This window comes from Chenopodium quinoa, unplaced genomic scaffold, assembly GCF_001683475.1.
Source record: "Chenopodium quinoa cultivar QQ74 unplaced genomic scaffold, ASM168347v1, whole genome shotgun sequence".
Lineage (NCBI taxonomy): Eukaryota > Viridiplantae > Streptophyta > Magnoliopsida > Caryophyllales > Amaranthaceae > Chenopodium > Chenopodium quinoa.
The window spans coordinates 669,445-741,533 of NW_018743828.1; the positions used below are offsets into that span (position 1 = coordinate 669,445).

At 38.1% G+C, this 72,089-nt stretch overlaps 1 protein-coding gene across 1 annotated transcript; it reads right to left on the bottom strand.

Moving 5' to 3' along the window:
* Positions 1-43,632: 43,632 nt before the first annotated feature.
* LOC110685523 (serine/threonine-protein kinase/endoribonuclease IRE1b-like) lies at positions 43,633-49,398 on the bottom strand. The gene is made up of 6 exons (XM_021862062.1): positions 48,866-49,398; positions 47,930-48,164; positions 45,959-47,397; positions 45,619-45,791; positions 44,445-44,691; positions 43,633-44,262 (listed from the first exon to the last, which is right to left on the bottom strand). The coding sequence occupies exons 1-6, from the start codon at positions 49,030-49,032 to the stop codon at positions 43,812-43,814; spliced, it is 2,712 nt and encodes a 903-aa protein (XP_021717754.1). The 5' UTR covers positions 49,033-49,398; the 3' UTR covers positions 43,633-43,811.
* Between the last annotated feature and the right edge of the window lie 22,691 nt (positions 49,399-72,089).

The following is a 72,089-nucleotide window of genomic DNA, read 5'->3' on the forward strand; positions in this document are numbered from 1 at the left end:
AACTTATCAATGCTAATTGAATTAGGAATGAAAAGAACCTTCTAGAAGATTCTAGAAGACTAAAACCATTCCTAATTGCATTAGGAATGATAAATCATATTAGGCCCTCCCCTAGATCATTGGGCCGTACATAAAGCTCAAACCGGACCCAGTTTAGTAAATTGGCCATAACTTCCTCAATATTCATCGGAATTGGGCTTATAATATATCGTTGGAAAGGTCTTTGCAAGGCCCATCCAACTACACCACTATTGGACCCATATCATGGACCAACCAAACTGGATTTACTGTTTTCTTAAAATAAAGTTTTCAAAATTAGGGAGAAGAGAAAAGAAATAAAACTTTCCGCAACACTAGACCTTTCCACACTTCGTTTCATTCGATTATGATTCGACGTGAAAGGTACTCATCACTGGGTTTGGTTTTGGGGAGACACAAATGGGTGTCTACAGTACCCGAACCGTTAGTACTAACGGTACGGGTACCCGTCCCATGCTCACGCCTACCGAATATCCCTTGGATTTGTGGGGGTGATTTTAATTTGATGTTGATGTTGAGTGAGAAGCAAGGTGGGAATGATTTCCGTATGGCAGAGGCGGATATTTTTAGAGAAGCAGTGGAGTTTTGTGAATTGATGGACTTGGGATTTGTGGGTCATGTGTTCACATGGACAAATAACCAAGGCGGTCAACGTAATGTGCAAGAGCGGCTCGATCGCTACTTGGCAAACAAATCATGGAAAGATATCTTCCTTGGTTCTTTCGTGATGCATGTATCGAAGAGGAAGTCAGACCACCTACCAATTCTGCTATGTATTAGCGAGGGTGTTGGAAAAATAAAAAAGAAAAAAAAAAATCAAAAAATACAGGTTTGAAGAAATGTGGCTCTGAGATGAATCCTTTAGTAACATTGTGAAGGAAGCGTGGGATTGGGGTGGTGACATTTGTTCGAAAATTGCTCATACTTCGATAAATTTGAGTGCTTGGAGTAGGAACAAATTTGGTGATTTTATGGAAGAAATGAAGGAGTGTAGAGCTACGATGGAGAGTCTTATGGGGGAAACGCAAACAGATGAGATTATAGCCCAAATTCGAGATCTGGATGATAGAATGGATGAGTTTGAGAGAAGGGAGGAGGCTTATTGGAGGCAAAGGAGTAGACAAGGTTGACTTAAAAATGGTGATAAAAATACTACATTTTTTCACACAAAAGCTAGCCAAAGGAAGTCGAGAAATCATATCAGAGAAGTGAAAGATACAGATGGGAACATTTTTCAAGGTGAAGAGCAGATTTCTGAGGTTTTTGTGCGCCACTTTGATGAAATATTTTCATCAGGTGGACAATGTGATACGACCCCTGTGATTGATAAAAGTGGACTCTGCGATTTCTGAAGCTCAGTTTTAGGATCTTGCGGCCCCTTTTGTTGGAGAGGAAGTTCGTGAAGCTCTTTTCCAAATGCATCCCACTAAGGCTCCTGGCCCTGATGGTATGTCTGCTTTATTTTTTCAAAAATTCTGTAATGTTGTCGGAAGTGATGTAGTTGATAATACTCTGAATATTTTGAATTATGGTACTGATATAGGCTCTATTAATCAGACACACATTGTTTTAATTTCGAAAAAAAAAGTGTGAGTCTCCTGTTGATTATAGACCTATTAGTCTGTGCAATGTACTATATAAAATTGTGTCAAAAGTGTTGGCAAACAGACTTAAAAAAATTCTGCCATGTATTATTAGCGAGTATCAGAGTGGGTTGGTGCCTGGTAGACTAATCACAGACAACATTTTGGTGGCTTATGAGTGTTTTCATTTTTTGCGGAAAAAGAAAAGTGGGAAGAAGGGTTACTTGGGGTTGAAATTGGATATGAGTAAAGCATATGATAGAGCGAGTGGGTTTTTTCTGGAAAAAATGATGGTGAAATTTGGTTTCACGGACTCTTATGTGAAGAATATTATGAAATGTGTCTCTTCGGCTTCTTTTGATGTTCTTGTGAATGGGCAGCCGTCTCGTGCTTTTAAGCTAAGTAGAGGTTTGAGGCAAGGAGATCCTTTATCTCCTTTTCTATTCATTTTGTGTGCTGAAGGTTTATCTGCTCTTCTCTGGGATGTAGAAAAGAAAAAGCTTATTCATGATGTTAAGATTGGGAGGCATGTTGATCCAATATCTCATCTATTTTTTGCTGATGATAGTATGTTATTCATACGGGCTAATGAAGAGGAAACTGACAAAGTGCTTGATATTATGTCAACTATGAGGTAGCGTCGGGCCGAAAACTGAATATGGAAAAATCAGAAGTGTCTTTTAGCCGAAACATTGATATTGAGAAGAAAAATATGCTTTAGATGAAGTTAGCATTTAAGGCTATCGAGGGACATGTTAAATATTTAGGCCTTCCGACTTATATTGGAAGTTCTAAGAAAAAAAAAATTCAGATTATTCAAGATCGGGTTTGGAAGAAGCTCAAAGGTTGGAAAGGTAATTATTTGTCTCAAGCGGGTCGGGAAATTCTCATCAAATCAGTGGCGCAGGCTATTCCTACTTATGCTATGCAATTTTTTTCTATTCCCGTTGGAATTCTAAATGAGATAGAAAAATTGTGTAGGGGTTTCTTTTGGGGGCAAAAAGAGGATGAACGAAAGATGAGTTGGATAGGGTGGGAGAAGATGCTTCGTGCTAAAAATAAGGGAGGATTGGGGTTTAGAAACATGAGCATTTTTAACAAGGCTATGCTAGCAAAACAAGCGTGGCGAATTTTGAGTAACAAAGACTCGCTTATGTCTCGTGTGCTAAAGGGGAAATACTTCCCTACTTCATCTTTCTTTGATGCTAAAGCTTTCCCAAACATGAGTTTCACGTGGAGATCGATCCTTAGTGCTAGAGAGGTGACTGAGAAAGGTGCTATAAAGACTATTTGCAAGGGTGACAGTGTCCGTATATGGGAAGACCCATGGGTGCCGAGCCTACCAATGTTTCGTATTATGTCACCAAAGAGGGAAGGAAGTGATACTCCAATGTATGTGAAGGATTTGGTGGAAAATCAGAGCTGGAATTTGGATATGTTGACTGATGTGTTTACTCAGCACAAAATTGATGTCATATGTAGTATCCCTGTCCGTTTGTTTAATGAGGAAGATGCTTGGCCTTGGCATCACTCGAAAGATGGATTTTATAGTGTAAAGAGTGCCTATAATCTCTTGGTTGAAGAAGAGTTTAGGACAAAAGTAACATCATCGCGTAGTCAGATTGATTTCAATTGGAAGAGTATATGGCATGCTTGCATTCCACCAAAAGTTAAATTATTTGCGTGGAGATGTGTGAGGGAGGGCCTGCATGTAATGGCACGGTTATTGGCTAGGGGGTTGAATGTTGATCAGCATTGTCCCATTTGTGGGGAAGAGGAGGAGACTACTGCTCATATGCTTCTCACCTGCTCTGCAGCCTCATCTATATGGAGACACTCGGCCCTTAGACTGGACACAAGTGCAGGGCACTCTGATTGCTTTCGATCTTGGTGCAACACGATGTATGGAAAAATGAAAGAAGCTAAATGGTGGGATATTTTTTGGTGTTTGGCGTGGGGAATTTGCTTGAAAAGGAATGCTTGGGTGTTTGAGAGAAAAGAGAAAAGAGAGGTTGATATTATACATAAGTCAATGGCTTTGGTGGGAGAATTTGAAGAAGCTAACACCAAGGCTGTTGTGATGCAGCAATAGACGCACTTGAGCTCCTGCTAGAAGGCCCATGCTGCTGGTCTGTACAAGTTGAATACAAACGCAGCATTTCAGGATTGCAAGTTGGGAATAGGAGGGGTCTTGAGGGATGAGTATGGGGATGTGTAGACACCCATTTGTGTCTCCCCAAAACCAAACCCGGTGATGAGTGCCTTTCACGTCGAATCATAATCGAATGAAACGAAAGTGTGGAAAGGTCTAGTGTTGCGGAAAGTTTTATTTCTTTTCTCTTCTCCCTGTTTTTGAAAACTTTATTTTAAGAAAACAGCCAATCCAGTTTGTTTGGTCCATGATATGGGTCCAATAGTGTTGTAGTTGGATGGGGCTTGCAAAGACCTTTCCAACGATATATTATAAGCCCAATTCCGATGAATATTGAGGAAGTTATGGCCAATTTACCAAACTGGGTCCGGTTTGAGCTTTACGTACGGCCCAATGATCTAGGGGAGGGCCTAATATAATTTATCATTCCTAATGCAATTAGGAATGGTTTTAGTCTTCTAGAACATTCTAGAAGGTGTTTAGGGTATTTTTACCCTAGACACGTGGACCAATGAGAGGTCGCCACGTGTCGAGCTTAGGATGGCCCATGTGGCTCAACATCCTCTTGACACTTGGCGCCCTCAGATATGTTTCCAAATGGCGGCCTTCAAAGGCCCAGATTCCTAAGCACGCCGTAAAACGGCGCAGCCCACTAAAATCTAGGTCAAGTGACCTAGATAGGGGCGCATTTTCCAACGACCCTATAAATAGGGAGATATTTCCCCACTTTGGGGGGTACATTGAATCATTAATTACACCCTTATTCTCTTACATCAGAGAAAGACCTGAGCTTGGAATCCGAGCAGATACCCACCTAAATTTTCGTTCTCTCTATTCAGTTTCAAGTTACTGACTTGTGCGTCGAAGGCGGAGCACCACCCAACCTGTGTCTCCGTTTGTTTTGCAGGTACAGTTTACTGCGGATCAGTCTTCGTGTTGTAACTCTCCCAAGGGACAAAAACACCCAAAACATTTGGCGCCGTCTGTGGGGAGAGTACCTCGAAGATGGTTCAAGAGTCTGTACCACCCCCTAACCGTCTGGGTGAAGACCCAGAAGTTTTTACAGACCATGAGGATGAAGATCCTCAGGTCGAAACTTTTACAGCCGGAGACGGCTCTCTCAGAACTAAACGCATCCGGCCCAGAGACACTCTGGAGCGGGGTGCTTCCCAAGCGGGTCCGAGCAGATCCCCTGGGCAGCCGGAAGGGGCAACCTAAACGGCAGCTGGATCAGCCCCTGTCACCCGAGACGAACTCATGAGGTTCATGACGAGTTTCAAGGGTGAAATTACAAAGCTGATCACCAAAAGCAGGGCTGGCCCAAGTAAAGGTCAGTCGGCGAAGAAGACTCCTCCAGAGAAGGGGAAGTCAGTCAGAAACCGACAGCCCACTCCCCATCCAAAGGAGAAGGCAGCCGGGACCATTGATTGGTAAAAAATTCTCCTTCCTGGAGGGAACACCAATAACACTCGCCGGCCTCAGCAGCCAGTGAGAAGTAAAAAATCAACTCTTGATGCCCGGGAGATTATTAACCGGAAGAGAAACCAATCGCTGTCTGAGTCGGCTTCAACGTCGAACTTTCCAGACAGCTTCAACAACATCTCTGCAGGGAGTGCACCCTCCTTGCATGAGAGCCAGACAGGCGGTAATACCGTCCATTCTGGCCCTCATATGATTGGAGCCGTCCCGTATGTGCCTACTCAGGCTTACGGGCAGTATCCTCCTCACTTCATGCAGCAGGCCTTCTTTGGGGGTTGGGCGGCGTATCCAAATGTCCAGCCATTGGACTGGCAGCTTCGCCTGCTGCGCCTTGGTGAACAACCTTCTGCGTTCACTCGGGAGATAACCAAGGCGGCTCAGCCGACCAAGGTTAAGAATGTGTTGGTTGGTACCTATGATGGTACCACCAATCCGGAAGACCACCTCATGGCTTACACCAACCTCATGTATCTGCAGGGGTTGGATGATGCCACTTGGTGTCGATGCTTCCCGACTACATTGAAGGGAATTGCCCAACAATGGTTTGGCAACCTGCCAGCCGGGTCCATAGACAGCTTCAGGAAGCTTGCCTTCCTGTTTGCTTCCAACTTCTCAATGAACATCCCTGCTAAGAAAACAAGCCTTGATTTGAGCACTGTTAAGCAGGGAGAGAGAGAAGGGCTGCGCTCATATGTCAGGCGGTTCAACCTGATCAGAATTCAGACTCAGGGACTGTCTGATGAGGTAGCTTTTACAGACTTTTTTAAAGGTCTGAGAGACGGGTCGACCTTTAAGTTCGTCCTAGTCAGAATAGGGGCTTTCACCCTACAGGCGGCCCTGAGGGAGGCGGAAAGTTACATTCAAGCGACCGACCTCTGCTCGCCTGGTAGCCAGTCGGACTCTAAGAAGTCTGACAAGCAGAGAGACAACCGGCCTGCTCAACCGGCAAAAAGGAAAGAAGAGAGCAAGAAGAGAAAAGAGGTCTGGGCGGTTAGTGACTCTGACCAGTCGTCCCAGAAGAAGAAGAAAGAATTTAAACCGTACGTCCCAAAGTACGAGTTTAACAAGGACTGCAACTCCATCCTCATGGAGATAAAGGACCGGCTGTCCCTTGAGAAGCCGAATCCAATGAAAAGTTCAGTTTAATCCAGGAACAAAAATAAATTTTGCCAATATCATGAGGAATTTGGCCATGACACCAACGACTGCTTCAGCCTACAGCGGACGTTGCACCATCTGGCTGACAAGGGGATGCTGAAGTCCTATATTTCCAAGTCCCCAGCCGGGGCAAAAAAGAAAAACAATGGTCAGTCCTCCAAGACTACCCCCAGCCTGCTAGTAGTTCGGATACCGACAAGGAGCCGGTCTACACTATAGCAGGCGGGTTTTCATGTGGTGGCCCTACCATCAGGGGCACCAAGAGCCATCTTCGAAAGATGGACAAAGATGATGATGAGCAGGAGGAAGCCAACTCCTCCTTCCCAGACGTCTTAATCACTGAGAAGGACAGGGGCAGCGTCCGCCGCCCGCATGATGACCCGGTGGTCATTGAGTGTAAGGTTGCCAACCAGCTGGTTGGACGAATCCTTATTGACACCGGCAGCTCATCAGACATCATCAGCCTCCGGTGCTTGCAGAAGCTGAAATACAATATCAGCAGCATGCATCCGGTCACCCACCCATTGATTGGTTTTGGGGGTGGGATGGTCTACCCAGCCTGAAGAATTGATTTACCCATCCGGCTGGGGAAGAAAGGCCAGGAACGACATATTTTCGTCAGATTCTTGGTCGTTGAGAACTGACCGCCTACAACATTATTTTAGGCCGGCCAACCCTCAACGTAGCCAAGGCAGTAATCATCCCATCTCTCATGCTCATCAAGTATGAGAAGGATGATGGCACTGTTGGTTCCCTGAATGGGGATCAGAAGACGGCTCGAGAGTGCTACTGGATGATTAACACTGTCTTTGTTAATCAAATTGGGAGGAATGTAGAGACATACATTGATGACGTGATAGTCAAATCCAAACAGCAGACGGATCACCTTACTGATCTCCGAGAAACCTTCACCACACTCAGGCAGCATAAGGTCATGTTAAATCATAAGAAATGCGTCTTTGGTGTTGAGTCTGGGAAGCTTCTCGGATTCCTGATTGATCAAAGGGGGATAGAGGCTAACCCTGAGAAGATATTGGCGGTGATTGACATGAAGTCACCCCGCACCGTCAAGGAAGCACAGAGACTAACCGGTTGCCTGGCCGTTCTGGGGAGATTCCTCAGCCGGTCAGGTGACAAATGCCTTTACTTCTTCCAGGCAATCAGGAAGAAAACCAGATTTGAATGGGGGGATGAGGCTGAGGCGGCCTTTCAACGGCTGAAAGAACACCTCCACTCTTTGCCAAGACTTGTTAGTCCATTGCCTAGGGAGGTGTTATACATGTACTTAGCTGTCTCAGATCATGCCCTCAGTGTCGTTCTCCTTGCTGAGAGAGACGGTATTCAGCTTCCGGTCTATTGCATTAGCCATGTCTTAAAAAATGCTGAGCTCCGGTACCCCATGGTAGAAAAATTTGGCCTTGCCCTGTATATGGCTTTCAAGAAATTGAAGCCATACTTCCTGGCTCATCCGGTGGTAATCTACACCGACCAGCCCCTCAAGCGGCCAATGTCTACCCTGGAGTCATCCGGAAGAATGTTGAAATGGGCTATTGAAATGCAAAGTCTTGAAATCACTTTTGAACCTAGGAAAGCAGTGAAAGGTCAGGCGTTTGCCGACTTCATTGTTGAAATGACCCGACCGGTGCAACCGAAAAATCTTGACCAGGTTTGGAAAGTGTATGTAGACGAAAGCTCAACAAAGAACGGCTGTGGTGCAGGAATTATATATGAGTCCCCAGAGGGGGACAAATTTGAATATGCACTGCTGTTTAAGTTTCAAGCCTCAAATAATGAGGCAGAATATGAAGCCCTGCTAGCTGGAATCCGCATGTGTAAGGCGGCAGGGGCAATGAAGATTGACGCCTATTCTGATTCACAGTTGGTCGTTAGCCAGTATGAGGGAACATACGAGGCAACTCATCCGGCTATGATCAAATATCTTCAGGCAGTCAAGGAAGAGACTGGGGCACTTGAGGAATTCTGTCTGAATCAAGTGCCCAGGTCAGATAACAACCAGGCGGATGCCTTGTCCAAATTAGCTTCATCCGCCTGCTGTGATACTCCTCGGTCGGTTTTTTGGGAAGTTCTTGAAAAAAGAAGCATACATGAAGATCCCATTGAAACCTTAGACCGAGGCTCCACTTGGATGGATGCCATCCGGGCTTACCTTTCAGACGGCACGCTCCCTGATTCACCACAGGAAGCAGCCGTCCTGAAAAAGCGAGCCACAAGCTTCGAGTTGAAAAATGGAGAACTCTTTAAAGCAAGATTTCTTAAACCCCTGTTGAAGTGTGTCACCCCAGAAAAGGGGAAGGAAGTTCTCGAAGACTTACACTCGGGATTCTGCGCCTCTCATATAGGCGGCAAGTCCCTAGCCGTCAGAGCCAGACGACATTACTTTTGGCCTACTCTTGAGGCAGACGCCAAAGAGTTGGTGAAGAAATGTGACAAGTGCCAAAAATTTGGCAAACTTATTCACCGACCGGCTACTGATCTGACGGCCATCCACAGCCCAATCCCGTTTGCAAAATGGGGAATGGACATTCTAGGTCCTTACACGCCTGCTCTAGGCGGAAAGCGCTACATCTTGGTGGCTGTGGATTACTTCACTAAGTGGGTGGAGGCGGAGGCGGTCAAAAACATTAAGACCTCAGACATAATTTCCTTCATTTGGAAGAACATTATCACCCGGTACGGGGTACCTATGTCTATGGTGTTTGATAATGGTCCTCAGTTTGAGACGCCTCAGCTAAAAACTTGGTTGGGAGATCAGGGGATCTCAAGCTATTTTGCATCTGTTGGCCGGCCCCAAGCAAACGGCCAAGTTGAAGCCTTCAACAAACTCATCTCAGACGGCATTAAAAAGAAAATAGAAAGAGCCGGTGGCTTATGGGCAGAAGAATTAATCCATGTCCTGTGGGCCATCCGGACAACAGCGAAGGGGGCAACCGGCGAAACCCCATTTCTCATGGTATACGGTGCTGAAGCCGTTTTGCCTATTGAGCATTATGAGCCGACTCTCAGAGTTTTGCTCTATGATGAAGAGGCAAATTGGGAGGCTATGCGGCTGGCATTGGACTCCCTCCCGGAGCATAGGGGCAATGCTGTCCTGCGCCATGAGATATACCGTCTAAGGATGACCAGAGCCTATAACAAGAGAGTTCACAAGCGTCCTTTGAAAGTTGACTACTTAGTGTTACGGAAAATGGAGGCAACCGGTAGGGCCAATGAGCTGGGAAAGCTAACTCCAAATTGGGAAGGCCCCTACCGGATCTATGAAGAAATAAGGGATGACACCTACCGCCTGGAAACTTCAGAAGGCAGGCGCCTGCCTAGAACTTGGAATGTAGACAATCTAAAAAAGTACTACTTCTGAGAATGTATTCTTTTTGTAAACAGTGAGTCAATTAATGAAGATTCAGACTTTGTTTGCAAAATTGAGTTATCGCTTGATTATCCTTCCGGGTAATATCCAGGCGGATTCCCCATTTACCTAACTAAGTTAGACACTTAGTGAAGGTTACATTTGTTTATCCGCCTGGGTAATACTCAGATCTCTTGTTTATTTAAGTTTAATACTTTGTTTATTCAACTGCCTGACTATCCGCCTGGGTAATACTCAGACAGATTCTCTATTTATCTAACTAAGTTCGATACTTAGTATGATCAAATATTTGCCAGTCTGTATGGGTAATACCTAGACAGACTCGTTTGCTTTAAAAACTAAGTTCAATACTTAGTGTAAATTCAATACTCTGACTAAAAACTAAGCGCAAAAACGTTTAGTGGCTATACAACCGGACTCAAACAAGGCCAGAGGCCAAAATGGCCGGATGGTTGCTCATTTTATAAAATCGCCTGTCCCAACATGGACAAAGGCGTCCGGCGACACCCCTCCGGGTGCAATCTTCGCAGAGAACGGACTATTTGTCGGTTCTACCCATGTAGACGGCAAAATTTGAACGACCAAATTGGTCAACTCATAACCGTCTGACCAAAATAACCTAGGAAGAACGAATAAGTTTCCAGATACCGGATGCCCATAGGCATCAGTTGGTCATTGATAAAGATTCTTGGGTTATTTATTCCAAAGTTGCACTCACTTCCCCTATTGGGGCAAAGGATTGTGTAATGGCTACGCGTTAACCCCAGACGGAATATAACCGTCTGGGTAAGAAGCTCAAAGCACCCGCTTTTATGGCCGGCTGTTCACTTGGTTTGGGGCAATCACCATTGTGATTTATTGGCCTAAAAACACTCCATACTTCTCCAAGTATTAAGTGTTTTCAAGCCAATCAATCAGCCTGACATAAAACCAACCACACAGCCGCCCAGGGGCAAGAGCACCCGGATTGCAAATTGCCGCATGCTTTTTTTGTAAGTTAGGAAAAATACTATAGAATTGCAAACAGAGGAATAAAAATTTAAATCGAAAAAAAAACTCAAGACATATATAAAAAATCCGACTGAGTCGGAATACTTCATTCATATAAAATGGCACAAAGGCCAGAATAATTGTTAACCAGACACATCCGGTGAAGTAAGAAAGTGGAAATGTTAATCCAACCCCATGGTTGGTAAAAAGATACAACAAAACACGGCATGCAAGCCGGTAAAAAACATGGTTGGCTTTTTGCCGCAGAAAGGGTGAGGACCGCCTATGGCTTAGGTAGGGTCTTCTCCGGCTGAGCTTGGCTGGTTTGGCCCTCTTGCTGATCATCTGCCTGCTCCTCATCATCATCAGAGACTTCATATCCCTGCTCAAAAGCCCAGTCTTTGAAGCGAGGCGGTGGAGCATCACCCAGTTGCTGGGCATCATACACCTCAGTGGCGTAATCATACCTCAGCTTATAGACCTCAAAGTCTATATCGGGGTAAAGGAGGCCCCAGGTGATCTTCAGCCGGGCCAAGTTGTCCCGCTCATTCTCCTCGGTCAGCCGGGTTTGCTCCTTGGCCAGCTCATCCGCCTGCTTGTTGCGCAGAGTCATGAGCTCGAGCCTCAGGCGGTCATTGTCAGTCCGGAGTTGGGCATTCTCTTTGTCTGCATCCTCTAATGCCTTGAGATCAGACTTGGCATCCTTCAGCTGCTTTTCAAGGTCATTAGCCCGGCTGTTAGCTTCATCGTTTGCAGCCGTTAAACTCCGGATCAGCTCCTCCTGTTTCAACTCTACTGCTTTAATCTTTAAATTACACATATAATCAGAATGTTCAGCAAAGTTGAGGTTTTCTAGGGCCCTCCGTTTGGCGTCATTTACCTCTTCCTGTTTCCGCCTGAAGGGGCCCCGGAGACTGTCCACTCTCACCATGGCCTGAATCAATAACAGCCGGTTTATGAGTAAGTCAGGATAAAGATTAAAGACATCAAGATAGAGGAATCATGTACCTCAGCTAGAGAGCCCATTATCCGGTCGAAGTCCACGACCTGCAGATCAGGTATGGAAGCCTTCTCAGATCGGGTGAGGGTCCTCACCATCCGCTTCGCGAAGCCGGCGAGATCCGGCGGGTTAGGAAGCAGATCTGCATCAAAAGTAGTTCTTTGTGAGATAGAAGCAGCGTAGCTGGCATTCATTCGTTGCCGGCTACTGACTGACCCTTTTGAAAAATCAACCTTGGTTTTGACTCTCATAAAATCAAGTGGCCAAGGTATCTCAGTTTGTTCCTTACCGTGAATTTCCGGTTGGGTCTCCGGATTGTTCTCCTCCCCAGTGGCTGCCGCACCGCCTGCAACCTTGGGTGTCTCGCCACCCTTCGAGGCCGTAGAGGCTTCCGACGCTTTCTGCTGTTCTGAGCTTTCACTCAGTTTCTTCAGAACAGCAGGGGACTTGCCCCCAGTTGTTGGACGTCCGGATTGGGCAGAGTTTTGTTTTTGGGGGAGGTCCTTTCTTGCGGCTTTGGCAGCCGGAGTCTTTTCCAGACCATCTCCTTGCCTTTTGAGAAGCTTGGAGAATGACCGAGGGATTCTCTTGGCGGACTCCTGAGAAAGAAGCAAATATGAGTATACCCAACCGGTATATATATATAAAAAAAACGCCAACATTAAGTCAGGCGATCTTACCCCGCCTTTCTTGTTGTCCTTCGCCTCGACAGCTGCCTTTTTGGCAAGAGCCACCTCCTTGCGCAATAGCGCAGCCGATTTAGCAGGAGTCTTGTCCTGGTCAACCATCTTCAGGGATTCTTCTGCAATAACAAGAATTCCAAGTTAGAAAGAATTAAAGCAAGTTTGCAATAAAAAGAAAATAACAATTGTTCCGGGTGAGAAGTATTCTACCCTTGGGAAACATTGTGCTCAGTCCGCAGGCGGACAAAAAGCATTCATCTTTGAAGAAGTCCGGGTGGGGGATCCAGTTCTTAGGAACAATAATGTGAGTCCCATCCCCCATGGGCTCAGTTGTAGTTTCAAAAAATCCCGGCTCCATGATCTGCTCCCGGGCTTTAGTAGATAGTTCCGGGAGAGGGCATTTGCGTCCAAGAAGATCCGGCTCAGTGTTGTACCGGCGCAGTGTCCGGTTGTGTCTTAGGGTGGGGGAGGAAATCAAATAAAACTTGTCCTTCCACCCGGACCATTTGGATACTTTATCCAAAGTCATTAAGTATTGGGGCAAGGTAGTCAGAGTATACCATGCCCCATGGCCGCCTGGAGCCTTGCTCAAATAGTGCATGTGAGCGAAGGCAGAGAATCTAGGGTTCAAGTTTTGGAACTCACAGGCGGCAATGTAACTTAAAATGTTCACCCACAAGTTTGGGGTGAGCTGCCAAACCCCCAGATCGTACCCCTTTAGGATTTTCCTAATCCCGGGGTGGAGGGGGAACCGGAGGCCGGCTTCTATTACCGCCTCATAGCAGATGAAGTAGTCATCTGCATGATCAATGTCGTCCCCCCAGGCCATTACAACATCAGCCGGAGGGACAATAACTTCCCATCCCCTTCCAAAGGGATGTTTCTCCTTAAAAGCCCTGAACCCGCTGTTAAGAAGGGCAATGTTGCTCGGCATCATCCGGGTTCTCTTTGGGTTAGGGTTGTCAGCTACTTTTGGTGGCTGCTGAAATTCAGTCGCAACATCCCCCTGGTCAGAACCGGAAGATTCTGCTCTTGATCCCTGGGCGGCCTCAGCATCGCCGACTTCATTGGAGGAGGCGGCTCCCTCGCCGTCCACCTCTCTCATCCCAGAGCTCCCGGATGTAGAAGGAGCCTCTTCGTCGGATCCACTCTCCTCCAAATCCCTCGGATCCCCATCCGGGAAAACCTCATCGGCAGGCACTCTCATGGTGGCTCTTAGACCACCTGGCCGTTTGTTTTGTTCTGGCCATTATGTCCTACACAGACACAAAGAGGGAGGAATTGGGAGATGAGCATATTGGTTCCGACAGTCCAGAAGAGGCACCCCCTGTTCTAGACTCAGCCGTTCATGGGGATCGGCTGAGTGTCCTAGGCAGTGCCGAGTGGGTGGATTGGGAACTCATTTATGTTCTATTAAGAAAGCCGGGTATGCAGGCGAAAAATGGTATGCAAATTGAAAGGGAGAAAAGCTAAAATGGTACAGGCGGTTACCTTGCTTTAACTCTGGAAAATCTGAAAACCGCTACAGCCGGTGAGCCGGGTGATGAACTACTAAGTACATGGAAGCTTGAAACTCGCTGATTATGCAGGCGGGAGCAGAGAAAAATCTCTCTAGAATCTCTCTTTTTCTCTCTCTAAAAAGTCAATGTAAATGTAAAGTGTGAAAAGGAGGGGAGGTAACTTTCTATTTATAGAAAGTAAAAGTGGGGGGAAAATTTTGATTTGAAATTCAAAATTTTACCCCGTTACTGCTCACCTATGAGAGGTGGACACGTGTCACAGGCCCCACGTGACATGCACGTGCGACCTGTGAGGGGCAAATGTTTAGGGTATTTTTACCCTAGACACGTGGACCAATGAGAGGTCGCCACGTGTCGAGCTTAGGATGGCCCATGTGGCTCAACATCCTCTTGACACTTGGCGCCCTCAGATATGTTTCCAAATGGCGGCCTTCAAAGGCCCAGATTCCTAAGCACGCCGTAAAACAGCGCAGCCCACTAAAATCTAGGTCAAGTGACCTAGATAGGGGCGCATTTTCCAACGACCATATAAATAGGGAGATATTTCCCCACTTTGGGGGGGACATTGAATCATTAATTACACCCTTATTCTCTTACATCAAAGAAAGACTTGAGCTTGGAATCCGAGCAGATACCCACCTAAATTTCCGTTCTCTCTATTCAGTTTCAAGTTACTGACTTGTGCGTCGGAGGCGGAGCACCACCCAACCGGTGTCTCCGTTTGTTTTGCAGGTACAGTTCACTGCGGATCAGTCTTCGTGTTGTAACTCTCCCAGGGACAAAGACACCCAAAACAGAAGGTTCTTTTCATTCCTAATTCAATTAGGACTCTTCAGAGTTTTAATCAAGATCAAATAGCATTTTCGATTGAAATTATATTATTTTATCTTCCAGTACAGGAAATTTATCAGATTTTCGAAAACGCGTTGAAAACCACTTTGGCGTCCAACCCCAGGCCTTGGCGCCTGGAACCAGGCTTGGCGCCAGACGCTAGCCATTGGCGCCTGGCGCTAGTCACTGGTGTCTGGCGCTAGTTAGCCAGGGTTGGCGCCAAGGTTGTTTTTGCGATCTTCAGACTCTGTTTTGTTAAATTATCTTTTTTGGATGATTTTCTCTATAAATATCGTATCAAAAACTCCGTTTTCAATCATCATCTACATCTATCATTCACCAATTCTCTTTATTCTTAAGTTTTAATCAACTCTCTTCATTCACCAACTATCTTCATCATTCATCAACAAGCATCAATCATTCATCAAATTCTTTTAATTCATTCTTCATTCATTCTTCATCTTTCTTTCATCAATTTTCAATAATATTAATTCTTTAGTATTTCTTTCTAAACTTTGCTTTTTAATACAAAATTCCGCATTCGCAAGATCTAGAAACACCTAGCCATATTCGAAGTTGCCTTCGCCCTAGACGTGAAAGGTTTTAATTTCTGAGGGTTTGGTCCCAAATCTCTCTTTCAATTATTTAATTTAATTTAATTGTTTTGATTATTATTTTCCTTGAAGTTACTAGCGTGTGTATTTTGTTATTAGAAAGAGGTACGAGGCATCCAAGTAAGTACTTTAATGGTTTAATTGATATTATGATGTAGAAATCATGCTTAGATTGTTATTTTAATTCCTAGTACCATGTCTAGGGTAACTTTAATATTAAGTATGATTAAAAGTACGATGCTTCCTATTTTCTTCCTAATATTTATGATTGTTAGTATCATGTTAGGGTTAAAGATTTGATTTTTATTTCTTAGTGACATGCTAGGGTTTGTTATTAATCTTGTTAGTATCATGCCTAGGATCTTGCTATGCTATAATATGATTATGATTATGATTGATATTATTGTTATTAATAATGTTGATTATTATTGATTATGTTGCTTGATATATTTTTTATTATTTATTGCTTGATCACCTTTATTGCATGTTTAAAGGGAATTTGTACTTGCAACCACGCTTAATAAGATATTTAATAATCTTGTTAGGGTTAATGTGATTATAATTCAAGTGATCGCCAATAATAGTTTATTTGTGCATTAATGTTCAACCAACATAGATTAAACAGGTTTAGGGTTAATCCTATTGATTGTATGTTAGTTAGAAAGCGCACATGAATACGAGCAGAATAAAGTAGAGGCCTATTATTAGGGCAGGTTCAATCTCTTTTAGGTTGGATTTGTACCTTCATCCCCGAACCCTTATTTGGTTCATGACCTTATGGAGTTGACGATCTCTTGGATCGTTAAGGGGTGTAACCTTCACCTCGTGAACGGTTTACAAGTTCCTTAAAAACTTGTTGGCGACTCTTTTGCTCTATCTTCTTCCCTTTTGGACGCCACCGCACTTTAGTGTATGATCACAGTGGGGTTCAAGCTAGTGGGATTTTAAAGGCTTGAAATTATTCCCTATAGTTTTTGGCGACTCCACTGGGGAGGATTTCTTTTTTAATTCCTGAATTTGTTTCGGCAATGATTTAGAATGAGTGGATGAGACTCGAAAAGTTCTAAGTATTTCATGTGCGTAATTTTGATTAACATTATTGTCATATGCATAAAAAGGTTCTCATTGGAAAGACCATCCGTAATGAGTAAAAAACATAGGATTTTACACGTAGGAAATTTGAGAAATGTCTTTCACAACTAGGACTGAAATAACACCGCGCGAAACTGGATGATTTTATTGAACACAGAAAGCTGTTGAGGCATGTGGGAAGTAGCGTCAGGGGCCAGAGCTTGGCGCCAAACTTTTAGCCGTAGCGCCAGACGCCAGTATTGGCGCCAGGCGCTACAGTTAAAAGTTGGCGCCAGTCCCTGTTTGCTGGCGCCAATTTCCCCCAATACCGAGCCAGAAATATGCGTTCTAATTTTGACCGGTTTTTCGTATTGTTTGCTCGATCCTACTTCTTGATTGAATTTTTTCTCACTTTTCTGAAACCCATATGTGTTCTACATATGGACATAACCCTCTGGGAATTCATGCTCTATCTACCCGATTGAACGCTCCTGGCAACAAAGGGTACATCTGAGAGGTTGAATTCACCAAACCATGGAAGTGAGTTTTTCCTAAAAACTCGCGGTGTCCTATCCACACGCGTTAACCCTTCACGGTTAGGCTTCTGCGAGGTGCATCTGGACAATTAACCATGGACCCTATTGACTAAACCATATCCCGAACTTTAGAGAACTAGAGCCATGGTTAGGTTGCAAACTCATTATATTGTGCCTACTTGACTAATTGTGCATTATTTGTTGTGCATATATACTCTTAACCGTTTGTTGATTTGTGTTGAGACTAAAATTAATGACTTAAAGAACTTTTGCCTATTTAATTAATTAATTAATTAATTTGAGTCAATAAAGTTTTTTTTAATCGAAATTGACCTAGTACGACTTTAGGCATACCCTAGTGGACTAATAATACCGAAAACAGTCCCGGACCGAAGCTCCAATATTGGCGCCAAAGTCTGAGCTGTAGCGCCACAATATAGTGTGTAGCGCCAGACATTAACTAAATTGTCTGGCGCCAACCACCATAGTGTGACGCCAGTCCTGTCGCTTGGCCGACAGTTCGGATTATTGATCGAGTAATCACCTAGGGTCTAATTAACCAGTTTTCTAATTAATTCGGTTAATTTCCGCTGTCAATAACACCTTATCGAGTCATTAATCGAGTCTTAGTCACATAGTCTAGCCACATGGTCATGACACGAGTCTTAACGCACCATCTACACTCACTAGTCTTAGCACACACCTTGAGTACACATCACCATGGCCATGTCTTAGGTTCATGCATGAGTCGGTCTTTTCCGTCATTTAAGTTGGGGGGTACATTCTATTCCTAATTCTTCATATCCCTCCACCTCCATCATCTTTTTCTTTTTTCACATTCTATTCCAATCTTTCTTCACTTCCTCCATCCACTGTACGTTGAATAAAGTTTGAGTCAAATAATTATCAATAAATATCCCCAATTTCCTTTTCCACAGTACTTGGTCGAGGAGAGAAGGGCGATTAATCAAGGACCACCTCTTTATTCAAGTCTCGCTTTTTGATAAACCGATTCGTCAAAAGAGGAAGGCTAAGAAGATAATGGCAACTCAAGAAGAAGTTAATGAGCTTAGGAACCAATTGGTTACCATGACTGAAACACTGAATCTCCTCACACTTAAGGTCGATGATCCCGTGAAGCAACAACGGATGGACCTCATGCAAGAAAGCTTGAGCAAGCTATCTAGTGACTACAAATTTCAGGGCATAAGTTCGCAAGGGGTCTCGCTGGACAAGGAACTTCTTCCACATAAGTTCAACTCCACTGACATCCCTAAATTCAAGGCAACAGATAACCCTTACTTCCATCTAAGAGCTTTTGAAACTATAATGAGCATTAAAGGTATCGATAAGAAGGTTTTCCCCTCTCTGTTCCCACTATCTCTCGAAACCGTTTGTCAATAATGGTTCTTTTCTCTCGAGAAAGAAAAAACCTTTTCTTGGGAGTCGATAACAAACGCTTTCATAGATAGATATAAGTGCAACATCCAAGACGAGACAGACCACAGACAACTTGAGATGTTAAAACAAAAGGAAAACGAAGGGTTCACTTCTTTCTTCAATAAATGGAGGGAAACTTCTGCTAATATGGTCAAGGCTCCTACCGAAAAAGAATCTGTGAGGATGTTTATCAAGAATCTCTGAGGGAAGTATTCAAAACACTTAAAGTACCAACACAACTTGAATAATTTCAAAGCTGTTTATAATATAGGCATTGACATTGAAGATGACCTTTTGAAAGATAATAGTGCGAGAGGAAAGAAGAGCGACCATCCTTCTTCTTCCTCTAGTGAGGTACATGCTACAAACACCTCTAAACCACGAATTCAAAGATCAAAAAGGGTGTTCACTCCACTTGGCATGAGTTATGAAACGACTTTTGAGAAGCTACATCACAAAGGACTAGTCATGCCCATAGGGCCCATCAAAGATCCGGTTCCATAAGCTAGGCCACCTAAGTGGGGCCCTAATAAGCACTGCAAATATCATCAAGGAAAGGGTCACGACACTGAAGAGTGTTGGAAACTCAAAGAAGCTATTCAAGATCTGCTCGATAACAATGAAACTTCCGAGATCCTAGCCATCGAAGATGACCAAGCATCCTTTGACCCATCACTTCTTATCACACCTGTAAGAGAGCCTATGATCGAGACAACTTATATGACCTCTCTCGATGAAGTGGCCATAATTGAGGAGGATGAAAGTCTTTTCTTAGATGATACCAAGGAAGACTCGTCAAGTCTAAAAGAGGAAATTCGAAAACTACAAGATGTCATTGCCATGCTCTTGAATGTGGTAGAAGGATTAGCAAACCGGGTGATGGCCATCGAACAAAATTCTCGCCAAGAGTTTAATGAAGAACTCAATGCTCCTAAGCCACAGGAAAAACGGACCATTGTAGAATACACACCAATAGGAATGACTTACAATGAAGCTTTTGACTGTCTTCACGATCAAGGTCTCATTCACTCCATTGGTCCCAGTCAAGACCCTCTCTTAATAGGGATCCAGATTTTTGTGTTCAAGACTTCATTGATTCAAATCTCCTTCATGTTCCTCCGCGCGATAAGAAGGCCAAGATTAATAACAATGGTAACAGTGGCTGTAAAGGGAAGAAGAACGACTATCCTTCTTCTTCCGAAAACACCTACTCTAGTAATAATGTTGGTACTTTCGACCTTAGTGGGATCCTAGCCATGGATAATCGAAAACAACCGAAAAGGGAATTTACCCCTATTGTAATTAGCTACGATGATGCTTTCGATCGACTCCATGCCAAGGGAATCATTACTCCCACAGGACCTACTAAAGATCCCCCACTTAAGAAAAGACTGCCTAGTTGGAATCCAGACGAACACTGCAAGTACCACCAAGGTAGGGGTCATATTACTGAGAGCTGTTGGAAGCTAAAGGAGGCTATCCAACATTTAATTGATAATAACAAACTTCCCATACCTCCAGTTAACAGGAAGAGCGAGTGATGATAAAGGAAACAACACAAGAGAAGAGGCGAGCTTCAACGACAATATTTCGTGACCTCTTTTTCTATTTTTTCTCATTTTTTCCTTTCCCCAATAAGTCTAGCATAGGCACCCTTCTTTCCCCTTAGATTAATTTTTGTAGATTCTTTATTTTCTTCTAATAAAATGAGCATCTATTTCCTTGCACATGATCCTCACATTGCATTGCATTAAAAAATAAAAAATAAAAAAAACCATGTCGAATTAAGCACAAGGTATACTAATGATTTGAGGCACCCCTTGTAGCCACATCATATCTCCTTTCGCCTTTCAAATATACAATCCTTTCTTCATAAGCCACTTTGAGCCTCGTATAACGATAGACCCTTCATTTTTTCAACCTACATCCATCTAACCTTGGGATGGGATGGTGTGCAACTTATGCAATATTCAAAGAACAAAGCTTGAGTGATTTCAGAAAATCAAAATAGCAAAAATAAGAAAAAAAAAATAATAAATAAAAGTGTACAAAAGGGCAAGTGTTCCAATGTCTTTGATATGAAAATATCTTCGATAAGAACACTTCTCAGATTGCGTCTCTTATCGAGTGCTCGGTACCGTGCCTGAGAAACATGAATGCCAAGTGAGTGATAGACCGCGTGATCGAGATTGCTCACACTTATAAAAATAAAATAAATGCTAAAGCAAAAAGAGCTAAAAAAGAGTAGAAACTCAAGCATAAAATTATAAAGATTCAAAAGCGAGGTTGCACACCTTGGGGGCTTATCTAGGGTCTTGAGCCTTTATCCCCTTCTTCTTCAGCCTTTAGCCTAACCATGTTACAACCCTTAAAAGACCTTTTTGAGGTATACACACACTTGTGCGAGGTTTGGCTAGAGCTACGTTCGGCCTTATTCCTAACGGATACGTAGGCAACCTCACATCGAGGTGCGACCGTAATAAACATGCATTCATATTCACATTCACACACTTGCACCATGATCATATCAAGGAATCTCCAATGCTCATCCCTTTTCACTTAGAGCTAGACTTGGGGGCTTGGTCCTTACATCATTAGCTTACCTAGCCTAAGAGTCACCATTATTTGGCTCTTCTAACAATATATTTTTCCGCACACTTAGCTCTTGCGGCCTAGCTTTAGTGTCACTTTCACACACTGCACAGATACATGACCAAATAGTCTTTCCCTTAGGAACCCTTTGTCATGAAATCTTAACACAACATTGAAGCATGCCTTATCGCTCATCACTCATAATTGTCATTGCATCACGAAGTACGAAGTGCTTAGCCTCCGTGCCTAAGTTACCCAAATACTTTCATCATTGAGTCAACCATTGAGATAGCCTAGGATGGATTAATCCTTGCACCTTGAGAGATAGTATCGAATGACATTTGACTAAGCTCATTCAACATGCATCTTCAAAACTTCGCTTCTTTCTTTTTTGCGTCTTTCTTTTTCGGGAGAAAGTCGGTACCCTCCACAAAAATGACGGAAAATTTTTGCTTTTTTGCATTTTCAAGTCGCATAATCAACACTATGCACACACGGGTCACGAGTCACATGTGTCATTTCACTTTGAGTCGAGTCAACCTCGAGTCAGTCAATCAGCGAGTCAAGTTTATACCTTGAGTCGTGTCAAGTCGATGAGTCAAGCAACATTAAACCTTAGGTCAACCCTAAGATAATGCTAGGCCTTAGGTCAACCCTAAGATAATTAAAGAAATTTCCAAAGTTCTATAGTCAAAAATAAGTACAGGTGCAGCAGAACAGGGAAGACCCTATCACAGTGTTCGGCGACAGAATCAATTCTTGGCGCCAGAGATATTTCAGCAGCGACAGAGCTCGAAGCCTCTCAGAAAGGTGATTTTTGACTTCATACAGCAATTTTGGGTTCCTTGGTACGCCAGTTAGCCCCTATAAGCAATTTGACATGATTAAGTAGTCAGTTTGATTACAATCACAATAAGGGGTCGACTTGATGAAAGATCGTCTCGCTTAGCTTAAAGCGCCTAAGACATGGCTCATTACGGAAACACCGACATACTGGTTTTAGCAAAAGCGAAGTTCAGGCGAGCTTTAGAGATCGACAAACGTTGGTCTTCGGAAATTTTTTCTTCAAGACATTATCGCAACAAACATTCAAGCACCGAAGCTCTATTGTTCAGAGACGCGTGAACATTTCCATCAAAAGCTCTTTTGCTCCAGAGACGCGTGGGCATATCATCAAAACTCTATTGTTCAGAGACGCGTGAACATTTCATTCAAGCTCTTTTGCTCAGAGACGCGTGGGCATATCATTCAAAAGCTCTTTTGTTCAGAGACGCGTGGACAATCCTTTTCAAGGTCTTTTGTTCAGAGACGCATGGACATTTCCTATTTTCAAGCTCTTTTGTTCAGAGACGCGTGGACATTTCCTATTTTCAAGCTCTTTTGTTCAGAGACGCGTGGACATTTCATTCAAGCTCTTTTGCTCAGAGACGCGTGGGCATCCTATTATCAAGCTCTTTCGTCCAGAGACGCGTGAACATATAAAAAGGAAGCTCTTTGTTCAGAGACGAGTGAACATCGAAACAGCAAGGTGGCGTTCCCTAGATTATGGAGAGTTGTCACAAACAACTGAGGATTGTTTCAACAGAAGCAATCTTCGTTAGTATTCCCTTGGACGTGGAATATTATTAATGCGGAGGAGGATCGTTTCAGGCGAAGCAATCTTCTAATTTGGAAGCAGTTACGGGCGTAGCGGTTTTCAAGCGGGATGGCATTCTCTAGCTTGCAGGAGGTCATCAAAACAATCGGTTACTTTCAGAGACGTGTGCTCGACGGTGCAAGATATGCGTTTCTTAACTCTTTTATCTGTTTAACTAATGCTAGTTTTGCAGGTATCGGCGTTACAAGATTGATTTAGGATCGCAGAACGTTCTGAATCATTCTCCGTCTATATCGATACTTTGACTTTCGTTTTCAAAACTTGCGTTTCTCCAAACTCAGTCAAAGTGGGGGCTTCTGTAGACACCCATTTGTGTCTCCCCAAAACCAAACCCGGTGATGAGTGCCTTTCACGTCGAATTATAATCGAATGAAACGAAAGTGTGGAAAGGTCTAGTGTTGCGGAAAGTTTTATTTCTTTTCTCTTCTCCTAGTTTTTGAAAACTTTATTTTAAGAAAACAGCCAATCCAGTTTGGTTGGTCCATGATATGGGTCCAATAGTGGTGTAGTTGGATGGGCCTTGCAAAGACCTTTCCAACGATATATTATAAGCCCAATTCCGATGAATATTGAGGAAATTATGGCCAATTTACCAAACTGGGTCCGGTTTGAGCTTTACGTACGGCCCAATGATCTAGGGGAGGGCCTAATATAATTTATCATTCCTAATGCAATTAGGAATGGTTTTAGTCTTCTAGAACATTCTAGAAGGTTCTTTTCATTCCTAATTCAATTAGGACTCTTCAGAGTTTTAATCAAGATCAAATAGCATTTTCGATTGAAATTATATTATTTTATCTTCCAGTACAGGAAATTTATCAGATTTTCGAAAACGCGTTGAAAACCACTTTGGCGTCCAACCCCAGGCCTTGGCGACTAGAACCAGGCTTGGCGCCAGACGCTAGCCATTGGCGCCTGGCGCTAGTCACTGGTGTCTGGCGCCAGTTAGCCAGGGTTGGCGCCAAGGTTGTTTTTGCGCTCTTCAGACTCTGTTTTGTTAAATTATCTTTTTTGGATGATTTTCTCTATAAATATCGTATCAAAAACTCCGTTTTCAATCATCATCTACATCTATCATTCACCAATTCTCTTTATTCTTAAGTTTTAATCAACTCTCTTCATTCACCAACTATCTTCATCATTCATCAACAAGCATCAATCATTCATCAAATTCTTTTAATTCATTCTTCATTCATTCTTCATCTTTCTTTCATCAATTTTCAATAATATTAATTCTTTAGTATTTCTTTCTAAACTTTGCTTTTTAATACAAAATTCCGCATTCGCAAGATCTAGAAACACCTAGCCATATTCGAAGTTGCTTTCGCCCTAGACGTGAAAGGTTTTAATTTCTGAGGGTTTGGTCCCAAATCTCTCTTTCAATTATTTAATTTAATTTAATTGTTTTGATTATTATTTTCCTTGAAGTTACTAACGTGTGTATTTTGTTATTAGAAAGAGGTACGAGGCATCCAAGTAAGTACTTTAATGGTTTAATTGATAATATGATGTAGAAATCATGCTTAGATTGTTATTTTAATTCCTAGTACCATGTCTAGGGTAACTTTAATATTAAGTATGATTAAAAGTACGATGCTTCCTATTTTATTCCTAATATTTATGATTGTTAGTATCATGTTAGGGTTAAAGATTTGATTTTTATTACTTAGTGACATGCTAGGGTTTGTTATTAATCTTGTTAGTATCATGCCTAGGATCTTGCTATGCTTTAATATGATTATGATTATGATTGATATTATTGTTATTAATAATGTTGATTATTATTGATTATGTTGCTTGATATATTTTTTATTATTTATTTCTTGATCACCTTTATTGCATGTTTAAAGAGAATTTGTACTTGCAACCACGCTTAATAAGATATTTAATAATCTTGTTAGGGTTAATGTGATTATAATTCAAGTGATCGCTAATAATAGTTTATTTGTGCATTAATGTTCAACCAACATAGATTAAACAGGTTTAGGGTTAATCCTATTGATTGTATGTTAGTCAGAAAGCGCACATGAATACGAGCAGAATAAAGTAGAGGCCTATTATTAGGGCAGGTTCAATCTCTTTTAGGTTGGATTTGTACCTTCATCCCCGAACCCTTATTTGGTTCATGACCTTATGGAGTTGACGATCTCTTGGATCGTTAAGGGGTGTAACCTTCACCTCGTGAACGGTTTACAAGTTCCTTAAAAACTTGTTGGCGACTCTTTTGCTCTATCTTCTTCCCTTTTGGACGCCACCGTACTTTAGTGTATGATCACAGTGGGGTTCAAGCTAGTGGGATTTTAAAGGCTTGAAATTATTCCCTACAGGATGCTGTGGTTCTCTTTTTCTCGTCTGATTTTGGGAAGGTGGAAGTAGATATCGGGGAAGCTATGGCAATGATAGCAAGTCTCAAGATAGCGTTGGATGCAGGCTTTAGAAGATTGATCCTTGAGACTGACAATTTAAAGCTCTTCCACCACATGAAGAAGGGCTGTACTCCTCCCTGCTGTTTTGATATTTTGGTGAAGGATATTTTGTTGCTTGCTGAGAAGTGTATTAGCTGTGATTTTTCTTTTGTTAAAAGGTCGGGTAATGAGGTTGCTCATGGCTTAGCAAAGTTAAGTTTTAGTTTCAATGAGTATCGTGTTTGGCTTGAAGAGTACCCTCCTGAAATTCAGGGGGTCTTATGTAACGATATTGAACTTTTGGTGAATTAATAATATGTGCTAACCTGCGGCTTTAGTAAAAAAAAAAAAAAAAAAAAAAAAAAAAAAAAAAAATAATCATATTCTAATTCTTGAATTAGATGTTCTAAATTATTGCTCAAACACATGTTCAAAATTATTAGTCATATGTTCTAAATTTAAATTTGAGTCGCATATTCTAAATTTTTACTCGTATGTAGATCAATTTTATATATAGATTAGATATATAAAGTCTTAATATATAAGTATCCATGATTGATTTGTAATTGCCGCTTATTTAGAAGTTTAACAGAAAAAGTTATCTCGATTTTTGGCATTCACTCGTTTGAATTAAAAATCTCTCGGCGACGTTCAACTATGGGCGGTGATAGGCACAGCAGTGGCCGCAACGAGTGCGACAATTACCACTATACGAAACTGAGAGAGATTGTGTTTTGGTTAGTTTTATTGATCTTTCATTATCAATTATGAATGAGCTTTCCAGAAGGGCTTCTTCTGGCTCAAAGTATTTATTGTGCAAAAGTTGCCTTGGCATCCTATAATGAGAAACATGGTACAGAATATAAGCTTGTTGAACCCCTGGCTAGTGCTCGGCTCAGGGAGTGTGGGATTCGCTTCCATTGTAACTTCACTGCTTCCAAGCTTAAAAAGAATGGTTCTCTTACTGCTCAACCGAAGCTCTTCTTTGCTAACTTTCAGTCTATTGGAAAAAGAATATGTGATATGCATTGCTGCATCATTGACCGTAAGCTGATTCCTTATCTCTAACGTCTATTAATGTGGATTTGTTTACCTCGGAACATGTCAGTGATTTGTTTACCTTGAACATGGATTTGTTCTTTGATGGTGTTTCAGCTGCTATAGCAGAATACATGTGCTGTGAAGATTGTCCCCCAGATCTTGCTCACTGTGGTAAACGCCTCTGTTGTTACTCTGTGGCATGGAAGTATTTATTAAACCAAAAGGAATACAAGGCTAGAAAAAACAAAGTCTATGCAGAAATAGCTTTAGATATTTTTAACAACAAGCATGGCACAAAGTATAAGCTTGTGAAATCATTGGAAAGCAACATTGTCCCGGTAAGTTTTGGTGTCTCTAAGTTCCACTGCAACTTCAAGGCCAAGCTTGAGAACCCTGACAGCTCTGATGATGCTTCTCCGAAGCTTTTTTTGGCGATATTGTCAAATCCACTATCTTAAGTGAGGGGGAATGTTACATTTTGGATGGTAAGTTCATTTACTGACTCAGCTCTGATCCCGCTATTTCACTTATGTTTTGGCTTGGATTAACTGCTTCATGCTACAATTTTACATGTTTTTGTTTGGTTTGCTGCATGTTCAGATACTGAAGGTCTGGTTGATCACTGCTCAATTTGCCGACAGGGCATCTTTCATCCTGCCCATTACAGAATTCCGGCCACTCCCTGTGATTAGATGCCTGTAATACTGTTTGGAGAACATGTCTCCTCTATGCTAATATATGTTTTGTTCTTAAGCTCTGGTTGAATATCTTTTACAGTAAGGTATGATACAATTTGCTTGTAATTATCGAAGTAACTTAAATCTGAAAGTCAACCACTAATCCAGTATAGCTAGTAGCTAATTTATCATATTTGAAGTCCAAAATCACAGATATGGAAAGTGTCAAGCAAACTTGTAAACATGATACACAGACGGTGGTTAACAATGGTAATAAAATTGTTAGAAAATTCACCTTTCCAGTAATTTTGCTGTACAGGGTAATCACATCCTTAACAGTAGACTGAAAGTGTGTTGTTGATCAGAATTCTGCAGGAAGTTCAATCAGTATTGTACTGTTTTAAGAGATTATTTATAACCAATTGGAATTTCTTACACTTAAAACAATAAGAATGCTGTGATAGTATGATACATGTCGTCTGTCTGGTTTAGAACTTACAGTGGGTGTGAAGCAGCTATCAGATTCAGGCTGGTTTATAGGATCGCATATATCATATGTATGGAAGAATATCTCATCTATCGATCCAAGAAGATCGATGCCAGGCTTAAGCTCAGCCTCTGGGTTACCAGTCTCCGCTTCAGTTGTAACAAAAGCAATGTGTTTCCCATTAGCAGCAACATTGTGAGTGTGTAGGAGAAGCAGAATACATACCTGAAAAAAATACCAGTTAATATTAGAATGGTCATATACTTGTCTACACACGATAATTAGGCTTCATTGTTTTCGCCCAAAAAACCCTTGTCTGAATTTGTTATCCCTTGTACAAACTTGTTTTTCTTTATTAGAATTTATGGAGCCTTATTCTTGGCACTCATTTTAGTTGTGACTGGAACTTGGATAGAAATTACTCCATATATCACAACTCTACGGGATAGCATAGGCGCATAGCAGTCATAGCACACAACAGACACCCCATGTTTTGAATACTTTCCTGGATAAAAGCATAGAACAAAGTGCTACAAACTGCCTTTGCAAATTGCAACACATGAAATTGGTATGCAAAAAGATTTCAGATTTCACATACATGTCTGATTTTCGACCAAGTTGCTTCTGTGGCAGGATCACCTGAACTGAGTGTGAATCTTTGGTTTCTGGGATTGGGTGACATTATAATTTATACATATAGCACGCGTTACTCTTCCAATCTTACATACCTGTTACACCGAAAAACAGTGCATATTGAAATTATATATCTCGTCTAATGTCTCTTAGATCAGTATATTTGCAGCTAATCTTGATTCAGAAATTGAGGCATCAATATGTTTAAGTTTGAGAGCTTGCCTTATCAGGTTTATATCACGGATCACAAACAACTTTCTTGAATTTAGCAGTTTCTCCTTCAGAAGACCAGTTGCTTTCCCGCTGTTATAAAAAACTACCTGTCATCCGAAGCAATTCATACTTACTATACTGTATATTATCTTTCATGCAAACTAGAATCTAGATACACAGAAATTTTCCGTGAAATGATTTTACAGCAAATGTTGTAGCACAATACTTGTATATACCGAGCAATCTGGCTTGTTGAGCATGTAGGTTCCACCATAAACTGCGCTTAAACGGGCAAATCCCTATCAAGGAAAGCAAAGGACAGCAGAGGTGTGTCAAGTGAGGTAATTAAAAACGGAGTATGAGGTATCAAATTATTTAAAAAAAAAAAAAAAAAAAAAAAAAAATCCCTGAGGCAATTTATTGAGATATGAAGGGATATTATTTGATTTTTTTGAAGGAAGCGTTGAGCATATTATTAAATTGAATCAAGTTCCGCCAAAGTTATTAAACTTTGGGGAAACGGAGCAAAACGTACAAGTTCCATACTATCGTTAGTGTCCCACCTAGCTACTAGGTGAGCCACCGTATTACAATTTCGCTTCACATGTGAGAAAGTACATTGCTCAAAGTATGCTCTAACACAACTAATATCATCAAGAATGGAGAAGATAGGGGAACAACCCTTTTCCTTTGCCACCACAGCTCGAACTACATTGATAGCGTCAGATTCTATCCAAATCTTGGAGTAACCCATCCTTCTAGCCACTTGCATCCCAAATCTCATAGCCATAGCTTCAACACACACCGGAGTCGATTTTTCCACTCTCCTAGTTGCAGCCAGCAAAATGTTACCATTCGAGTCTCCGCAAACAACCCTCAAACCCGACTTGCCAGTTTCAGGGACGTGGGCATCCACGTTTATTTTGACGCATCCCAGAGGAGGGCACCTCCATTCATTCACACTCAAGACAGAGGTAGTATTAGAAGCATTGGGCTGATACACTTTTGGGCATAGCTATTATAGTCTTGTACAAGTCTGTTAAACCCAGCTGCAAGCATGACAAAATCAGGACGTTCATCACCAAACACCAAGAGGTTCCTGCATCTCCACGATGCCCACATCAAAGCTGCCATTGAGCAAACTCTTTCTGCATTATATTCTCCTAGAATTATCTTTTATTCTCATGTATAATTTAGTTAACTTTATATTCTCCTAGAATTATCTTTTATTCTAGGGTTAGAGCAACTCCAATGCTTGCTTTTAGGGACTAGCTTGCAATTTTAATAATTTTCAAGCTAATAGCCAAACCATTGGAGAATAGTTTAATAATTAGCTTGGCCAAGCTAATGCCAAACTAATGCCAAGCAAATTAGCTTAGCTAGGCTAATTAGCTTAGAAATTATGTCTCTAATAAAATACTAATTATTTAAAAAATAAAGCTGAAAATCTAAATGCTAATTAGCTTAACCATTGTGGTATAAATTAGTTAGAAGGAAGAATAGCTTTGCAATCCTAAGTGGCATGGCAAGCTAATTTGGCAATTAGCTTGCCGTTGAAGTTGCTCTTAGAGGTGTAACTCTATATATTTTCATGAGCATGAATGTGAAGGCAAGGCAAGCAATTCTATTCCAATTCTTCCAATTTCTCCCTATTTTGTCATGGTATCAAGAGCGGGTTAATTTTTATTTTTTTTAGCCATGACCGGTGATGATCAAACACCACTGGGGCAGGAAATTTCAAGTTCTTTGTTTACATCTTCCTACAAGCAGGGACAAATCATTTCTATGGCTGCGTATGAACAGCAGCTCGTTCAGCCTACTCACCCCCTGCATACCCACCGCCAGGCAGAGCAGACCACATGCAGCCCGTGGTAACTGCCTGCAGACCGCAAGGGGAGTGCGGGGTGTACTGCCCGGGGGGGTGACGACCCTACATGGCAGTCAAACCAGCCCCTAATCGATTTCAGTAATGAGCAGACCACACATCTGCAATCAGACATCACCACCAAACACTCGAAGGTGTTTTCGGGTTTTGTGGGCAGTGATAAGTTTGATAATTCTTGTTGGATTATTGATACCAAAGCAATCCATCATGTTACCGGTACTAGTTCTTGGTTGTTTGACACTTACATTATTGAATGTCCGGTTGGTTTGCCAAATGGTGAGCGTGTTCTTGCTACTTTGGAAGATTCCGTTCGTTTGTCCGATAAAATCACTCTCACCGGAGTTCTCTTTGTGCCTCATCTTCACTACAATTTAATCTCTGTTACTCAACTTAGTGATCAATTAAATGTTGTTGTTCAATTTAACTCATATATGTGTGCTATACAGGACCGACTGAAGAATCTGATTGGAACGGGACTCAGGCGAGACGGACTATATTATTTTAGCAAACTGGCTGAGGTGCAACGTGTATCTGTGGTTGAAGCTACATCAAAATTGGAGCTCTGGCACAGACGAATGGGACATCCTTCAGAAAAAGTAATTAAGTTGCTTCCTCATATTAGCAATAATAAAAATGGTTTATTTAAGGGAAATTTTAGATTTTAACACCTCACAAAAACGCAAAAATTGATTTTAACACCCCCATAAAAAAAATGGATTTTAACACCAGATAAATTTCTAAAAATTTGATATTACCACCACTTAACTGATTCTGTTTAGGAATCCGTTAAGTGGGTCCATAAGCCATGTGTCGTGTTATTATTGGCCAAAAAAAAAAAAATTAAAAAATTAAAAAAAAAAAGAAAAAGAATAAAAACCTAAAACTACCCAGCTACCACCACAGCACCACCCCCGCGCCACCGCTGGCTTCCCCCCAACTCACCACATCTCTCCACGAAACCACCACCCGTGTCGCACCACCACCCCCAGAACCCTCCCCCTCCCTTTCCCGCAAACGTATCGCCCCCAAAAACCACCAAACCCTTGTTCCCCTAAACGGCCACGAATCTAGCCAAAAATGGCCGAAATTGGCCGATTTTAGGGATTAGTGGCCTTAACCGGCCGATTTCGGCCTTTTAAGGCCGGATTCGTGGCCGTTTAGGGGGGACGAGGGTTTTGGGTTTGGTGGTTTTTGGGGGCGTTACGGTTGCGGGAAAGGGAGGGGGAGTGTTCAGGTTGGTTGGGGTGGTGGTGCGACACGGGTGGTGGTTTTGTGGAGGGATGTGGTGAGTTGGGGGGAAGCCGGCGGTGGCGCGGGGGTGGTGCTGTGGTGGTGGCTGGGTAGTTTTAGATTTTTATTTTTTTTTCTTTTTTTTTTAATTTCTCTTTTTTTTAACAAATAAAATGCTGACACGTGTTAATGTGGGCCACACTTAACGGAATTTTTGGATGGAAACCGTTAAGTGGTGGTAATACCAATTTTTTGGAAATTTATCTAGTGTTAAAATCAATTTTTTTTATGGGGGTGTTAAAATCAATTTTCGTGTTTTTGTGAGGTATTAAAATCTAAAATAACCTTATTTAAGGGGTGTGAAGTGTGTTTTCGTGCTCAACAACCTAGAGACAAATTCCCTCTAAGTGAAAATAATTCTACTAGAATTTTTGAAAAAATTCATTGTGATTTATGGGGTCCATATCGTCATGTTTTATCATGTGGTGCTCGTTATTTTTTTTTTACTATAGTCAATGATTATTCCCGAGCTGTTTGGATTTATTTGATGCTTGATAAAATAGAAATTTTTCGGATGTTTATGGCGTTTGTTGCTATGGTTGAACGACAATTTAATCAAACAATTAAAATTGTGCAAAGTGATAATGGAACGGAATTTAATTGTTTGAATGATTATTTTGTTGCAACTGGAATTTTGTTTCAAACCTTTTGTGTAGGGACTCCTCAACAAAACGGGAGATTAGAGAGAAAACACAAACACATTCAAAATGTTGGTAGAGCCTTGAGATTCCAAGCCAAATTGCCCATTTATTTTTTGGGGGGAGTGCGTTTTAGCCGCGGCTCACTTGATTAATCGAACTCCTACCCCTATCCTACAAAATAAAACTCCTTTTGAAATACTCTTTAATAAACCTCCATCTTTTGGTGCTATTCATACTTTTGGTTATCTGTGTTTCGCACACAATCAAAAGACGAGGGGGGATAAGTTTGCTAGTAGGAGTCGCAAATGTGTTTTTCTGGGGTATCCATTCGTGAAAAAGGGATGGAAGTTATTTGACCTTGAAACAAAGGATTTTTTTGTCTCTCGTGATGTGAAATTTGTTGAAGAAATGTTCCCCTTTGGTAGCCCGGATGATGTTAATATAGAGCCAAATTTCAGTGATACAGAGGATAATATTCATGTTGATTTTGCTGATTTTGACTTGGGTTATAATGACGATGGTGCATTTGACAATGAGGGCACTCACACTACGTTAGACATGGGGGAATCAGCCCACTCCGCAACCACCCTGCGGCACAATGCTGCAAACCGCAAGGGGGTTGCAGAGTCCCTTGCGCCAGCCTCTGCTACTGCCCAGCAGCAGCTCGAAGAAGCTGCCATTTCCCGGCAGCAGTTACCCAAAGCTGTCCCTGCTCAGTCACTACAATCCGGGCAACAGCTAGATGATGTTGCTCATGCCCAGCACCAGCAGTCCGAGCAGGTGACCACTCAGCAGCAACCTGACCTCGCGACTCCACAGGTACAAAGTGAGTTGGGTCGTGGTTTTCGAGATAAGTTTCCTTCTGTTTTGCTCCGTGATTATGTGACTCACACAATGTTTGCTAAAAGTCCATCTCCGCCATCTAATCAGTCTTCAGGTACCCCGTATCCCTTAGCACATTATATTCATTGTGACAATTTTTCTATGAATTATCGGAAATTTATTTCAGCTGTTGTGCAAAGCAAAGATCCGAAAAGTTTTAGAGAAGCTATGAAATTTGATGGGTGGTGCAAGTCAATGCAGGAAGAAATTCGGGCTTTAGAAGACAATGGTACTTGGACATTGGAACATATTCCGCCTGGGAAAAGAGCTCTAGGAAGTCAATGGGTCTACAAGACCAAGTTTTAGTCAAATGGAGAGGTAGAGCGTCTCAAATCTCGTTTGGTAGTGTTTGGAAATCATCAGAAACCAGGGGTAGATTATGAAGAAACCTTTGCTCCGGTTGCAAAAATGACGACAGTGCGCACTGTCCTAGCTATTGCGGCTGCCAAAAATTGGGAGCTACATCAAATGGATGTTCATAATGCATTCTTACATGGTGATCTCGGTGAGGAGGTCTACATGAAATTGCCTCCGGGTTTTGAAAGCTCGGATCCTTCCTTGGTTTGCAGACTTCGAAAGTCACTCTATGGCTTGAAGCAGGCTCCTCAATGTTGGTTCGCCAAACTTACTACGACCTTAAAACATTATGGTTTCATGCAATCTTATTCTGGTTACTCTTTATTTACATATACTACAAGCAAAGTGCAGATTACTGTCTTAGTGTATGTTGATGATTTGCTAATTTCTGGGAATGATTCCGCTACATTAACTGTGTTTAAGGCCTATCTTTATGATTGCTTCAAAATGAAGAACCTTGGTCCTTTGAAATATTTTTTGGGCATTGAGGTGGCTCGTAGCTCTGCAGGTTTGTTTTTATGTCAACGGAAATATACGTTGGATATTATTTCCGAAGCAGGTCTTTTGGGTGCAAATCCTAGTGAGTTTCCCATGGAACAGAATCACAAGTTGGGTCTAGCTACTGGTGAATTTCTCTCCAATCCAGAGACGTACCGACAACTCGTTGGTCGTTTGATTTATTAGGCTGTTACTCAACCTGATTTGGCATACTCAATACATGTGTTGTCCTAGTTTATGCAAGAGCCTCGTCGTGAGCATTGGGATGTTGCGTTGAGGGTAGTTCGTTATTTGAAAGGCACTCCAGGACAGGGTATTTTATTGAGCTCTGATTGTGACTTGACTTTACAGGGTTGGTGTGATTCAGGCTGGTGTGGAGAATATTTCAAGCGTTAACCCCTAGCTTGAACCCCACTGTGATCATACACTAAAGTACGGTGGCGTCCAAAAGGGAAGAAGATAGAGCAAAAGAGTCGCCAACAAGTTTTAGGAACTTGTAAACCATTCACAGGGTGAAGGTTACACCCCTTAACGATCCAAGAGATCGTCAACTCCATAAGGTCTTGAACCAAATAAGGGTTCGGGGATGAAGGTACAAATCCAACCTTAAAGAGATTGAACCTGCCCTAATAATAGGCCTCTACTTTATTCTGATCGTATTCATGTGCGCTTTCTGACTAACATACAATCAATAGGTTTACCCTAAACCTGTTTATCTATGTTGGTTGAATTTAATGCACAAATAAACTATTATTGGCGATCACTTGAAATTATAATCATATTACCCCTAAACAAGATTATTAAATATCTTATTAAGCGTGATTACAAGTACCAACTTCCCTTTAAACATGCATAAAAGGCGTGATCAAGCAATAAAAATAAATATCAAGCAACACAATAAATCATAACAATAAAATTATAATCATCATCAAGATAATAATAATAATAATAATAATAATAATAATAATATTCATAAAACAATTATAAAAATCATGATAATAAATTATAACAATTATAATCATAATTATATTCATTTTAAAGCATAATATTAATAGCAAGATCCTAGGCATGATACTAACAAGATTAATAACAAACCCTAGCATGTCACTAAGCAATAAAAATCAAATCTTTAACCCTAACATGATACTAACAATCATAAATATTAGGAAGAACATAAGAAGCATCGTAACAATCATATTTGATATTAAAATTACCCTAGACATGATACTAGGAATATCATAATAACAATATAAACATGATTTCTACATCATAATATCAATAAATCAATTAAAGCACTTAGTTCGATGCCTCGTACCTCTTTCTAATAACAAAATACACACGTTAGTAAATTCAAGGAAAATAATAATTAACAAAAATTAAATTAAATAATTGAAAGAGAGATTTGGGACCAAACCCTCAGAAATTAAACCTTTCACGTCTAGGGCGAAGGCAACTTCGAATATGGCTAGGTGTTTCTAGATCTTGTGAATGCGGAATTTTGTATTTAAAAGACTAGTTTAGAAAAAGAAAGAGAGAGAGATGAATGAATGATTAAGAGAGAATTAGAGAATTAATGATTGCGAATGAAAACTGATTATAGGTGAATATAATTGAAAACTAGTTGTTGATGATGAAAACGGAGTTTTTAATACGTTATTTATAGAGAAAATCAGCTTAAAAGATAAAATATCAAAACAGAGCACTTGGCGCACGTAAAACAGAGCTGGCGCACGCAAAACATAGCTGGCGCCAGCACCAGCTAATTGGCGCCAGGCGCAAATGGCTAGCACCAGGCGCCAATGGCTGGCGCCAGGCCTGGTTCCAGGCGCCAATGCTTGGAGTCATGCGCCAGGCCTGTTTTTGACTCGTTTTCGAAAATCAGATAAGTTTGCTGTACTGGAGGATAAAATCGTATCTTTTCCTCGAAAATGCTTTTTGATTTTAATTAAAACTCTGAAAAGTCAACAAAAGTCAATTTATCAATGCTAATTGAATTAGGAATGAAAAGAACCTTCTAGAAGAATCTAGAAGACTAAAACCATTCCTAATTGCATTAGGAATGATAAATCATATTAGGCCCTCCCCTAGATCATTGGGCCGCATATAAGGCTCAAACCGGGCCCAATTTAGTAAATCAGTCATAACTTCCTCAATATTCATCGGAATTGGGCCTATAATATATCGTTGGAAAGCTCTTGTCAAGCCCCATCCAACTACACTACTATTGGACCCATATCATCGACCAACCAAACTGGATTGGCTGTTTTCTTAAAATAAGTTTTCAAAAACAGAGAGAAGAGAAAAGAAATTAAAACTTTCCGCAACACTAAACTTTTCACACTTTCGCTTCATTCGATTATGATTCGACGTGAAAGGTAGTCATCACTGGGTTTGGTTTTGGGGAGACACAAATGGGTGTCTACAGCTGGGCTGCATGTCCTCTCACTCGTCATTCTTTATCTGGTTGGTTGGTGTTTCTTGGCAAGTCACCCATCTCGTGGAAAACCAAGAAGCAACCCATTATTTCTACATCTTCTTCAGAAGCCGAATATAGGTGCATGTACAACGCTAATTGTGAGCTAAAGTGGCTCAAAGCATTGTTACTAAGTCTTGGTGTTCAACATCCAAAGGCAATTAACTTATTTTGTGACAATCAGTCGGCTCTCCATCTTGCTAAAAATCCGGTGTTCCATGAAAGAACGAAGCCCATTGAGGTTGATTGCCACTTTGTTCGTGATGCAATTACGGAAGGGTTGATTTCTCCTTCCTATGTTTCGACATCTTATCAACTTGTGGATATTTTCACAAAGGCACTTGGCAAAGCACAGTTTGAGTTTCTTCGTTCCAAGTTGGGCATTCATGATCCGCATGCTCCAAATTGAGGAGGGGTATTGAGATATGATGGGATATTATTTTATTTGGTAGAATATTTTCTCATGTATAATTTAGTTAACTTTATATTCTCCTAGAATTATCTTTTATTCTAGGGTTAGAGGTGTAACTCTATATATTTTCATGAGCATGAATGTGAAGGCAAGGCAAGCAATTCTATTCCAATTCTTCTAATTTCTCCCTATTTTGTCACAATTCTCCAAGTACATAGTGGATATATGTAAAGGAGATCCTCCTTGAAATCGAGCCAAAGACTTCCACATAACTTTCGAGACAATAGTCCAATACGATTAGCAGCAAAGTCACATTAGTCTTTTTTTTTTTAAGGACGAAATCAAATAGGTCACTTAAAGTCAGAAACATCACAAACAGAGTGGTCCCTCCGTTTTTAAATACTTGCTCCATTTCTTCATGCGTAGAGTTTTACGAGAAATTGGAGAAAGTAATAAAATATGGAGGTAGTAGGGTAGTTGAGAAAATAAAAAATTGTAAAAAGCAAAAGTAGTGGAAGAATAGGAGAAGAGAGAGTATTATGTTGGATCCAATAAGTGTGAGAAATGAATTAAATATTGTAAAAGTTTTCCATAAAAAGGAAATGGAGCAAGTATTTAAAAACGGCCGGAAAAGGATAGTGAAGCAAGTATTTAAAAACAGAGGGAGTATGAGTTTGGAATTGGAATGGGGGGTTAAGGTGGTATCGGGTTGTAACTTGATACTTAATACTCCGTAATTAATACCATGTGTTTGGTTCAATTTTAGAATGGAATCTCTCACTATTTTCGCCTTTTATTTGAGAATGAAATAAGTCAAACTCACCTCCTCCAAGGTTTCTAAATCTATACCTCATGGGTTTGAGATATGGGTTTAAATTTCATACTTTTGACAACCAAACATACGGTATGAGTTTGATTATGGGTTGTTTTGAGAGTGGAGGGAAGGAGGGGGCCGGTTTCGATAGTGGAGCTATGGAGGAGGGATGATTCCGGTGGTGCCCCAAGGGAAGGGGGTAATTTTGAGGATGGAGGTGGGGCTGACCACCGTAGTGGTTGTGGGTAGTGTCGAACGTTGGGATTATTCAAAGGAAAAATTGTCAAAAATAATACAACCTTTAAGCGGTCTGTCAAAAACAAGTCAACCTTCTGAAGGTATCTGTTTTAAACAAGATAATTTACCTACAAGCTTAACAACCGGTTAATTTTTTTTAATAGATTCGTTGAATAATCTAATTAACTCTTAAAATAAGTTTAACTATGATTAATTTATAATTATAATAATTAAATTCTTAAAAAAAACCATATCCACCACCAGCCACCTCCCCTTCCCCAACGACATTCTCCTTCCTCGACGACCTGCCAACCTTGCCCCTGGCGTCGATTGTTCCCAAATCTTTCCTCCCTCGGGGCTGGCGCCGATCTCCACCCCCGTACATCGCCCCCTTCTCTCTTCCCCACAAAACCACCTTCCCCGAAACCTTCCCTTTCCCAGAAAACCATCGAAAACCACCTAAAACCTATCCCTACCCTCGAAAAAATCCTAAGCAAAATGCGATTGTATAGGACTTTTGTTTCGGAAGTTATAAAAAAATGAATATAACTTTAAAATAAAGCGGCGGAAAATAAAAATAAAATATCAAAGGGTTATAATAATATATTGAATTGATGGTTCACTACAATAAAATATTGTAGGAATATAATTGAACATCTGGTCTGAAGATTGCTGATGTGGTTTTATTCACCTTTGTGTTTAATTAAATTGATACGGAGATTTCTAACTAATGTTTGCTTAATTATTATTACTTTGAGGAACCCCTGGTTTTGAGAAACCTCCCTCCAATAGCTAAGTGTTGGCCTTTTGAATAGCTTAATATGTTTAGGAAGAGAGAAAGGGTGAGAGATTGTTCAAACCCCTTCTTGTGGCATGTATGGGGTATTTATAGTGTATGATAAACCTAATTTCAATGGCTAGCCTATAGCCGACTCATCCAAGTCAAGCCAATAGCCTCGACTTACTCAAGTCTAGTTGGCAGTCAGAGCATGGCGCTGACTTATCTTGGTCGAGCCCCCAGCCGAGCCTGACGCTGACTTATTCGAGTCGATCCCCCAATCGGAGTCTGTCATCGACTTATCTTGGTTGAGTCCCCAACTAGAGCATGTCATTGACTTATCTTGGTCAAGCCGTTAGCAAAGGCCACTATGGCCAATGGGAAGAGAATTATTCATATACATATAAAATAGAAGAGTGAGAAGAGAGAAAATCAAACCGTAAAAAATTTAAGCAAAAAAAATGAGAGGAGAATTATTTATATAGATATACAAAGTTTGATTCGTTAAACATTATACTACCTTCGTTAACAATTATTTGCAACATTTACCAAAAAAAGGTGCTAACTATTATTTGCAACAAATTTATTTCTTTCCTATTTCAGTAACTTGTTCTATCAAAATTTCTCATTTAAAAATTATTAACACATAAAGCTATGTATAGTTACAAATCATTTTAACTCTAATCTAAATTAATTATCTAAGCCATCCCACCTTAATAATCAGATTAATTTCAATGCATCTTCCCATTATCTTTCTCTCCTCCTTCATCTTCTTCATCTCTCACCAAATTCCAGATTTGGTTGTTCGTCAATGGTTCACTTGTATTTGTGGTTGGATTTGGTGGTTTGAGGGTAGGTTTGCAGATTTCTGGGGTGGATCGTGGGTTTCGCTGGTCTTGGTAGATTTTGGTGGTTCGTGGATTTTGGTGATTCTTATAGGGGTGGTTTTGGTGGGTTTCGATGGTTCTTCGTTAATTATGGATTTCGATAGTTCTGCATTGATTTGGTGGTTTGTGGGGGTGGATTGTGGGTTTCGGTGGTTCTTCATTGATTTGGGTGGTTCGTGGGGGTGGTTTTGGTGGTTCGTCGAAGGGTTTCGGTGGGGGTGGTTTTGGTGGTTTGTCAAAGGGTTTCGATAGGGGTGGTTTTGGTGGTTTGTTGAAGGGTTTCAGTGATTCATCGGTGGTTTGCTTAGGTTCGTAGTTGAATTATGGGGGTGTAGGGACCAAAAACTATAGGGAATAAATTTCAAGCGTTAACCCCCTTGCTTGAATCCCACTGTGATCATACACTAAATACGGTGGCGTCCAAAGGGAAAGAAGATAGAGCAAAAGAGTCGCCAACAAGTTTTAGGAACTTGTAAACCGTTCACGAGGTGAAGGTTACACTCCTTAAAGATCCAAGAGATCGTCAACTCCAATAGGTCTTGAACCATGACTGGTAGTTCGGGGATGAAGGTACAAATCCAACCTAAAAGAGATTGAACCTGCCCTAATAATAGGCCTCTACTTTATTTTGATCGTATTCATGTGCGCTTTCTGACTAACATGCAATCAATAGGATTAACCATAAACCTGTTTATCTATGTTGGTTGAACATTAATGCACAAATTAACCCTAAACAAAATTATTAATTATCTTATTAAGCGTGATTACAAGTACAAATCCCCTTCAAACATGCATAAAAGGTGTGATCAAGCCATAACAATAAATAATCAAGCAACATAATAAATAATCATCATAAAAATAATTAAAATAATCATCATAATAATAATAATTAAAATAATCATGTTAAAGCATAATATTAATAGCAAGATCCTAGGCATGATACTAACAAGATTAATAACAAACCCTAGCATGTCACTAAACAATAAAAATCAAATATATAGCCCTAAAATGATACTAACAATCATATTAGGAAAGAAAATAAAAGACATCATACTTTTAATCATACTTGATATTAAAGTTACCCTAAACATGATACTAGGAATTTATTGTTTTTTTTTTTTTTACGGGAAAACACAGAGCCAAATTATTCAATAAAAGAGTCAAAAACAACAGCATCCGACACACACGTCGGAACTTCCTCTATCCATACTCTCATCTCCGCATAGTTCCTGCTAACACAAGCAAGTCTATGGGCAACACCGTTTCCTTTCCTACCAATATGGGAGAAACTAATAGAGAGACATCTAGTAGACAATGCAAGAATATCACAAATGATGCGACCAAAATCAGAATTTTCAGACTTCCTGCACTTCAAGTATTGGATGAGCTTCAAGCAATCGGACTCAAGAGTTAACATAGTGATGCCCGAGTCGATAGCAATGGATAAGGAGTGTCTTTCAGCCAACGCTTCAGCAATATCAACCCTCATTTCTCCCTGGACAGTCGAACAGGTAGCAACCATCACATCCCCAACATAATCTCGCACCACCCCACCCAAACTAGTGATACCACATCCACAGCAAGACGCATCAACGTTTAATTTGTACAGACCCAAAGGAGGGGCAGTCCACTTATGAGAGACAGCCAGCCTTGGCGAGATCTCAGAAGGAAGCTGGGAATTAGCTTTCTCAAACTCCCCAACAAAAGAGACAACTTTTAAAATCATAGCATCAATGGGTGTCCGTTTCATTTCAAAGCACCACGCATTCCTGCTAATCCACACACCCCAAAGGATACTCCAGAAAAGATCCCACCACCTCTTGTTATTGAAGGTACCATGCAAAGAAAGAATCCAAGATACAGGAGAAGACAGAGCACTGCAATCCGGACTTAAACGGATGGGGGAAGCATACCAGGTAGCTCTAGCACGAGGGAAAAGAAAGAGGGCATGCAGAAGTGTTTTAGAAGCCTCACCACAATCAGGACACACATCACTGTCGATGATACCACGTCTCTTAAGATTACTCTTCACAGGAACACCATTATGGAGGAATCTCCAGCCAAAATGTTTGATTTTTGGTGGAAGATTAGAGTTCCACAACTTTCTCCACACCACGTTTGAAGAATGTGAAGAGGAGGTGGCCACATCTCCAATTTTAACAGCAAGAGAAGCATAGTAGGCACTCCGAACGGTAAATTCCCCGTTCTTTGAGAGCTACCACGTCCAAGCATCATTCATATCTGCCAAAGAGAGGAATAATTATAATCTCATTAGCCTCCCAGGTTGAGAAAGAGGCCTCAATCAGATCAAAATTCCAGGAGTTGTCACAAATCAGATCAAAAACCAGCCTTGGGGCATCATCAGACACAGCAGCTCTAGGCAAAATCTTGAACTTGGGCAAGGAGGGAACCCACGGATCCTTCCACACATCAGTAGAGGAGCCATTCCCAATGAGCTTTCTAGCACCCATATTGATAATTCCCCTGGCAAACAGAATAGAACGCCAAGTATAACTGGCATTAGGATTCAGATTTGCCTCTAAGAAATCGAAATTGGGGAAATATTTCATTTTCAGAGTTTTTGCCATCAGAGAGTCGCGGTTGGAAAGTAATCGCCACGCTTGTTTTGCAAGAAGAGCCATGTTGAAAACTTTCAGATCTCGCATACCCAAACCCCCATCATTCTTAGACAGAAGCAGCCGATCTCAGGCAATCCAAGAGAGCTTCTTTTGATTGTTTCTTTGGCCCCAAAAGAAGTTGCGGCACATTCTCTCTATCTCATTGAGAATACATACAGGGATTTTGAAACATTGCATTGCATAGGAAGGAATCGCTTGGGCAATAGACTTGATGAGAATTTCACGACTCGCTTGAGAGAGGTACCCCTCCTTCCACCCTTTTAACTTCTTCCAAACCCTATCTTGAATAATGGAAAAAATTCGTTTTTTGGAGCTACCGAGATAAGTTGGTAACCCAAGGTATTTTTCGTGTTCGTCAACGGCCTTAAATGATAACTTCGACTGAAGCAATAATTTCTTTTCTGGCTCAATATTTCGGCTAAAAGACACTTCAGATTTTTCCATGTTCAATTTCTGGCCCGAAGCAGTTTCATAGGTAGAGAGAACCTCGAGGACATTATCCACCTCTTCCTCATTAGCCCTAATAAACAACAAGCTATCATCGGCAAAAAAAACAAGTGAGAAATAAGCTTCACTTTCTTCCCGATCTTGACCCCGTGGATTAATTTGGAGCTCTAGGCATCCCGAAGTAAGGTGGAGAGGCCTTCCGCACAAATGATAAAGAGAAACGGGGACAACGGATCCCCCTGTCTGAGGCCCCTGGAAGGCAAAAATTCTCTCGTAGGTTGGCCATTCACCAAGATAGAGAAGGAAGAAGACTCAACACACCTTGTTAAAATTTCTGAAACTGAAACCGAAAACTGTTGTAACCGGTTCCTCAAAATTGCGACCGGAACCAAAACCTGTTGATCAGGTTCTTGGAAATTGGGAACTGAAAGGTTCCGATTTAAGGTATCATGTCTTGCAATATACTACCTCCGATTTTTTATAGTTACAACTTTGGGGTATTATTTGAGAGATATAAAATATACCAAAGTTACAACTAAAAAAAATCAGAGGTAGTATTTAATAACGTTTTGCAAAACTTTCAATAAAAATACTAAATGGTCACTAAGGGTCTATTCACATTTCATTATAGTTCAGTTCAATTCAGCTCCAATCAGTTCAGTTCAGCTCTAATCTGTTCAGTTCAATTCCGTTCCTAATTTTCCTCTCATAAAATATTCATTTCAGCTCAATTCAGCTCCAATCAGTTCAGCTCCAATCAATTAAGTTCAGCTCAGTAAATGTGAACAAGCCCTAACTTATAATGTTGACCACTCACAAATAAAACAAGTTTAAAGCCATGTTAATAATAATAATAAAAAAAAATACCTTAAAAATAACAATATTCAATAAAAAAAAATAGTTTCAGTTCAACAAAAAACTAAATTCATTTAAGTAAAACTAATTTAGTTCAATAAAAATCACTATCTCAAAAAAAGAAACATAATAGAGAATCAGTAAAAATAATTTCAGTTCAGCAAAGTAAAATTAATTTCAGTTCAGCAAAAGTAATTTAACTTTAGCAAAAATAATTTCAGTTTATTAAAAATAATTTTAGTTTAACAAAAAGAAGGTGAAGTAAAAGCAGCGAGCATAAGTGTAATCTTTACCAGAGTATTGTATAGGTCCAAACTCATTCTGAGACAGACATAATGCTGATGCTAATGATTGAAATGGTAATGGAGTTTATGGAGCTTTTATAAGGGCACTCATAAGACGACCCTCGTATTAAACAATAGTGTTACAAGTCTTACAACAAAACATTTACATATCATATATGTGCAACAAAACGTACAGATTACAAATATACATGGAAATCTATAACCAGAACGGTATTGTGGGGTTAATTACAACAAACTACTTCTAAAATACTTGCCAAGTAACTCTTCCTCATGACAGTATTCATATATCACTTTGTAAACTTCGATTAGAAGTTTTGGGAATCGGTCTCTGAAGTAATTATCAAATCCTTCGGGAACTGACCCTAATACTTCCTGAATCTCAATAGGGAGCTCTCGATAGTGATTTAACTTGTTACGTATAACACGAAGTAAGTCACGAACACTGTCATACTTATACCGTCTGTAGCGAGTAATGTTGGTGAGAAATGAACTTTCAAGTTTGTCATCCCATTTTCCACCCAAGGCCACGGTAGCAGTGGATTCTAACGCTTTCAAGAGGTCAGAACTGATTTCTCTATCTTCTAACTCTACACGATCACTGGCATCTCGAAGAAATGAGAGTCTCTTTTCAGAGTCCCAAAATAATGGATGATGCAATACCACATCAGCTTTTGGTCTGCAATAAGTAATACCAAGTATAAATTTTGTTTTAGGTGTATGAAAATTTAGCCTAACAATAACATAAATCACCCATGATTAAATATACAATAACCAACTACTACTTAACAATAAACAATTATACAAGTAAAGCCAACTTGAAGACATAAAAGTAAAATAAGATAAATGAATAGTCTTTACCTCAATTCTGGATTAGGGTCTAAGAGATTAGTAATAAGATCCAAAGCTTCTGGAACATCTTCGATCAAAAATAGATCCTTTTCATTCTTTACAATATTGGCATCACGCTCAAAATTTTCACCAAATGGATGTTTGCCTTTTGTCATACAGAAGAAGAGAACACAACCTAAACTAAATAAATCCACTGCACGCGTCTGGCGACTCTCACGAAGTTGCTCGGGTGCTCGCCAACCCGAACTCCCACTGCCTACAATTTAAAGTCAAGTCACTCTTAGGTATAGGTGGCATAATCACGGAGTATAGTATTCAAGTACTTGGTAAAAAAACTTAGATTTATAAGTCAATACTTTAAAAAAATTATAAATAAAATACTAGTGAGATACTGAGATTTTATAACAAATTGACAACAGGGCATCAATATTATTAGTGTCAATTTGTCAAATCAAGAATTTGAGATAAGGGGTCAATACCTCAATACATTTTGTAATAACACAAAATAGTTGAATTTTGCCAATGGTTGAGTATTACTAATTAGTTTGGTTGATTAAAAATAATATAAAAACCAAGATACTCATAGTAGATTTTGATGAATTAACTTCCAAACAAAAAAAAAAAGTAGGCTTTAGTTGATTTTAAGTGAACAAAATGGGGCTTTTAATCAAAGATAAAGATTTTGGGTGAAATTAAACTTTTATTTGAAACATTATTAATTGATTAATGGACATGAGAAAGAGCTCCTATTTTTAAACAAAAGTTGAAAAAGGTTGCATCAATAAAAGACAAAAATGAGTATTTATGTATAGAGCTTTGTTTAGTACTATTGTAACAACTATTGCTTATTGTAATATGATACATTTTTATTCTATAAATCTTTAAACTTTTTTTCTATAGAGGCCAACTAAGAACTTGATTGGGCTAAATATTATACCAAGGGATAAACTTATCATGCTAATAGGGGAGCTAGGGAGAGAGAGGGGGGGGGGAGGAGGTTGTGTTAGGAAAATGGAGATGGAAAATGGCATAAGAGAAGGGAAGAGCGTGATTGTGACCACAAAATGAGAATAAAGTAAAACTCTATTAGAGGAGCTTCTTTTGAGGGATTGTGCCAACATACAGCAGGCATCTAAAAGTGAACAATTAACCACACAAATGTAGATAAAAACAAAATACACACCTGTACCATTTTGGGTTACGGAAGACATATCTTCAGGAAGGCGCTTGCTGATGCCCATATCTGAAATCTTGGCTCTGACAACTTTATCTTTGATTATCAAAACATTTTGAGGCTTCAAATCTCGATGTATTAAGCTGATTTCATGAAGATGTGCAACCCCTGATACAACATCTCTGAAAAAAGTTTTAAATAGCTTTAGTGTCTAAACATAGAAGCCAATTAGGCTTTAGTAATATATTTCAATTTGGTCAGACTTAACTCTGATATCGTTTTCGAACCAGGACATCACATTTCAGAGACAGTATATGAAGATGTAAGAAAAATGAAGTCTATCACTAACCTCATCACTTTTAACAGCTGAGTTGAAGGATATCCATTTGACTTCCATAAGTAGGTGTCATTGAAGGCCTCTATCTTTTCCAGGGGTTGTGCAGTGTACCCACTCATAGAGCTGGAAACTCTAGTCTCTGTGCTTGCTGATGCTTGTGAAGATTCAGAACAAACAGATATCAAATCATTTAAACTACATAAACAGCGTTCCAGAGATAGATAAACGAAGTCTGTATCAGATTCCACTCCATAAAATCTGACAATGTTAGGATGCTGATCAGAAACCATAAGATTCTGAATTTCTGTCAGTGCCACGTCATTATGCGTACGCACAAGACGTTTGACAGCCACAGGACGACCATCATAAGTACCCTCAAAAACAGCGGTTCCGTTGCTTCCCTTCGCAATCTCATATTGTGAAATATATAATTTACCAATCTTACGTCCACCTACGTGAACATCAACTGAACTAGCAAAAGAGGACTCTTCAAGCACTTTAATAGGTGAAATTCCAGCCAAAGAGCTATCATCTGCGTCGGAATTTCTTCCCTTAGCACTATTAATATTGGCGTTGTTAATTCCTGACTTTCTAGGTTTCTTTTTCTTTGATGGTGTAGATCTTGATTTCAAATCCTCGCGCTGCGAATGTTTTCGACCAAAGACACTTCGAAAAACAGCAATAAACGCCGTGATCAGTATGAGCCCGGAGAAAATTGGGGACCAGAAAAATTGTTTCGAACTTGATTCAGGATATATAGTGTATCCACTACGGTGAGCAGAAGGGGGCAAAGCCAGCACCTCGGAGTGGGCAAAGGAATGGGCGCTTTCAGGAGCTGGCAAAGCCAGAACCTGATTTAAATCATGATGAGCATCAGGTGGTTCACTAATTGGCACAGGAAAGTGCAAATGACCAGAACCAGGTAGTTGAAGCTTCCTGTCCCCTGGAAGTGATCTTCGCATGTCATTAACTAGACCAGCCCCAGGATCCGGCGAAACTAATTCTGAAAATCCACGATCACGGATCCGGTATACAATATTACGTCTTAGACAAGGTTCACAAGCTTCAGATCTTCCGTTGTAGACAGAGCTTAGCTGATCCTGCAAACTATCCACTATGGATCTATCCACCTTTGGACAAAAAGACTCGGCCTCAAATTCAGCAAGTGAGACATTCCATAAAACCTTGCCGGATAATTTTGAATAAGCTAGAAATGAATAATCTGTCCTTGTAATTGAGATCTGACTTTTACCCTCATCTCTAATTATAACAGAATTTTCGTCATCCTCAAACCCCAAACCAGAAGAATCAGAAAACTTTACAGTACGAATTATTGTTCCAGTCTTAGCGTCCACTACAAAAACTGTAGTAGCCATTTGACCTATTACAGAAGTTCCATTCTTAGATAATCCTTTTGTCTCCCTAATCAAATCTTTGGCACTCTTGAGCCTCTGTAATGCATGAGAAATTAGCAACTAAGCAATTGTATTAAAGGAAATTTTTATGAATTTTGGAATAAAGATTAAAGACATTGAATGACTACATTTAAGAGCCGTAACAGCATAAGGGTTGATTAAATAGATGAGATATTAATTCATCTATAAAATTGAAGCAGTAATCTCTTATGTCTACACTCTATCAAAAAATTCATAAGAAGGATTTAATATTTACAGCTCATCAAATTAATGACTTTATAAGGCATCTATAAAATTAGCTATGACATTCAAGTATTGTTTGGACTTTTTCTCACATGTTAACATCGTGATAATTCTTCCACAGTAATATAGCACATCAGGTGCTTTCAAATTTACTCAATGACTAACCATTCCAAAGCAACATACTCTGTATAAAACTGAAATTTAGGAAAAACTGACCTATAAATACTAGAAAATGAAAAGAAAAAAAAACACTATGTACATCATATGAAAACAGCCTACAAAAGTGCAAAAGAACCATACTTCTGAATATATGCTCATGATTTACCTCCATGATGCCCTTAGAACGGTCGTGTCTGTACAAAATCCAATCATCTCCACAATCTATATACGTATCATCTCGAAGCCCAGAAACATTCTCTAAATTAATATCAATATTATGCGAAGCTTGATAGGATGAATAAATCGGAAGTCCTGTCTTAATTGACCACAGTATCTTAAGCGAATCGATCTCGACTAAAGATAAAGTGCCATCCAGCGTAGCAACAAGCACAGTTTCACGTCTGCCACAATAATAGCAGAGTAAATGTTAAACATACTCCTCTCAACAAAATACAAACAAGTATTCTTGCATTCAGTTTCTGATAAGAAATTATCGATTCTAACATCATATCACTTCAAATCTTCAATTAAACAAAAAGGTAAGTAAATCAGCTCAAATTAAGCTTGACAAAAACAAGTTCTAAAAGTAACAATTGGGTTCATATAGCCACACAAACATCAAAACCCCACAAAAATTAGGAAAATTAAACACCATATACCTTCAACTGAACAAAATTGGTGAGTAAATCAGCTCAAGAGTAATCACCCTAAATTCTTCCATAAATGCAATTGAATTGGCAAAACAAGAAACTGGCAATTGGGTTCATGTAGCAACACAAACACAAAAACCCTAATAAATTAGCACAGAAATTAGGAAAATTTAGTTGCCCCCCCCCCCAAAAAAAAAAAAGGAAAATTAAAACCATATAGCTTCCATTGAACAAAAAGTACGTAAATAAAGAAATTAAGCACCCAAATTTCTTCCATAATTGTAATTGAATAGGCAGATCAAGTTCTGAAACCAGCAATTGCGATGATATAGGTTCACAAATTTAAAAACCCACAAAAATTAACACCCCCAATCATCCAATTGAACACCAAATTGACAAAGAATGAACAAATGCAGTACATAAGAGAATACAAAAAAGAGGTTAATAGTTACCTGGAAGAAGGAAGAGCAGAAGAAGAAAGATCAGAAGATCGTTTAACCAAGGAATGAGAATTGAGAGGTTGAGGATTGAGAGGTTGAGAAATTGATAGTTTAAAGAAGGAGAGGAAGGAGAAAGCAATCAACCATAATATATGAATTAACCAGAGTTTCATCTTCATCTTTATCAGTTGATAATTATAATGAATGAAAAGGGTATCATAAACAGCATTAGAGGAGTATTGAAGGTAAGATTAAAGCAGAGAGTTTGGGATCGAAGAAGAAAGAGAGGAGAAAACGAATGGGGTTTTTGAAGATCGAATTCAATCAATACAACTGGTCAATACCAAGATTGAACCACCACGCCCTATCGACCTCCGTGGGAAATACGGAGTATACTGTAGCCTAGGAGTAATTTTTTTTTTTTTTCAAAAGTAATTTGGGTGAAATTATTTTTAATGAATTGAAATTGTTTTTGCTGAATTTAAATTATTTGTAGTGAACTGAAGTTAAACATACTGAACTAAAATTATTTTTGCTGAACGAAAATTATTTTTACTGAATTTCTGTTATATTTCTTCTTTAAAATTACTGATAATTACCGAACTGAAATTATTTTTACTGAACTAAAATTAATATTACTGAACTGAAATTAATTTTACTGAACTGAACTGAACTTATTGAAGTAGACGATATCCTAAATCATTATAAAGTTGTTAAGGGTCTTTTGGTTGGGGGCATTCATCAAATGGAATGAGAATCAACTAGTCCAATTCCCTTTGTTGTTGTTTGTAAAACACTTTTTTTCATTCCCTTTACCCTCTCCATTACTCCAAATCCTTCCAACTTGATTCCCTACCCCCCAGGTTTTTCCATTCCCTTTCCTTAGCCACCACACCAACACCATATCTAGACCAGCCACCACCATCCTACCCTACCACCACCCAGCCACCCTTGCTGCACCTCCACCATCCATCACCAAAGCTCCATCCCCCCCGAAAAACTCCCCCATCCCCGAGGAATGAACACGGTAAAAGGCATCAACAACCACCTTAATCGCCAACGAATAAGCAGAAAACGCCAAAGAATTCCTACAAGTCCCAGCAATTCTCCGGCAACGAGAACTCTTCTTAGAAATACCGACGAAATCAGCGTAAATGAGACGACGTTCATTGGGGGAGAATACCGATGAAGATGGTGATAATATAGCAGCTTCGGCGCCGATTGTAGCGCCATTGTTGACGATTAATCAACTCACTCAACAAGCAAATCTTAATAAAAATAAATAAAAAAAATAAAAAATCAAAGTAGGAATCACAAATTCAAAAACAGAATCAAATTCAAAATTAGATTTAGGGTTTTTGCAGGAATGAGAGTTTTACGAGAGAGGGGGGAGTTTTTTCGAGGGGAGGTAATGGGCAGCGAGGGGTATGGTGGTTGTGTGGTGGCTGAAAAGTGAAGGAAATAGATATTGTGTGGTGGTGGTGGGGTAATAGTGAGTAGACCTGGCAAACAGGTCATTCAGGTCCAGTCAAGTTTGGGTCAGCAAATGTTCGAGTCAGGTTCGGGTCGAGTCAAGTTGATTCGGGTCAAAATCGGGTCAGCATTTCGGGTCAAGTTCGGGTCGGGTCAAGTTCGGGTCATGTCAATTCGGGTCGGGTCTGTTCGGGTCAGGTCAATTTTTAAGATCAATTTCGGGTCGGGTCAAATTCGGATCGAGTCAATTCGGGTCAAGTTTGTGTCGGGTCACCAAAATAAATTCACTACAAAAAAATAGTTGGAAAAATAAAGTAAAATCATTAAAAAAAAAACATGAGTACCTATTACGTAGGAAATAAAGAATCCCTAAACTAAGTAATTCACTATTTCACCCTATTCACTTAGGATTCGGGTTAATTAGGGTCGGGTCACTACGGGTTGGGTCGTTTCGGTTCAATCAATTTGGGTTAAATCGAGTCGGATCACTTCTGGTTTCGGGTCATTTCGGGTCGGGTCAAGTTCGGGTTTCGGGTCAATTTTGGGTCAGGTCATTTGGGTTGGGTCACTTCAAGTCAACTCTATTTTGGGTCGGGTTCAGGTCGGGTCGAGTTAGTTCGGGTTCGGGTCAATTATTTCGGGTCAACTTTCGGGTTACGGGTCGGGTCAGGATTGTTAGGTCTAATAGTGAGAGTGGTGGCTTTGTTTCCCTTTGTTATTCAAAACAAATAACATAGTATATTTGGGGGTTTTTAATTCCATTCCTCCTCTTTTCCATTGTTTATTCCATTCCGATTATCCTATGCAAACCAAGCAACCCCTTAGTTTAATTAAAATCAATGCTATTATTTTAAAACAGGAACTTAACTTGGAAGGACACTTGTCCTCTTCCAATTTATCATGTTTTAAAATAATTTTTTTAAATACAAAAATCATACATCTCTTCAATTTTATTTATTTTTTTTATTTTATGTTTACAAATACACCTCTTCAATCCAAATCCTCAATTCATGCGTATTCATCAAAATAATTTTTTCATAAAAAAAAATTACAATAGAAATTCAATCAAACATCTCTTCTACCCTAATCCCCTAATCATGCCTATACAAGAAAATAATTTTTTTCATGAAATAAATACATATAATTATTAAAACAGAATTTCAATAAAACATCTCTTATTATATCCGAAATTTCAAATTTATTAATCATGTCTTTTTGAAATACATGTGCAAGATTATTATTAAATTTTCAACAATAGTATCAAATTATCAATACTATCAATACTTTGATACTTTCAATTTAATAACATGAACTTTTGCAAACAAATTAGCGTGCCATGTGGCCATATTTACATTCCTTTTTTATTTTTATTGTTTTTCTTTTCTTTCATTTTACTTTTTTATTTTATTTTTTTTTAATTTTTTTTTGTTTCATGAAGGTAGTTTCCCCTATCTTCTTTTAATCTTCTTCCTTTCATATAAACACATCTTTATTTTATAAGTCATATCCCTTTTTCTCCTCAAATCCCCTCTTTACAATCTGTAGTTTTTCTTAATATAAATTTTAAATCATATATTTTGCTCATGGAAATAAAAGTTGAAATTTAATAAAATTTGTCTTCAATTAAGTTTCTTCCCATCAATTTTAAGTAAGTTTATTATGTTTCTCTTTCAATGTTGTATTTAAATCCTAATGGTTAGTTCATTTAATTTTAAGGAATCCCAATAGTTGCAAGTTTGTTGTGACGGGCTGACAAACGCTTAGGCCATGTTTGGTAATTGGCTTTTTAATGGCTTTTTGGTTAGCTTTTGGCTTTTTTAGGTGGTCAAACAGCCAAAAAATGTGTTTGGTAATTGGCTTTTTAGTCAACGAAAAAGCTGGCTTTTAAGCCAAAATGAAAAAGCTGCTTTGAGTAGCTTTTTTGTTGGCTTTTGGCTTGTTGGCTGACGGGCGTTGGAACGGTCGCACATTCCACACTCAATCAAATAAATTTATAAATCCTAAAACTAACCCCTAAACAAGTCTAGTGGTAAGTTCGGAGTCGAACCACAAGGAACGGTAATGCTAGATTGTTCTTAATCTAATGCCTAAGCTATGCCGAAGTCGATTTACGGATAAAGGACACTACAACTACACTAAAACACATATAAAGAACAAGGTATGATAAAGTCTACTAGGGGAAAAGATCCACTTAGAACAATTAATAAGCTAATGAGAATCCATTTGATAATCAATCATGCAAAGAAAGAATTATAATGAGAATTAACTACACTCAAAAGTAATCTCTCAAATTCCTAGCCTAGATCCCTCATTGACTAGGTGCATAGAAGAAAATTACCCAAAATGCAATCAAATATATCAATTCTAATTCACAATCCCTTGTCAAACTAAAACCAATATGCAATTAAGTGTGCTATCATGGGAGATCAATCCAATCTAAAACAAACAACATGCCAACATCAATTCAATCAACTTAATCACACAATTATCATCAAATTTATCTCAAATAACTCAAATAATCATTACAAAGTCTCACTCAACACCTAGTAGAAGGGAAACTACTCAAGCATAATGAAAGCAACTAAATAAAGCAATAAGAGAAGAGAAAGTAAGAAATTCTCATTGATATAAGGTGGAGATCTTCAAATTCCTCATTTGATTATCCAAAATCCATGAAAACCATTGTGCTCCTCACTTTCTCTCTCTAAAATTTTGAGAGTTTCTCTCTCTAAAACCTAAAACTAACCTAAAATCTATTCTAAACTGAAAAATCTCTTTTTTTTAATGAGCAAAAAAAAATCTATTTATACCCCTTACAAAATTGCTTAGGAAGCTCCGCAAAAAGTCAGCTGAAACGGGAAAAGGTCTGACCGAACTCTGTGTAGGTTCGGTCGGACTCAGGGTAGGTTCGGCCGAACTCAGGGTAGGTTCGGTCGAACCTCCCTGATCCTTGTTTGGTCGAACTTTCCTGGTTCGACCCCTCCTGTAAACATGCTGAAAACTTGGTTGAAACTGCCTTGGAGGTTCGGTCGAACTTTTCAAAAGTTTGACCACACCCTGGTTCGACCGAACCTCTTAGAGGTTCGGCCACACCTCCTCTTGAACTTCCTCTTCTTGCTTCCTCTTCTTCCCTTTTGCTCCTCTTGTCTTTGTCCATGCCTCCATACTTGGCCAAGGGGCCTCCTACCGTGCTTAGGATCGTCATGGAACCTGCAAAAGATAGCAAAGATCACGAGAGCATGGGGATGATAAAATTATGCATAAAGATTATCAAAACAAGCGCAAATAAGCATACTTTTCATCCATAAAAGAAAAGGAAGCCATAAGAGGAGAAAAGAGGTAGAAAACCTAAGAAAAACAGGAGAAAAGAGACCAATACACTACCCCTAAGGGTAACATAAATGTCACTCATCATTGGCCCACAAATTTAACTTTTGCTCATCCTCGAGCAAAACAAAACAAACACAACAGAAAATGATGTATATATATATATATATTTTTTTTATTTTTTTTTAAAAAAAACAATAAAATAAAATAAAACTAGAAGAGAAAGAATATACACTAACTCACTTTCGTAGGAATCACGAATGCATTTAGCGCATGCATCAAGCACTTTAAACCCCATAGATCGCTCTAGAGGACGAGTAAGCTCTCGTAAGGGTGTCCTAAGAGTTTAACCCATAACTCTTGACAAAAATCAAGGCAAGGCAATAAATAAATAAAATAAAATAAATCGAAGTAAGAGAAAAGTTACAAGCGTTCTAGAGTGGACTTTTATAATGGAACAAACACTAATGAATGTCAATCTTTCTAAAATAATAAAGGTATGCACGTTCTAAGATGTCCAAGGTTGATTGAAACATAACATATGCTAAGCATAGAGAACTAAAGGAAACACATTCCACCTTTTGTTTCAACCAATCAAACCACGTTCTCTCTACTAGTTTCAAATCCACTTTCAAGTTAGATTCTCATGATTCCACGAAGAAATCGGAAAATAAATAAGAAATTAAAAATATTGAGAAGGTTACCCGACATCTTGGCTATGCAAACTCGCTCTATAGGCTTGATTCCTATTTCCCGCCATCATTGAATGACTTAACCCTCTAGGATCAAAAGGACTTTCAAGGTATTAACATATAAGCTAGGAGAGTAAAGGTGTGGAGAACTCTTGAAATTGGTGGTAAACCTATGTGAAGCACGGGTGGAACTTCTTCCACAAGATCCAAACGATTCCAAAACAAAAGTGCCAAGTATGCTTATTAAATAACTTTCCCCCAAGCTTATTTAACACAAAATAACAAAAACAGGGAGAACAACAATAACAAAACCCCCCCTTTTTTTTGTGTGCTTTACATTCTTCTTTACCTTTTTTTTTCAATAATTCCTTTTTCCAAGCTTTTTTTTTTTTTTTTTTTTTTTAAATGTCCTTGCCTCTTTTAACTTTGGACGGCTTTTTCTCAAAATGTATTTGGTTTTATGCAAAAAATTATATACAACACATACTTGCTTTGCAAATGAACTTATAATTCTAAACTTGCACCATAAACAATAAAACAAGCTCCAAAACAAAATTGCTTCACAAACTAAAGGTAGGATTTAAAGTGAAACTAAGGCTGGAAGGCTTGTATTAAGGTTAGAGAAAAGAATGTATATGGCTCAAATGGGCTAGTAATAGGGGCAATTGCAAACCAAATCCAAAATTGAAAATTAATCCTATAAAAAGAGAAATGTCTTTGTCATCCCCTAAAGTGGCTCAGTTGCGATCTTGGGAGCTAAAAGTCAAGTTCTAGATATGAGAATGCAATAGCCAAGGATCCAAATATGCCGCTCAACAAAGTATGATGAAGGCTAGAACAATTATACATCACTAGGGATAGCAATAACTAACTCTTGATTTCATATCCACTATAGATAGAACCTCCATCTTACCACAAGAAAGTGAACTAGAGCTTCATGGTCCCAAAGTTCTTAGCCAACTACCTTAGCATACCATATCCTAGAGTCAACCTAACACATTCTCAAACCGTGCACACCTCTAAAATTTAGGAAGAAAGACATTCAAGAATACAAGTCCAAAAGTATTATGTCCAAAGCAAGAACAAAAGAAAACACATTGCAAATTTGCCTTGATAGAAACAAAATCTTTTTGGAATTTTCAAAATAAAGAAAATGGAAATGCATATACAAATGTGCATGGCATATATGAATCAAAATTCTACCAAACATGATAGAATACCCTCCCCCAAGCTTGAATGAGGCAACATGCTCAAACTTTAAACCAAAGAATCCATGGGAGGGGAAAAGAAAGAAAGTCATCCAACCAACCAACATATGTCCAACAAGTCACAAATCATTAGAGGAAGAGCAAGGAAGGATATTACCGGATTTTAGGTGGGTGTATATACCCGCAAATGACCCAATTAAAATTTTCAAAGCCACTCTTCTCAAGAATTGAATCTTGTTTTCCATATGATAGCAATTGTGGTGCCAAACTTCCTTGATTCTTGATCCAAATCAATGCACCAAAGTATATCAAGTTATGTACCTAGAAAAAGGCACACAAACATTTCCATGAGAGAAAATCTATTCTAAAAAGAAAAGAAAATGAAAGCAATAAAACACGGGTTACTTCCCGAGAAAGGCTTGCTTAAGGTCCAAGCTTGACCGCTCTAGTAAATAATATTGCAACGATCGCAAGAGCTTGTCAAATGCACTACTACACATCTCATAAGATAACAAGTAAGCAAATGATATAAGAAGGGCATGCACCAAGATTAGTGCACGCAAAAGAAGGTGAAGAGGGAGTTTCCAAGAAGAAGAAGAATCAAAAGAAAATTCAAGAAAATAAGAAGAAGAATAGAAAGGCAAACTCTCTTCACAAAAATCTTTTTGGGTGGCAAAATCACCCTTTTCCTCAATTGAAGACGAATGAGGGACATAAAAATCTTCATAGGCAAGGGGGTCCCCAATAGGCTCATTAACAAAGGAAGGAAGGGATATAGGAGTGTAGGGGATATGGTTGAAATTCCTTGAAAAAGGGACATGAGAGAAGGGGATAGGAGCAATGGTCTTACAAATGGTCTCTTCTTCACCACCATTCCTCAAATCACCAATTTGAGCATGAAAATCAATCATAGAATCCTCAAAAGAAGAACACTCATGATCATGATCTCCCTCAAACATCCAACTTCCAAGAGGAACTACATAATCCCCTTCACTACAATCATGAACAACAACTCCCTCAACTTCCTTAAAGCCTAAAATCTCAAAGCCATGCATGAATGGATGCAAATTCATTTCAAAATGGTCTCTCTCCCATGAAGCATTCTTAATGAACTCACTCAAAAGGCTATGGGTTTTCATTTGACACTCAATAAACACATTAGACATAACCTTAAATGAATCCAAATACTCATGGATAAAAGGATCACAATCATGCACTTGAGACTCATCAAGATGGGAAAAAGGGTTAGGATTTTTAAAATCAACACTCTCTTCATTCTCAACTCCTTCACCGTCACTCATATGCTCACCAATGGGATCCTCACACTCTCTTGGTTGCTCAAAATCATCATCATCATCCTCAACACACACATTAAATTGGGATTTTTCACAAATAAGCATCAAGGGTGACAATTGGCTTTCTAACTCTTCTTTTCTTCTCCTTCCCTCCTCAAGACGCTCCTCATTCTTTTTCATTATCTCTAATTGACCTCTCATAGAATTAAGAATCATTTCCTTACTAGGCCCAAGCTCATTATCAAGCTCAATGCACCTAATTTGAGATTCAAAAGTAGCAATAAGGGATTCAAAAGGTGTTGAAGGTTGAGGCTCAACAAGAGAAGAAGAAGTACAACCAAGATTGGAAAACTCAACATTAAGATCATGAGCATATACATCACATTGGGGAGTGGGGGCACAATCAAACACATGAGATTCATCATTAAGGGAACGAAGCACATCACAAGAAGGCATGGTAAATAATGAAGAATATTGAAACACACCATTAGCATCAACTTGAGCATGTACCTCATCATCATGAACAAAAGAGGAAATAGAGTTGAAATCATGTGTTTTAGGTTCACTTAATGGATCATGTAATAAATTATGGGAATTCATGCTAATATTAGAAGTATCAACACATTGCATATCAATAATAGAATCATGATTACCCTTATTATAGACATCCCAAGCAAACCAAACATAAAAATCCCAAGCATCATCAATTGATAATGCTCTAAATTCACCATTATGCATGCATTCAACTTCATCCCTAGTTTGCTCATTTAAACCAAAGTAACAAATCTCACAAGCCTCCCAAAGACTACAACAATCAAAATCCAAATATCCCACAAGTCTATTGAAATATTCACAAAAAGGCTCATTGTCATATTGAGGAAACGAGTTACTTGCCATTTTTTTTACAAAAACAAGCAAAAATTAAAAAAAAAATAAAATAAAAAGAAAAGTATACACAAAGACCTAGACTCAAGCAATCAAAAACAATCAAGCATTGACACCGTTCCCCGGCAACGGCGCCATTTTGACGGGCGTTGGAACGGTCGCACATTCCACACTCAATCAAATAAATTTATAAATCCTAAAACTAACCCCTAAACAAGTCTAGTGGTAAGTTCGGAGTCGAACCACAAGGAACGGTAATGCTAGATTGTTCTTAATCTAATGCCTAAGCTATGCCGAAGTCGATTTACGGATAAAGGACACTACAACTACACTAAAACACATATAAAGAACAAGGTATGATAAAGTCTACTAGGGGAAAAGATCCACTTAGAACAATTAATAAGCTAATGAGAATCCATTTGATAATCAATCATGCAAAGAAAGAATTATAATGAGAATTAACTACACTCAAAAGTAATCTCTCAAATTCCTAGCCTAGATCCCTCATTGACTAGGTGCATAGAAGAAAATTACCCAAAATGCAATCAAATATATCAATTCTAATTCACAATCCCTTGTCAAACTAAAACCAATATGCAATTAAGTGTGCTATCATGGGAGATCAATCCAATCTAAAACAAACAACATGCCAACATCAATTCAATCAATTTAATCACACAATTATCATCAAATTTATCTCAAATAACTCAAATAATCATTACAAAGTCTCACTCAACACCTAGTAGAAGGGAAACTACTCAAGCATAATGAAAGCAACTAAATAAAGCAATAAGAGAAGAGAAAGTAAGAAATTCTCATTGATATAAGGTGGAGATCTTCAAATTCCTCATTTGATTATCCAAAATCCATGAAAACCATTGTGCTCCTCACTTTCTCTCTCTAAAATTTTGAGAGTTTCTCTCTCTAAAACCTAAAACTAACCTAAAATCTATTCTAAACTGAAAAATCTCTTTTTTTTAATGAGCAAAAAAAAATCTATTTATACCCCTTACAAAATTGCTTAGGAAGCTCCGCAAAAAGTCAGCTGAAACGGGAAAAGGTCTGACCGAACTCTGTGTAGGTTCGGTCGGACTCAGGGTAGGTTCGGCCGAACTCAGGGTAGGTTCGGTCGAACCTCCCTGATCCTTGTTTGGTCGAACTTTCCTGGTTCGACCCCTCCTGTAAACATGCTGAAAACTTGGTTGAAACTGCCTTGGAGGTTCGGTCGAACTTTTCAAAAGTTTGACCACACCCTGGTTCGACCGAACCTCTTAGAGGTTCGGCCACACCTCCTCTTGAACTTCCTCTTCTTGCTTCCTCTTCTTCCCTTTTGCTCCTCTTGTCTTTGTCCATGCCTCCATACTTGGCCAAGGGGCCTCCTACCGTGCTTAGGATCGTCATGGAACCTGCAAAAGATAGCAAAGATCACGAGAGCATGGGGATGATAAAATTATGCATAAAGATTATCAAAACAAGCGCAAATAAGCATACTTTTCATCCATAAAAGAAAAGGAAGCCATAAGAGGAGAAAAGAGGTAGAAAACCTAAGAAAAACAGGAGAAAAGAGACCAATACACTACCCCTAAGGGTAACATAAATGTCACTCATCATTGGCCCACAAATTATCTAATAAACAGCCAACAACCAACAATTAATTTACCAAACACTTTTATAAATAGCCAGCTTAAACAACCAATTTTAAAAGCCATTATAAACAGCAAAACATTCTAGCTAGTCAAACAAGCCAAGTGAACCAGCCAACAGTCAACCGCCAATAGCCATTTGCCAAACAAGGCCTTAGTATTTGCCATTCGAATTACTTCTCAGGTTTCCTCCTTATCAATTTTTCTTCTTAAAGTTGGTAATTAAATTAAAATTTGTGATATTTACCATTGTAAATTGACGCATCATACGACACTAATAAAATTTCGTATCAATACAAAATCAAATCAAACGAATTTTGTGTCTTTAATTTTGTGTCAATTTTATTAGGTCATCAACGGTGGGGTAATTCTTAGCCTAATTTTTAATATCTAGGTTTAAATGTATATTTGTGATTATTGTTAAAATTATGTTTATTTGGGATACTTAATGATCTGATTATATAGTTATGTTTTGTTTACTGAAATTTGTTTTTACATACAGATTTAATTTGATCGATCAGATAATTAAATGGAAAAATACACTTTAATAATCCCAACTATTACCTATTTACCTACAACAATCCCAACTATGGTTTATTTTTTAACAATCTGACAGGATAAAATCGTATCCCCTAATAAAAAATAATTACCTAAATCACTAACTAAGGTAGATAGGGAAGTAGGGTCGATCTCCACAGGGAAACTAGTCTTTTTACTCCTAATTTATTATTATAATCTAAACTATTTAAGTAACCAATGTTTAAAGTTGAATGAGAAACTAAACTACAAAGAATAAGAGTGGGGAGAAGACAATATATAAAAGGATCTAGGGCATAGGTTCACCAATAAATAATACTCCAGGGTAAAACAGGGTAATCAATCATTGACAAGGCATAGATAACATGATTAACAGGCTCTCGCAATTTATTAATCAACATAGATCTAACAGGCTCTCGCAATTTACTAGATCTAAGTTCTTATTGAAAATAGCCTTTAATATCAAATTAACATCTGCTCGATTCATCAATTTAATATTGTTATACTTTTACAAGCCGCAATTGTAAAATATTAAAACAATCCAATAAGAAATTATCATGCAATACCAACAATCAATAATAGTCAATCATCAATGCATCAATTAACCTGATTGTAAAGGGCTCTCGCTACTTATTACAATCACACAATTAATTTATCGGTATTAAATCTCATCTCTCAAATCTTGACTTAACCATTTATAAATTAACTTGCCTATTGAAACTAGACCTAAACATTAATTCTCATCTCTCGATTCTTGAATCAATATTGTCAAACTCATGCATAAAAGATAGGCCTAATCTAGTCACAGAGCAATAAATCAATCAATAGGAAATTAATCTAGCATTGATAATCAACAACAATAAATTACCCCTTCATATTATTTATTAGATCCCCATAAACCCTAGAAATTAAACTACTCACACATATTAAAAACTAAACTAATCAAAGTAATAATGATGAAAGGAATAAAAATAAATAAGATTAAAGGAAGAGAAATCGTTACCAAAATAAATCTGGAATTAATGAAAGAATTAAGAACAAAGGTTTAGAGAGAGATTAAGAGAGAGAAAACTAAGTAGAGAGAGAAAGTCTCAGAGAGACGGTCATAAAAATCGTATTACGGAGGAGTATTTATACTCCGTACAAAAATCCTAAACTAAAACAAATTAAAACGACACTAATCGTCCCCTAAAAATACACGCGCCCGATCGGGCGAGGCACCGCCCGATCGGGCGCGCCTTTTTTATATCTAATAGCATTCTGCGCCCGGCCGGGCGCGTCACCGGGCGCTTCTCCCGCCCGGCCGGGCGCGCCTCCGGGCGCCAGCCTTTTTGGCCGGGCGGATCATTCGGGCCACTATTTGGACTTCGATTGGGCTCCAATTCTTCGAGCCAATCTGGGTTTCCTCTTTGGGTCTTGAATACTCGGTCCAAATGCCCCGGTATCACCTATACCGAGCCCTTAATCACCAGTTCGATGGCTCTAACCGGCCCTGGGCTATAAACTCTAGTCGTGCTTCTCCAATGCTCGTGATTGCTCCAAAATATCTCGGGAAAATGTTCCAAAAGCATAAATCCCTGCAAAAGTCAACCAAATCTACCAAAACACTGGAAAACACCAATTAGTAATAAAAATGGCTCTAAAGAGCCAAAAACACTACTAATTACGACCAAGGGACGGGGGTAAAATACTATATAAAACGGACACATCACAATCCTAACTATGCACCCAGTTTTCCTAGAGCAGACCCAACCGGTCATCAACCTAATATAACAGGTTGCTTTGACACGTGGCATCACATAATTGGTTAAAAAAAATTAAAAATTAAAATTAAAAACTAATAATTAAAAAATAAATAAATAAATAAAAACAACTCCTCCCTAACAACCACCCCCATCCCCCGTAGCCTAGCCGGATTCCGTCATCAACTCGTCGGCCATCCGCGAAACCACCCTAAACCCCCCAACCATCAACTTGCCGGCCATCCACGAAACCACCCTAAACCCCATCCATCCACGAAACCACTATCTTTTCTACTTGTTTGCTCGATCGCGAAACCAACCCAACCTCCCACTTGTTTACCCAATCGCGAAACCACCCCAACCTCCCTCCTTTTCCGCCTAGCTCTGCTCGTGAAGCCACCTAAACTTCCCTCCTTATCTCCTTCTCCGCCTAAATCCGCGTGCTAGCGAAACTTCCCAACCTCCCCTGCGCCGATTATTGGAGACTGCTTATGTGTTGACAACGTCGATGGCTAGATCTGTTGGTGTTGTAGTTGTTATTGTCGTTGCGGCGACCAGGTTGCGATTAAGGGTTGGAGTGGGTTGGATCGTGGCTGGTGGTTTTAAGGGTAGGTGTAGGGAATAAATTTCAAGCGTTAACCCCTGGCTTGAACCCCACTATGATCATACACTAAAGTACGGTGGCGTCTAAAGGGAAATAAGATTGAGTAAAAGAGTCGCCAACAAGTTTTAGGAACTTGTAAACCATTCACAGGGTAAAGGTTACACTCCTTAACGATCCAAGAGATCATCAACTCCATAAGGTCTAGAACCAAATAAGGGTTCGGGGATGAAGGTACAAATCCAACCAAAAAGAGATTGAACCTGCCCTAATAATAGGCCTCTACTTTATTCTGATCGTATTCATGTGCGCTTCTTAATTAACATGCAATCAATAGGTTTAACCCTAAACCTGTTTATCTATGTTGGTTGAATTTAATGCACAAATAAAACTATTATTGGCAATCACTTGAATTATAATCATATTAACCCTAAACAAGATTATTAATTATCTTATATAAGCGTGATTACAAGTACAAATTCCCTTTAAACATGCATAAAAGGTGTGATCAAGCAATAACAATAAATATCATCAAGCAACATAATAAAATAATAATTATGATAATAAAATCATAACAATAATCATCATAATAACAATCATATTAATCATAATAATAATCATTATAACAATAATAAAATTATAATCATAATCATAACAATCATAATCATAATCATAATCATGTTCATGTTAATATTAAAGCATAATAATAGCAAGATCCTAGGCATGATACTAACAAGATTAATAACAAACCCTAGCATGTCACTAAGCAATAAAAATCAAATCTTTAACCCTAACATGATACTAACAATCATAAATATTAGGAAGAACATAGGAAGCATCGCAACAATCATATTTAATATTAAAATTACCCTAGACATGATACTAGGAATATCATAATAACAATTTAAACATGATTTCTACATCATAACATCAATAAAAATAGTTAAAGTACTTACTTTGATGCCTCGTACCTCTTTCTAATAACAAAATACACACGTTAGTAACTTCAAGGAAAAAAATAAACAAAACAATTAAATTAAATAATTGAAAGAGAGATTTGGGACCAAACCCTCAGAAATTAAACCTTTCACGTCTAGGGCGAAGGCAACTTCGAATATGGCTAGGTGTTTCTAGATCTTGTGAATGCGGAATTTTGTATGTGAAAAAGACAAGTTTAGAAAAAGAAAGAGAGAGATGGATGAATGATTATAGAAGAGAATGAGAGAGAATTGATGAATGAAAACTGATTATAGGTGAATGTTAATTAAAACTGATTGTTGATGAGAATTCGTTGTTGATTAGTGAATTGGTGAATGAAAACGGAGTTTTTAATACGTTATTTATAGAGAAAATCAGCCAAAAGATAAAATTACAAAACACAGCATTGGCACACGTGAAACAGAGCTGGCGCCAGCACCAGATGATTGGCGCCAAGCGCCAACACTAGCGTCAGGCGCCAATGCCTGCCGTTAGGCGCTAGTCCTGTTTTTGACGCATTTTCGAAAATCAGATAAGTTTGCCGTACTGGAGGATAAAATCGTATCTTTTCCTCGAAAATGCTATTTGATTTTAATTAAAACTCTGAAAAGTCAACAAAAGTCAATTTATCAATGCTAATTGAATTAGGAATGATTAGAACCTTCTAGAAGAATCTAGAAGACTAAAACCATTCCTAATTGCATTAGGAATGATAAATCATATTAGGCCCTCCCCTAGATCGTTGGGCCGCATATAAGGCTCAAACGGGCCCAGTTTAGTAAATTGGCCATAACTTCCTCAATATTCATCGGAATTGAGCTTATAATATATCGTTGGAAAGGTCTTGTCAAGTCCCATCCAACTACACTAAAAATGGACCCATATAATGGACCAACCAAACTGGATTGGCTGTTTTCTTAAAATAAGTTTTCAAAAATAGAGAGAAGAGAAAAGAAATTAAAACTATCCGCAACACTAAACTTTCCACACTTTCACTTCATTCGGTTATGATTCGACATGAAAGGTACTCATCACCGGGTTTGGTTTTGGGGAGACACAAATGGGTGTCTACAGTAGGGAGGGTCATTGTTGGCGATCTGGAGGAGTAATTGTTGTGTCGTGGCCAGTGGTTTTGGGGGTTGGGAGGTTTTCGCGTGGCCGGTGGTTTTGGGGGTTGGGAGGGCTCGTTGACTGGTGGTTTTGGGGTGGTTGGTGGTGGGCTTAAGATTTCATGGTGGGTGAAGGGAGGAGGAGGCTGGCTGAGATGGTTTTTGGTAATTTGTTTTTTTTTTCTTTTTTTTTTTATTTTTTATAATATTAAGTAGCCAATCATGTGCTGACATGTGGCGCTTAAAAGTTTTTTTAAAAAAGGTTTATCCTTTCAACAGGTAACCGGTTTTTGGTTCTGTTGGAGGAAAACTGGGTGCATAGTTAGGATTGTTAAAAAAAAACCTTAGTTGGGATTATTGTAGGTAAATCGGCAATAGTTGGGATCATTAAAGTGTATTTTTCCTAATTAAATTCAAGCAAAAAATGTTTGGAAAATCAAAATACGAGTTTCTCGCCTGATGATTCTATTGTATGAGGAAGTATTATATCTTTATAAATTGTTTACATTATTAAATTTTTTTTAATAAACCATTTTGTTTTTATTAATTAATTTTACAATTAAAACAAAACTTTTGTGATTTAGGTAGCTTAATTAAGACATTAAATTAACTTAATTTTATTTCTATTACAGGGTGATTACGTTCATGCCCCAATTAAAACCAACTTTGTTCAATAATTTCGTTCAAAATTGATTGAAGGAAAAGTTTACTCCATTAGATACTTTTCAGTCATTACAAATAAGAAGCAATATCGCACGCATTGTCAGAGACAAAAAAATAATGATTCAACTTTTCAAAAAACTATTGTTTGGGCAATGGGGGACGATTGATGTGTCCAATTTATATAGTGTTTTACCCTCGTCCCTTGGTCAGAATTAGTAGTGTTTTTGGCTCTTTAGAGCCACTTTTATTACTAATTGGTGCTTTCTAGTGTCTTTGTAGTTTTGCTTGAGTTTTGTAGGAAATTGCACAATTGGAGCGTTTTCCGGGTTTTTCATGAAGCAACTATGAGCATTAGGAGGACACGACCGTCTTTGAAGCCTAGGACCGGATAAAGCCGGTGATTAAGGGCTCGGTATGTGATACCGGGGCATTTGGACCGAGTATTAAAGACCCAAAGAGGAAATCCGGATTGGGCCGAAGAATGAAGCCCAATCAAAGTCCAAGCCCCGAGCGCGCAGAAGACAGCACCAGCAAGAAGGCGCGCCCGATCGGGTGAGCATAGGCTCGATCAGGCGCGGCTGCCCAGGAAGGCTCTAAAGAAAAAGGCGGGCCTGATCGGGCGGCCCTTCGCCCGATCGGGCGCATGTTTTTGGAGTTGAAGTTTTAGTTTTCAATTAGGATTTGTTTTAGGGATGTTTAAGTACGATTTTTGTATGTAATTTTGATTACCTTCTTTTTTAGACTTTCTCTCTCTACTTAGAATATTTTCTCTCTCTTAAATTCTCTCAACTTTGTTCTTAATTCACTTCCTTAATCCAGATTTTCTTTTGGTAACAATTTCTTCTCTTTTAATTTCAGTTATTTTCTTTAATTCTTTCATCATGTCTTATTTTATTGTTTTGATTAGTTTAGATTTAATTATTCTTGAGTAGTTTTATTTCTAGGGTTTATGGGGATCTAATAAATAATATGAAGGGGTAATTTGTTGATTGTTGATTATTAATGCTTGATTAATTTCCTATTGATTGATTTAATGCTATGCAACTAGGTTTGGCCAGATTTAATTGTATGAGTTTAGCAATATTGATTCGAGATTCGAGAGATGAGAATTGTTTTTTAGGCTTAGTTTTAATAGGCGGACTAATTTATGAATGATTAAGTCGAGATTCGAGAGATGAGATTTAATACCGGTAATTTAACTATGTGATTTTAATACGTAGCAAAAGCCCTTTATAATTTGATTAATTGATGCATTGATGATTTCTTATTATGATTTACCCTGGAATATTGTTTATTAGTGATCTATGCCCTAGGTTTTCTCTTCATTGATTTATCTCCTATTTTATTCCCTTCCTATTCTTACCTTTTAGTAGTTTAATTACCTCTTTACAACAATTTGGTTACTTGATAATTTATATTGCTTTTATTTAATTAGGAATAAATTGACTTGTTTCCCTGTGGTTCGACCCTTCTTCCCAATCTACATAGTCAGTGGATTTAGGTTTTATTTTTGATTAGGTGAATACGACTTGAACCCGTTAACGATGAAAAAATTCCAATTCATAGATTTGATTTTGAATAATTACAATTTATAGATCAATTTCACAACAATTATTCACTTCCTGGTAAATATATTGATTTATTTTATAAGACTATAAAGATTAATTTTATATAAATATTATATTTTCTAACATGTTCTATTTATCCACTTTTATTAGATGGAAGAGATATGGTTGTGAACAAAGTTATTCTATTGAAATATTTTTTAATATAAATTTTTTCAAATCGAAAAATTACATCTAATAACATTTTTAAAGTGTAAAAAAAACGAATAATAATTTAGGAATTAGGATTTAACTTATTTTAAAAAAAGAAAATATTATCTTTTCACATTAAAGATAAGATTTTATCCTAATATGTATTTAATGAAATATGATGTTTATAATTTTATTTTATTTTGAAAGATATCATATTATTGTCATATAACTAACAACAATGAACAAAATACAAAACAACAATAAATAAAGTCGCAGTATCAATTATATTTTAAAAAATTTATACTTTTGTAATTGGCAATATCATTTTAATAAAATTACAATGTGTTTTTTGTCTAAAATTATTAAATAGTAAAATAAATTAAATAATTTAAAAAAAATAAAATTAGGGTCTATAGGAAAATATCTTTTCTTGAGATACATGTATGAAAAAATGTATATCGCATGAGCTTTCATCTAGTAAATAAACAAATAAAGAGCACAAGATTGATCAATTTAAACTCTTTAAAGTACAACATTCAATTAATAATTCTTTAAAATAAGAGAAGTGAAAGACAAATACTAAGCATAGAACATAAATTTTAAAAGGCCATTATTCTACAACATATAGGACAATAAGTAATGTCAAGTTTGAGGAAAGTTAATTATTTACTTGAATTAGTAATCAATAATCAATCTCTAAAGCTTTCAAGCATTTCATAGAACCAACATTATTTTTCAATTTAAACCACAATATTGATCAAAAAGAAAATAAATTTATTGATTGAAATTGTTCAATACAAAAAGGAATCAAACAAGATATGAAATAGTTGTAAAAGCAAAAATCTGGACATATTATTTTGGAAAAATTGACCAGAATAATCTCAATTTTTCCCCATTCTCCCAAAATAGTCTCAATGGTCCCAACCGGTCATCCATCTCATTATAATAAGTTATCTGACACGTGTCAACATATGATTGGTAAAAAAAATTTAAAATAATTTTTTAAGAACACTTCTAGAAATAGGCTCATTTCCGGCAGAAAAAATCCGTCGAAAATGGTTTCCGAGGAAATTTTTCGTCCTTTAAGATGTTCCGGCACCGGGAAAGTCCGTCGGAAAATAGTAAATTCGGTCGGAAACTTTCCCAACCAAAGAGTGAAAGAACCACCCGCAACCCTTACCCTTGCTGCTACAACCTTAACTCTGACCACTCACACGGCCCGCACGCCGCAATTCCTACACCCAGTCAACGCAATCCCACCCAAACCCCACCGCTTTTTTGTTCTGCTTCGATTCTGTGGCTGTAGATGGGTTTGCGGGTGGGGGTTAATTAATTGCAAAAAAGGGTTGCGGGGAAAGGGAGGGGGGTCATGGCGGGTATAGATTGATAGCCGCGAAGGTTGCGTGGGGATAGGGTAGTCTAGGCAACACTGTGGTGGGGGCAATCGCGGCGAGGGTGGAGGGCAGGGAGGGTACGGTGGCTGCTGGTGGCTTTTCTATAATTTATTTTTAAAATAGTTAGTTTTCAATTAATTTTAAAATAATTAGTTCTTAAAATAATTAGTTAACGGTTAATTATTATTAATAATATTTTTAAATAAAAAATTTAATTTAAAACTTATTTTGACCAATTACATAATGACATGTGTACATTATATATTATTAAAAAAAATTACTTTTATAACAAGTTACCGGTCACTTGGGACCGTTGAAAGAAACTTCACATCAAAGTTCTGATTATTAAAAATTAATTCGAAGTTGGATTATTTTGGAAGAATGGGGCAAAGTTGGGACTATTCTAATCATTTTTTCCTTTGTTTTTTTTTGACAAAGAGATCTATTAATTAAAAGACAAGATTACAGCCTAGCCTAAGTTAAAGGAAATAAAAAGCAACACACACTTAAAACTAGCTTGTACAAACCAAACAAAAACAAAGCAATAAAAGTTGGTAAATTGCGGCTTTTGCACTTGTTGGAGCCCTGATTAATGAATGAAGCCCACACACGATGGCAGCAGAACCTGTCAAAACTAACTTTACCTATCCCATGCCTTGACAACAACTCATAACACATGTTGGTTGCACTGTTGTAGGAGACGACGTAGAAGCTAGGGTCGAATACTTGAAGAGGAATCATTACCAATAGAGCTTGACAAAGCCAGACAGTAGTAAAAGGAACGAAAATCCATGGCCTGATTGAGAGACACCTATGAGCAAGACTTGATGCTCACAATATGAGAAATCTTAATGATCCAAATTAAGCATAGTCAAGTGGGATTCTTGGCTTATTACCATAACTCGAGTCACATTTTCTTGTGACTCGTTACCCATTTGAAGGGTACATTTGGTCTATCCTCCTCGAATGGGATAAGACACAACTTCATCAGAGCGCTATGAACCCCCAAACATTGTGTAAGGGGAGCCTCTTTCAGATAGAAATTTTTAAAAGCAATGACTTCGAAGATCATTGCTAACTGATATTAGGAATTACCTTTCCTTAGTAATTCCCTCACGACCCCCCTATACTCAATCAAAGACCAAAAAACACAATGGCCCAGTTTGGCAATTGGCTGTTGGATGTTGGCTGTCGGCTGTTTAAGTTGGCTGGTTTGACTGGCTGTTTAGATTGGCTTTTGAGTCGGCTGTTTAACTAGAGTTGTAGTGTTTGTTGTAGTGTTTGATAAATTGGTTGTTGGGTGCTAGTTGTTGTTAAACAATATCAACACTAATGAACTAATATAGTACATTAATATTAATTAAAATAATAAATTATTGGTAATAATAATTGTAAATTAATTATTAATTATTTACAATAATTTTAAAATAATTAGTTATAATTCAAATTAATTATTGGTTATTAATTAACAATAATTGTATATAAGTTATAAATTAATAATTATCAATAGTAATATACTATAAATTACTAATATTACTCCATTTTAATACTAATTATTAAAAACTAATTATTGAATAATAATAATTAATTATTAATTATTAAATACTAATTATTAAATACTAATTATTAATTATTAAATACTAATTATTAATTGTTAAATACTAATTATTAATTGCTAATTGTTAATTAATAATTGTTAAATACTAATTATTAATTTCTAATTGTTAATTACTAATTGTAAATTATTAATTATTAATTATTAATTATTAATTATTAATTATTAATTATTAAATACTAATTATTAATTATTAATTATTAAATATTAATTATTAATTATTAATTATTAATTATTAATTATTAAATATTAAATATTAATTATTAATTATTAATTATTAATTATTAAATATTAATTATTAAATATTAATTATTAATTATTAAATATTAAATATTAATATTAGTTATTAGTTATTAGTTATTAGTTATTAGTTATTAGTTATTAGTTATTAGTTATTAGTTATTAGTTATTAGTTATTAGTTATTAGTTATTAGTTATTAGTTATTAGTTATTAGTTATTAGTTATTAGTTATTAGTTATTAATTATTAATTATTAATTATTAATTATTAATTATTAGTTATTAATTATTAATTATTAATTATTAATTATTAATTATTAATTATTAATTATTAATTATTAATTATTAGTTATTAATTATTAATTATTAATTAATAATTAATAATTATTATTAATTATTAATTAATAATTAATAATTAATAATTATTAATTATTATTAATTATTAATTATTAATTATTAATTATTAATTATTAATTATTAATTATTAATTATTAATTATTAATTATTAATTATTAATTATTAATTATTAATTATTAATTATTAATTATTAATTATTAATTATTAATTATTAATTATTAATTATTAATTATTAATTATTAATTATTAATTATTAATTATTAATTATTAATTATTAATTATTAATTATTAATTATTAATTATTAATTATTAATTATTAATTATTAATTATTAATTATTAATTATTAATTATTAATTATTAATTATTAATTATTAATTATTAATTATTAATTATTAATTATTAATTATTAATTATTAATTATTAATTATTAATTATTAATTATTAATTATTAATTATTAATTATTTGGTGACAGGGTTACATACATAAAACACAACTCTATCTCCTTGAATACCATTAGAGCAAAGAAGCAACCTATTACAAGATGACAGGATGATACCACGATCTCCTTTTTCTCCCTGATAACAAGGAAGGTAATCCAGAGATATCTTCAAATCACTCGCTGCGCCTGCACGAGTTATTAATATTTGGTTCTTGCAATAATCAAACTTAAGTTCATCACCATTCTTTATTACTTCTATGTCTATTTCACCCTGCAATTAAATTAAACAAATTAATTTTTAACTAAATTATACCCATCAATGTATTCATACAATCATCATATTATTAAAATTAACAGCAAAAAAATTCAATATTATTATTTATGGGTTTCAGATTCTTGTATCTCGTTTTTAACTAGCGGAAAAAAAATATATATATAATTAGTTAGCAAAAATCAAAAATTTAAGTTACAAATCAACATTCATATTTATTTCTTCCAGGTATATTTCAACCTACAATTAAATAAAACAAATCAATTTTGAATTAGTACCAAATTGATAGCTGGACAAATAAAGTATACCGAGCAATGTAAATTCATACAATCATCAATTACTCATCGTAATATTAAAATTAACAGCAGAAAATTCAATGTTTATAGTTTTTGTGGTTTTCAAATTCTCGTCTTCCGTTTTTAATTATCAAACAAAACGAACCAGTTATATATGTCGAATGAATTATGATACGATTAAGCATGGAATCAATCCAATGTTTGAAGTACAATTAGTTGTGGCAAAAATCCAATGTTTGATGTATTATACAATCAATTAAACTAAACTTGGAATCAATCAAATTATAAATATAAACATGCAATCAATCAATTAATTAAATATAAACATGCAATTTACAAGTAAATATGAAGAACAATCAATAAATTACGCTAAACAAGCACACCAGCCAAAATAATTGAATCATGTTTCCATAAAAATACCGATTACATGCCTAATAATCTTTTGTACGTTCAATTGATGAGTTATTTTATCTCTCAATAATCAATATGACTGTCAGTGCATAACACAAAGATATTTGCAGTTAGATTAATGGTTTCTCAATGAGCAAGATCCACTAATGTACATACGATTAAGCATTGTTTGTAGCTGCCAGTCAGTGACACGTCCGAGTTATCAGCCTTCGTATGGGAGGATACTTGAAGGCTCATTGAAGTGAAAGTGATTTAGAAGCAAGTCATAACTGCATCAGCTTACAATTTTTATAGATACAATT

Coding starts and splice junctions, on each gene's coding strand:
- LOC110685523 (XM_021862062.1), bottom strand. CDS start 49,032: ATGAAGATGAAACTCTGGTTAATTCATATATTATGGTTGATTGCTTTC. Junction 47,398..47,929: donor GTTCTAAGGGCATCATGGAG/GTAAATCATGAG, acceptor CATGCATTACAG/AGGCTCAAGAGTGCCAAAGA. Junction 44,263..44,444: donor GACCCTAATCCAGAATTGAG/GTAAAGACTATT, acceptor TACTTATTGCAG/ACCAAAAGCTGATGTGGTAT.